General features: G+C 39.4%; 2 protein-coding genes across 3 annotated transcripts; one reads left to right on the forward strand and one right to left on the reverse strand.

The window, feature by feature from the left end:
- Positions 1 to 5,719: 5,719 nt before the first annotated feature.
- On the forward strand, positions 5,720 to 14,471 carry LOC104085738 (DEAD-box ATP-dependent RNA helicase 40). 2 transcript variants are annotated; one of them, XM_009589849.4, is made up of 8 exons: positions 5,720 to 5,875; positions 6,762 to 7,984; positions 8,329 to 8,559; positions 10,424 to 10,492; positions 11,030 to 11,299; positions 11,379 to 11,729; positions 12,451 to 12,728; positions 12,899 to 14,471. In XM_009589849.4, the coding sequence occupies exons 2-8, from the start codon at positions 6,773 to 6,775 to the stop codon at positions 13,971 to 13,973; spliced, it is 3,486 nt and encodes a 1,161-aa protein (XP_009588144.1). In that variant the 5' UTR covers positions 5,720 to 5,875; positions 6,762 to 6,772; the 3' UTR covers positions 13,974 to 14,471. The 2 variants fall into 2 exon arrangements, with proteins under 2 accessions (XP_009588144.1, XP_009588145.1); XM_009589850.4 differs by having other exon boundaries at positions 5,739 to 5,875; positions 6,766 to 7,984.
- A 3,666-nt stretch (positions 14,472 to 18,137) lies between these two features.
- Positions 18,138 to 26,174, reverse strand: LOC117274080 (uncharacterized). The gene is made up of 9 exons (XM_070185598.1): positions 25,657 to 26,174; positions 25,024 to 25,113; positions 21,055 to 21,789; positions 20,937 to 20,969; positions 20,758 to 20,859; positions 20,553 to 20,658; positions 20,335 to 20,445; positions 19,526 to 19,886; positions 18,138 to 19,427 (listed from the first exon to the last, which is right to left on the reverse strand). The coding sequence occupies exons 3-9, from the start codon at positions 21,247 to 21,249 to the stop codon at positions 19,343 to 19,345; spliced, it is 993 nt and encodes a 330-aa protein (XP_070041699.1). The 5' UTR covers positions 21,250 to 21,789; positions 25,024 to 25,113; positions 25,657 to 26,174; the 3' UTR covers positions 18,138 to 19,342.
- Positions 26,175 to 72,089: the final 45,915 nt, after the last annotated feature.

The following is a 72,089-nucleotide window of genomic DNA, read 5'->3' on the forward strand; positions in this document are numbered from 1 at the left end:
TCCCACCTCTGCTAATTGACTGGTGGAATGACCTTGCACCCTGATGTGAGGTTGTTGAACTATTTTGGGTAGTTCTTGTTGAAATTGGTTAAGGGAGGAGGAATTACCATTGTAGAACTTTGTAGTCTATTTTGCATACTAAGTGTTTGACAAAATTCCTACGAGAGTTACACCATAAGAATCCTTCTAATTATTATCCGACTTTCGCTATCTTCCTATAGATTGTTATTGCTAGAAGTGTTGGGACGTTGTAGTAACTTAAGAAAAGCTCGAACAAGGTATGTTGACTAAATTACTCTCTTAGAGTTGGATTCCATGATGTGCCTGTAAGTTTCAAGTATGGTTGGCTCAAGTTCCTTATTCCCGTGTTCCGAGTTGTTCCCAATAAATTCGATTGTCCCGAGTAAGCAAGTGTCGAGAATTATGTATTCAAAATGTGTTCCGAATATTCCTATCACATTATGTTATCCTTCGAGAATGTGTTCAAGAATGATATGTGTATTAAAATGTTATGGCTTGAGTCGTGTTTCAAATGAAAGTCCATTATGCTTAACTTGGAAAGAATACTCCATGCGTCTAAAACTCCAATTGCTTATATGTGTACCTAAAGTCTTGATTTGAAATGTCTTGTTTTTGATAATCTATAAGGATTCTTGAAAGTGAAAGAAGAGGGTTGGGGATATAAAGTGTGGCCAACGTGCCAAAAATAAAAATTATACTTGCCAATAGTGCCAAAGAAATGAAATGATGTGAGAAAGGTTATGAAATGAGCCTTGATTCAACTGTTCCAAATTGACTTCGAAAATAGATGTGCCTAAAAGCTTATGTACTCAGGTCATGCCCAAATATGACTGTTTTAACTAATGCTATGCTTTGTAAGTATTTCCAAAGTGTTTTGAGCTCTTATATATTCATGAAATGAAATTGTGTATTGCCCTTTTGGGAAAAAGTATTTCAAGAATGAATGATGTGTTAAAGATTTTCTATTGTGACTTAATTATGTTATACCCCTTTTTGGGAAGAAAATCTTGTATGAAATCAATGTAATCAAACACTTATTTCTCATATGATGAAACCTTATGAACCTACTCTTGCTCAGTCCAAACGTGCCAAGCGGTTGATTGGAATAGAACCCTTTGTACAAACTATTATCGTTTTGGGAATCTAGAGTTATGGTATTGTGATTACACCTCTATCCGCATACATCGAGGTGAGACGGCAAGATCGCTTTGTGTAGAGTTGTGGTATTGTGATTACACCTCCACCCGCATACATTGGGGTGAGGCGACATGGCCGCTTAGTATAGATTTTATGGTATTGTAATTACACCTCCACCCGCATACATTGGGGTGAGGTGGTAGGGCCGTTTTGTGTAGAGTGTGGTATTGTGATTACACCTCTACCCGCATATATTGGGGTGAGGCGGTAAGGCCGCTTTGTGTAGAGTTTATGGTATTGCGGTTGCACCTCCACCCGCATACATTGGGGTTGAGGCGGCATGGCCGCTTTGTGTAAAGGCGGTTACAGAGGATCCCCGACTTAAAATTTATAGATGTTGCTGGAAGCTTTTGATAAGTTTGTTTTGACTTTAACGACTATCTAAGCCCTTTATTTTTTACCATGAATCATCATATCCATGTTGTATTTTCAAGTCCTTGAATATGTATTTTAATTTTCATACTAGTACTATTCCACATGTACTAACGTCCCTTTTTTCGGGGGCGGTGCATCTTAAATGGATGCAGGTTCGTTCATTAGCGGGCAACTTTGGTCCTCGTTAGCAGTCACTCTCTATTCAGAAGGTTTTGGTGAGCCCTACTCTGTTCAGGGCCTTGTGTCATTTGACGTTGTATTTTGAGCTTTGAGGTATAGCCGGGGCCTTGTCGCCAACACTTCCATTCTTCTCTTTGTGGGTGGTATTTGATGTTGGGAATTAAACTAGTAAGTGTTGGTATTTGGGCAAACATATTTTTCATCATATCTATAAACTTGTAATATTTTGGAAATCATAAATGGATATCCTTTAATAATGAAAAAAGAACGTGGAACACCTGACTCTTCTCATGTCTATCACTTGTACTGATTCTTATGTTGTTAATGGGCAAGGTTGGGTAGAAGGCATCTAGCAGATTTGCTTAACCGGGGTATCTCGGTTGAGCGCCGGTCGCGCTCCCCGGGTCGGGGCGTGACATATTTATGCAGTTCATTTAATATTACTTTTTTTTGTATTGGACATTATGGAGTGGTAATGTATTGCCAATACGGAGGATTCTTATGAAATTAATTTTATCAAAACTTCCTACATATTTTTAATAAGAATTTAATAGACAAATTTTATTAATTTTAAAAACTTAAATATTAAAAATTCGCATATAAGGTATTGTAGTCCAAAAAATAGATTATTGCAGTTATGTCCTTTCCCTATGAGTTCTTCCGTTTAATATTTTAGGGCTATTTTGGTATATTAATATTGTATTTATGCTTTTATAATAATATAGGCTCTCCTTTTTCTAAATAAATTTGGACAATATAATACATTTTTAAATTAAATTAGTAATAGGACATTATAATACGTTTTCAAATTAAATTAGTAATATGAATTTTTAAGAAGTATATCCTAAAAGTAATAGGATTACATGATTAAAGATATTTAGTTGTTCAATTTTATACGAATTAGACAGCCCGAAAGTAATTGTACTAATAGGATTCCTAAAGGTAATCATGTAGGATTCCTAACGTGTAGTATTATGTCTAAAACTAATAGGATTATAAGGCTAATATCTAAAATTCCGGTTATGTCCTTTTATTATGAGTTATTATGGTTAATATTATAAGGTTATTTTTGTAAAGCGACATTATATTCATGCTTTTATAATAACTAGTTTCTATGAACGTGCGTTGCACGATAACAATTGCACGTTGATTTTTGAGCGCTAAAATTTTGACATTCATACTTTTTACGTAAATTTTCAATTAATTATTTATAGATATTAAGCAACCAAAAATTAAATTTACCTAAAATATTATATATATGAATGCAATAGTTGATGTGAAAGAAAATGTAACAATCTTCAAATGTTATTACACTTACATTATACTTGAATTTAAAATAATTCGACATCATGTCTGAACCTGCAAATGGTATATGTATTAATAGTATAGACATAAAAAATATAATCGTTTCTTACCTTATACTTCTTTATATACGATATTTTTGGGTTTGTTCCCTTATGATACTTTGGGTGCTTATTATGATTGGAACTCTTATTGTCGATATTGTTATTTCTTTTAAAAATGCGATATATAATAGTTAATGTAATAAAATATGTTGCATCAAAATATAGTCCAACACTTAAAAATATTTGACTATGTGTTATTTTCGGACAAATTTAAGAGGATATTATTCATTTTCTGTGGTAAAAGTTAAATTTTATATAAGATTTCCCATAAGTATTTCATCCCAAATAACTAATTATGCTTCCTAATATTTAGCACCACCACTCTATTATATTGTTGGCATCTTTTTTTGTCCTTTTGATATAAAAAAGAGTTGTTACAAATAGTATTATAGAAAGAATAAAATGAACATAACCTGCTCATAATAGTCTAGAAGTAATATTCCTACATAACATATAAAAAGATCAATTTCAGAACGTGTGCATGCGATATACATTGAAAGAAACCAACGAACCTTTGAACAAAAGAGCAGAAGCTGGATAGTATTGCCAGAGAAATTGCCTATATTTGTAATTTTAGAGCTCCACATGGAGTTAGGAACATAGTACAACAACTTATGTTTTAGCAATAGCTTTTCGTTAGGGATCCTATTTGAGTAGCTGAGATGTATTTGGATAAAAGTTGTGATCGCTTAGCTATGGTTATGTATTTCTTCATGGTGATTAATAAAATAAATTTAATTACCAAAAACAGATCAATTTCCCTTTTTAATGCAAAAAGACTATTATACGACAAAATTAGAGCAATATGAAAATAGACAATTGAATTTTTCTAAAATATTTATTTCATATTTTCTCAGAAATAGTTCACAAAGTTTTAAATGACGTGTACAATCAAAAATTTGATTTGTAAAATATATTTCTTACCTCAAAATTTAGTTTTGAATCATTTGCAATGTATTATAACTGTTTGATTCTTTTGACTTTCTTTCACACCAATATTAATTTTATATATTATCATTCATTTTTTCACAACACTAATCGCAATAAATAAACAATAATATCAAAAATTAAATTAAACGTAGTTATATTCCTCCGGTGTTTGATCTCAGTTTTCATAATTTAATTTTATTGAAGTAAAATATTATCATTTTAAATTTTAAAAATAAGTAAACAAATAACGATTAAGCCAAGCGTACTAGGTTTTGTGCTTACTATGGTTGGATTATAAATTGAGTAATAAATATAGCTTGGAGAAATTTTTTATCTTATTTTATTTTGGTTTGAACGGGTTGATTTTTTAGTGTTCAAAGGCAATTGGTATTTGGTAGTAGAAATCAAATTCTGATTAGGATGGGTATAAAAGAGTCTTTTATCCAATTGTGGAATTGTTTTTTTGAAGGAAAATTTTATATTTTTGAATAGATTGAGTCCCAACAGAAAAATATTACTTAGTCCTAACCCAAAATTATATTTATACCCATTATTAAATTGTTACAAAACGGAAATATTAACTTTAAAGGGCAAAAATGTCGATTAATTTGTCGAGGATATTTTTGTCTTTCAACATTTAACTTCCTAACATTGACGCTTTTATAATAATATAGATACATAGATAAAAATTAAACATGAACTTACTTCATATTTACAAGGAGATCATGAGAAATATCATAAAAGTAATATGCATGTCATTATGTTTCAGAATAAAGCAAGTTATATTCCAATTCACGAGTGCATCTTTTATCAGAAAAACTTAGCATAAATATAAAACAACAATTTTAAACAAATAAAAAACAAGATGCCAAAATCAAATGACGAAAATCTACTTTTTTTTTTCTCAACTTTCTCCTTATGGCTCGAGTAAATAATAATTTCAGTTTTTGTATTATTATTGTAAGTGTACACGTAAATTTTAGCTAAAATTTTGCTTTGGGTGAATGGAATTCCTAAACCTACCATCTAGCCGACCATATAAGTTTTTAGAGGGAATGCAACATCTAGCATGTAAAATGATGTAGTTAGTAATAAATTTAATTATTGTGTTAGAATAAAATCAACATTTATGTGCATAGAATATAATCAACATTTATTACTCGAACAAAAATTATCACTATCTAATTCTTTGCTTTTACAAGAGAGTGTAATAAAATCACATGAGTAATGAGTAATATACATGCCATTATATTTATTACAAAACAAATTATATTCTATGGCCATGTATGCATCTCTCTTTTCTTCGTTAATTTCTTCTTTCATCACGCAAAGAATTGAAAAACCAACTTCTAAACTAACTTGTTGGACACTCTTTTTCATTCATCTTTCATTTTATATGTATTAACTTTTTATAAAACCACATTTTTAGGTTTCCAAACCACTTTTCCCTCTTTTTTCTCCATTATCAAGGAGGAAAAATGATGAAAAAGGATATTTCATTTTTACCTAGGATATTTTTTATTATTCTACAGCGTAAGCTTCAGACCGTGAATGAGCAGCACCCATAAGGGGGTCCTACTCCTAGCCAACATGGAGGAAGGTCCATATTTAAACAATGGTCCAGCAAGCAGGCAATTCTTATTCTCTCCTTGAGAGACCTGAACCCTAAAACTTCAAATTCAGCGTCCATCCTCTCCTGTCCGCTCCATTTCACAGAAACCGGAGCTCGGCGCTGAACAAGTTTCGGTCAAGGTTTCTGATTTAAGGTTTGATTTCGGCAGATCAGTTTTATTGTCTTCTTCAACTAATGGTGTCTGTGTTTGCGTGTTTCTTTTTATTCTGTGAGAGTCCTATTACATGCATGAATTAGTTGGAATTTTCTAATTTTGGTGGTTTACTAAGGAAAAGTTCTCGTTTTTTTGTTTTGTTTTGCTTCAAGTGCTGTGTTTGGGATATGCTTTTAGGTTTTGAGTATCTGAATACAGCTAATTTAGTTTCTTTCATGTTGACCTTCCAATCAAGTTTATATGGTCTGCTTAGCTCCAACGGTTTATCATATCGGGAATTCATACAAAGCAGTTTTCTTTTTATATATTTATTTGTTTATCTACTTAATTATTTATTTATTTATTTATTTATTTATTTATTTATTTATTTTTGTGTCTGTCTGGTGATGAGTTTGCATCGTTTGCTATTGTTGTATTTGTTTTTGTTTCTGAGTTGCTGGAAAATAAAGGGGGGGGGGGCTTAAAGGTTGATTAATGACCAATCATTCCGTTTATTTACTCGTGGATGTTGACGCTAAAGAAATAGATTCATGGTTTAATATCTTGGTAGTCAAGGTGTTAATATTACAAGTTGACCATTCACAGCAGATATGGGGTTGAAAATGCTAGATAGATTGTACCACTGCTAAGTTTGTACTGTCAACTCGACAGACATAAAGCTATCGTTTGGGCTTTTTATGCTTGTGAAATACAAATCTGGCTTTTGGATTGTTTTCATTGGGAATATCTGTTTAATATTATCTGATTTACTTGATAGTAGTATTCTTGTTAGCGCATATTCACGCTTAGTCTGTACTACAGTACCTTTTGCTTGTTATTGTATCTGGTGAAGTCATATATGACGTTTTATCATGGATTGCCTTAGGTAGCTTAAGTATGCCAACTGCTGAGGCAGCTCCGGCTTCCTTAGGACCTCGTTATGCACCCGATGATCCAACTTTACCGCAACCTTGGAAGGGCTTAATTGACGGCAGTACTGGGTTATTGTACTACTGGAATCCAGAAACTAATGTTACTCAATATGAGAAGCCATCAGCTTTAGCCCCTCCACTGCCGCCTGGTCAACCACCTGAAGCTGCTACACCTAAGTTGGCTCCTATACCAGGAGCTAGTACAGTGCAACAAAATGATGCTCATGGCCAACAAAGCCAGCAGGCGTGTACTCAACAAGGCCAACAAATGACACAGATGTCCCAACATTCACAAGTAACACAACAGGTACCACATGGATCACAAGGTGTTTCAATAGGGCAGCAACAAGGATCAGCAGCGGGTCCTGCTATGCAACAGGTACCCTTTACGCTGCAGTTTCGACCCCAAATGATCCAGCAGCCTGGTCATCAGATGCCATCTCAAATGGGGCAAACTCCTAACCAGCCAGGCCCACATGTTTCTCAACCGGTGATGCAACAAATAATGCCACAACAACTTGGCCCCCAAACACAAGCATTTCCAGGTGTACAGATGGGACAGCCACATGGTTATCAATTTTCTCATCACCAGACACCACAGACACCACAGCATATTACGTATTCACAGAACTTGCCTCCACAAGGACAGCAAATTCCACAGCAGAATCAGCATGTTCCGCAGAATCAACAGTACTCCCATCAACAAGAGCATAAAATGGGATTTCAGCAAAGGGAAGATGTTGATTTCCCTCATGGGAGACAAGTTGGGTTTTCTCCACAACAAGTTCAGCAAACTGGTGCATCCTCTACTCAGAATCTGCCTATGGGGACTGGATCTGTTATCAGACCTCAGATGTCTGCTCAGCCTGCTCAAGCTTTGCCGTTTGGTGGGTCTTCTGTAAATATTCAACAACCATCATCTTTGGGGCAGTGGCAGCAAAATGCAAATGATTCAGGTCACAAGCCACCCGGTCCACGATTTCCCGGTGAAATGGGCTCAGGTATGGTACATGGCCAGGAGCTGGATACGCATCCAGTTGGATCAAAGGGTTATGAGGAAAACTCATTTGGAAGAGGAGGAAATGAGTATTATTACACCAGTAACATGGATGGTCGGATTAGGCCTCCGCCTCAGCAACCCAAGCTTGCAGCTATACCTATAGCAAGAAATCAGCATGTATGTTATTTCCATATCATCCGTTGCTTTTTTTATTTAGATGTGATTTTCCATGTCCACGCATATTGTGACTTTCTATGCCCGATTAATTTTGTCTTTTGTTAGTAACTTCATATGACCTGTTGCCAGAATCGCAGTTTTCATCATATAGTTATTTTATTTCATGCTTATTTTAAAAAGGAAAGTTTTGTGCTTCATATGTTATATTGCTTGGCAGTTTAATATATTGTACTGATAATATTTCCCCTTGTGCATGTTTTTGTATGACATTTGCATCGCTTGTAAAATTTTCCTAACCAATGAGACAATGAATGTAAACATTTGTTGCTGCAATTGTTCATTAGGAAACGAGAATGGGTGATCCTCCGCTTCAAAATCCAGCACCGGCTCTTCCTAGTGGGTTCAATAGTACAGGTGGTCCTCCAATGCAAAGTATCTATGGTCAAGCAGCTGGTGGCCCCCCATTTCCAAATCCTAACCTCATGAGGCCACTTGCAGCACTCACTGGACCTCCTGGAGCTATTCATCCATCGCCCGTTGAGGTTTACCTTCAGAAGCATGAAGTGACTGCGACAGTATGTATCCCATCATCTGTTGCTCTGATCCAATTTTTCCCTCAAGTAAAGGGATGGAACCATGCTCATGTTTATCAGTCAGTTTGGCTTCTTTTGGGCTCTTGAGAGTTGAGAGATTTTGTGTTCTTTCTGCGTTATTCTAAATTATCACCTTTGCACAATGTTATCATTTAAAATCCAAGTACTTGTCATATATTTGTGGAGAAAAACTAGCATTATATCAGGTAAGATGGTCAATAGAGGAATAAGTGAACACTGCTGTTTCTTACATATAGATTGAAATTTTAAAGTAAACAAATCAAAGAAGCATTATGTATAATCCCCAAATTGACAACCTCCCCCAAATAGGTCGGCCATGGGATTGAACTCAACTATCCGAGAGAAAAGGAGGGGGTGGGGGTGGTGTTCCATTATGCTTTATTTTTTGAGTACATGCTTTAATAGATAGCTCTGGGAAATTTCAAACAATTCATGTGCTGGTTGTGTTTTGGCGAAGCACAACCAAAATTTATGCTGAGGGCCATCTGACTAGTAGGGAAGTTGTTAGCTATCTGAGAGAAGGGGGTGGGGGTGGGGGGGGGTCCATTATGCTTTGTTTTTGGAGTACATGCTTTAGTAGATATCCCCGGGAAAATTTCTATTATGTGCTGGTTGTGTTTTGTCGAAGCACAACCAATATTTATGCTGAGGGCCATCTGACTAGTAGGGAAATTGTTTGCTGTGATGACATTTTTCCTGCCTTGGCTCATCTTATCTCCTACTTTCATGTTTTAGAAAAGCAGTTAGAGATGCTGTTAAGTTAACTGTTTCCTTCTTTTTGGCCTTGAGTGAGTGGATTTGTTTCACTAAAATCTTTTCCGCCGTCTTTCTAATTCTTCTGTTTATTGTTTGGTTATGACTTATGATCAATACTCTTTAAAGAAAATAAATAGATACTAGTGTAACATTTTATATTGTTCTCGCGTGGTATCTTCATATTCCATAATATGTAAAAGTATGTTAATCGATGAGCATGACTTACTGGATCTGTCTTGAACTTCTCAGTAGCAAGTTTGCAGTTAAGTACGCAAATACTAATAAAGAATATACAAGGTCTCATCCAAGTCCGATACTTATTTTTAGTTTACAACAGAAATGCAGAAGAAAGTTCAAAGAGGCTTGACTTTGTCAAGAGTCAAGACCTTTGTTTTGAAAGGGTAAATTATACTTAATTGTCAGTTCCGGAGCAACTTAAAACATCATAACAAAAAATGTGGTTGCCTCCCTGGCACAAGAAAAGCAAGAAGAGGCAGCAGCCTTGATAAACCATTCCGAGACTTTCTTAAAGTAACTGGAGAATGAGATATATGCCTGTTCTATTTTTACCTATTGCTTGGCTCCTTTAAATCATTGAATATGAGAAGTTATTTTGAATCTAGTCATGTCTTTTTCCCTTCCTGTCTTCAGCTGAAGCTTTTCCACTATCTTTTAACGAGTTGTTCTGAACAACTAGGCTATTGGTCTTTAGGGGTTCGAATTCCTCTCCATCTTTGTGGATATGTAAATTTTTTCATCTTTCTTTTTTGGGGTTGTATGTTAGCGGATGCCAGTGGTATATCTACAATTAAAGTTCTACAATGCCGTATTACAAGTTGTAGATTTTTGGGGGACTTATGTTGACTACCTTGCTTCTGGTATTCTGAGTTCTAGTTGAAGTTAATCATAGAATTGTTTGTATTTGATGTTATTTTCTTGCTGTCAATCATTGGTATAAGCTTTGTGGTTTAGATAATCTTGAGTACACTGTCTGTGTTTCATTTGCTATCCAGGGGTATCATTGGTTATTCTGAAAAAAGTTGGTCCTGATGTTTACTTAATTGCCTAGGGTGGTGATGTCCCCGCTCCATTCATGACATTTGAAGATACTGGCTTCCCTCCAGAAATACTCAGAGAGGTAAGTGTTCTTCTCAATCTTGATCAGTTGTTGGTTATTCGAAGGATTGTAGGATCTGCTTTGTCCCATTTTTATTTTTATTTTAAGAACATGCCACAAGCTTATCAATTGTTGCTTGTCGCAGGTGCGATATCTGCTCCACAGGAGGAGCACATGTCGTACGCTGTAGTGTTATCCTCATTATTTGGCAACATTCTGAGTTTTTGAGGCTGCAAAATGGAAATTGGAGCCTCTCTTGCGTAGCTCTTGAAGGGTAGTTGGCCCTTCAGACAAATTCCAATAGATGACTGGGTTTCTAGCTTATTGCTCCGGGTCTTCTGTTTTAGTTGCTCCCTTTTGTTGCCTCGAGTTGCTTCAGTAAGCAACTGCATCCCATGTGTTTCTTTAGGATTTTCCTTCATTTTTTTATCTTTGCCCTTTTCTTTTTTAATTAGTTTTCATGCTACTTGCTTCAGTATTCTGCTTGAAATTATTAACTGTGTGTTGATGTTTTTACCATTTGTTCTCTAGATATTCATTATGTGTCATCTTTTCCAGATTCATGTTGCGGGATTCACTTCGCCCACTCCCATTCAGGCACAAACATGGCCCATTGCGTTGCAAAATAGGGATATAGTAGCCATTGCCAAGACAGGTTCTGGCAAAACATTGGGCTATCTGATTCCTGCATTTGTCCACCTTAAGCGATGCCGCAATAATCCTCAAAATGGCCCAACAGTAGTGGTTTTAGCTCCAACACGAGAGCTTGCAACACAAATACAAGATGAAGCTCTTAAATTTGGCCGAGCTTCAAGGGTTTCTTGCACAGTGAGTTGATATATGATAAGTTTGTCATTTTAGCTCTGTTACTTTCTAGAGAAGATATCGATCAACTCTTTTATTTCAGTGCTTGTACGGAGGTGCACCGAAGGTTCACCAGTTAAAAGAACTAGAGCGCGGAGCAGACATTGTTGTTGCAACTCCTGGTCGGCTTAATGACATCCTTGAAATGAAAAGAATTGACTTTAGGCAGGTTTCTCTTCTCGTGCTAGATGAGGCTGATCGAATGCTTGACATGGGTTTTGAACCTCAGATTCGCAAGATTGTAAATGAAATACCCCCACAAAGACAAACACTTATGTACACAGCAACCTGGCCCAAAGAAGTGCGAAAAATAGCTGGCGATCTTCTTCGAAATCCTGTCCAGGTTAATATCGGGAATGTTGATCAGCTTGCAGCAAACAAGTCTATCACACAGGTAATTTGGAGCAGTTGTTTTCACTCTCATGTACACTGCCTGGAATATCCATGTGAAGCAACCAGCTACTGTAGTACCAACACTTAATTGCCCTTTATTTGTTTCCAGCAAACTTCTCCAACAATTAGTAACTGGCTTTGGGTTGCCGTGGTCTACTGAAAAATGATCGGCTTTGGGTTGCCGTGGTCTACTGAAAAATGATCTTTTTCTGGTTATAAATGTTGCTCCCTTGATCTTTGATCTTTCGATTTATAAATTGCAGATATGATAAACAGGTGGTGACACTGTATTTTCATTATTACCTAATATATTATTCTCTTTCTTATGCTGTTTAAGCGTCTGTGTCTGTTTCTTGGTTTCTGACAACATAATAACATGATTCCCTTCCAGATGGTTATGAAATTTGAAACATTGATAGAGGACTCTAGATGCAAACATCAATTTATCCATCTAATTTTGTTGCTTGCTTTATAGGGAGAAGTGAGAATGTTGACATGAGTAACGAAAAATTCTGTGTAAAGCTCGATTGCCTGCCAGTGGAAGGTTTTGGCATCTAATGTAGTGGGTGCTGTTATGTGTTGTCAAACAAGTGTTCCCCTTGTTTTAAATGCTGCAGTTTCATTATTTTTCCTTCTTTGTCTGGGGTATTTCATCAGCTACTTCTCTTTTTATCTTTCCCCACTTTTTACGTGATGATTGCAAATGCGAAATACTTGTGCAGTACGTTGAAGTAGTCCCGCAAATGGAGAAGCAGAGACGGTTGGAGCAGATTCTTAGATCCCAAGAAAGGGGTTCTAAAGCTATTATATTCTGTTCCACAAAAAAGTTGTGTGACCAACTTGCACGCAGCATTGGCCGAAGCTTTGGAGCCGCAGCTATTCATGGAGACAAGTCCCAGGGTGAGAGGGACTGGGTTCTCAATCAATTTCGCTCTGGTAAGACCCCAATTTTAGTAGCAACTGATGTTGCTGCTAGAGGACTGGACATACCCGATATTAGGTGAGAACCCCCTTTTTCATTTGATGTTCTTAGAGTTTGGATATGTTATCGGGATGTGGAAACCATTTTCTGTTAATGAGTGCTGCTAAATATTATGCTCCGTGTCTCCTTTTATTTGAAATTGTAGTATCGTAAACCATTTGTCATTTTAAGTTCTCACTATGGTGCAGAGTGGTGATCAACTATGATTTTCCGACTGGGATTGAGGATTATGTTCATCGAATTGGAAGAACTGGTAGGGCTGGTGCAACTGGTATTTCATACACCTTTTTATCTGATCAGGACTGGAAATATGCTCCAGATCTAGTTAAAGTTCTGGAAGGCGCAAACCAGCACGTGCCTCCGAATGTAAGAGAGATGGCTTTACGTGCTGGTGGCAGGGATAGAGGTGGAATGAACCGATTTGATCTTGTTGAGGGTGATGGTAGCCGCACACGCTGGGATTCTGGTGGCCGTGGTGGGATTAGGGATGGTGGGTTTGGTGGCCGTGGTGGGATGAGGGATGGTGGGTTTGGTGGCCGTGGTGGGATGAGGGATGGTGGGTTTGATAATCCTGGTGGGATGAGGGATGGTGGGTTTGGTGGCCGTGGTGGAAGGGAGAGCAACTTTGGTGGCCGTGGTGGGAGAGATGGTCACTTTGGTGGCCGTGGTGGGAGAGATGGTCACTTTGGTGGCCGTGGTGGGATGAGGGACAGCTATTTTAGTGGCCGTGGTGGCAGGGGTGGCGCAGTTGGTGGTTGGGACAGGAATGCTCGGTATGATAGCTCGGATGTGCGAGGACGTGATAGAGGCCGAGGGCGTGGGCATTTTGACAATAGAAGAGACATGCCGAGTCGGAGTCGAGGAAGAAGTTACAGCCCTAGTCCGGAGAGGGTGCGAACATGGGGTAGCCGAAGCAGGAGTCGCAGCAGAAGCAGGAGTCGCAGCAGAAGTCGCAGCAGAAGCAGGAGCTATAGCAGGAGTTACAGCCGGAGCCGCAGTTATAGCCCAAGGCATAGTCGCAGCTGTAGCCGCAGCCGCAGCCGTAGTCACGATAGATATCAAAGGAGGCCACGCCAATCTAAATTCGATCAGATGGAACCAGATCCAGGGATGTCAAATGTTCAGGTTGCTCCATCTGGGATGCCTCCATTGTCTATAGGTGCACCAATTGATGGATTTTCTGGAGCTGCACCAGTGGAATTTAAGCCGAATATGGAGGTAGCTCCAGAATCTGGTATGTCGCCCATGTCTCCAGGAACATGAGGAAATGGCTTTCCAGGAGTTGAGCCCATAGAGCAGAACCCTTGAATTGGAAGCTCCAGTTGGTTGGTATCAGTGCATTTCTACAACCTTTGGAGGTGGCTGCGGAGTAATCTGAATGATGGTTCTATGTATTTATTCTTGAGAGATGACGGTAGATACTATGTCGAGTTTGGGTGAAATGGATATTGTTGCTTCAGCCATTTGCAAGTGCGATGGACTTAACTGCGCCTTGTATGCCCAGTATTTTCTAGGCGGTTTCCCTGGAGGAACGTTGATTGTGGACACGGAGACGTCCATGCTTGTCTCTTTGGTCTGGTTTTTATATATTGCCCTCTTTCAAACTTTTACCTACTCTCTTCTCCAATCTTTTCGTTGAGGACCTTACCCCATCGTTATTTTTTTCTTTTGGAGGGGATGGGGGTGGAATTCGTGTATGGTTTTGGTTGATCATCTTTATTGTTACTTTATGATAGTCCATCGAATAGGTTTAAGACTTCATTGCTCTGACAATACGCAATCATCGCCCAATTTCTGCATAATCCTTCTCTAACGGAGATTTCCTCTGGTTTTCCATTAATAAGGCAACGAATTCAAAAAGAAAATTCCTTATGAAGAAAATAATTGCAGATTAATGTGAAGTATTGACAATCGACTCTGAACATATAGCTGATTTATAAAGTTTTTATATGATTGCGTAATTGTTTTCTCTACAATTGAATTGAATTTGGGGATATAATGTCAAAATTGACGATAATGCTTTAGCTCAATGGTCGGTGGGATAGCTTCCGGAGAGATAGATTTTGATGTTGACGGAATTGTAATTAATGAAGATTCAAATTATAGTTAATTGAATGCCGCAATTGTAGAGCACCTAATGATCGATACTTTTGTAAAAATCATCGAGATCAAATACACAGTGAACGATCGTTGTCCTCAAATGGAAATTCGGAATGATATGGGAGTTCGAGTGTATATGGAGATGAAAAAGGAAAACAAAAACCTAGGAATGTATTCGCTGTGTATAACAGTAAGGGATTTCGATTTGGAATGCTGTATGTCGAATGCGAGCACAATTGCAGGTTTGCTCTGTTTTTTTAGTCCTCATGTTTTACAATTTCAAGTGTTCTACAATTTTACTACAAATTATCTACAACTATACTACAAAATAATTGTAGTGCAATTGTTATGTGTCTAAAAATAATTATAGTGCAACTGTTACACAGTAATTAATGATGGAAAATTGCAAATTATGATCAGAGAACAAATTATCTACAAGTATACTGCAAATTCAAATTCTGTCAAATAGTAAACACCTGAATATACAGAGGTCTGAATTACTATACTTTTAAATGAGTGCATGTACTACTGATTATTGTAATACTAACGTGGTACAATTGTCAAACAATTGTAACACATTTGGAGAAGTATCAGGAACAATGAAGTTGATTGGTATGCCAACATCCCCGTCAATTGTGGAGTATGAAAGTATAATCATAACAAAACATATGCCAAAAGTAATTGAAGTAGGTCAAGTTTACCAAGATAAGCAAATAATTGTCAGTGCAATGAAGCACTATGCTGTCATGAATAAGTTCCAATTTAGGGTGAAAAGGTCTAGTGCAAGAAGGTAAGAATATTTTATTTGTCAATAGCATATTGTTTATAAATTGTAGGTTTTATGTATATAAATTGTATATAATTTGTTTAGAACAATTTGTTGTACATCAACAACATGATGTCTTGGTAACTAAAATTTGCATAACATTTTATCTTTGTTTTATTCTGTAGCTACTGCCTCATATGTGTTGGTGACAATTGTACGTGGCACTTTAAGTCTACAACATAAATGAATCAGCATTGTTCAAGGATAGAAAATTCAACAGCTTTACATGCTCGTTGATGGACAACACATATATACAACGTAAAGCTACCGCCATGGTAGTTGGCAGCATGATCATACCAAAATATGCTGATCCTAAGACAATATACACACCAAAAGACATATAAACTGACATGTTGTCAGAACATGGTGTGAACTTAACATACATGCAAGCTTGGAGAGCAAAGGAAAAGGCTTTGGAATTTTTGAGAGGTCATCTTGCTGAATCCTACAGTCGCCTGCCGAGTTATTTGTATATTTTGGAAAAGACTTATCCGGGGTCGGTAGTGAAATTGATGAAGACTGAAGATGACTATTTCTTGTATGCATTTGTTACTCTTAATACGCCCATCAAGGGTTGGGAGCATTGTAGGCTAGTCGTAGTAGTCGATGGCACATTCTTGAAGTCGACATATAGGGGCATCATGCTAACAACTAGCACAATGGATGCAGCAGGTAATGTAGATTAATTGTAAGAATATTATATTCAAGTTGTTTCTAAAAATGTATTTTTGATGTTTTTAGTTTAATGAAATCAATGATCTGATGTTATGGACCATAACTTACTCTCATTTTCCGCGATAAAGTCATGTTGTCATCCAACTCTTTGTTGTATTTTTTTTCCCAAGGCATGTGAACGTACCCTTTGCATTCAATAATTTTTCATTAGTCCAACGTTCAAGAAGTGTCCTCATGTACTCTAATAGTTGAACTACGGGCAGCTCTCTTGCATCTTTGGTTACCGCATTCAAGAACTCTGCAATAATGATGTCATCGTCCATGTTCTGTTCACCGTAGCATGTACCCGAAACCATTTGTGATAACAAATATCGTATAGGTATTCTTTAACATGTGTGTCGATCTCTTCAATATTTGACATTTTTTTCATCAAGAGTGTATGATCGTGTCGTGGCAAAGTACAATTAGCTTAACTTTAGAACTTTCTTGAACTTTGTCCTTACATTTGTCCAAATATGCCACATGCAACAATAATGTGGGATGCCAATACAAACCGTTGATTTTGCATTCAATATACTATCATTCCGGTCTGAAACAACACACATATTTGGTTTTTCATTATATGCATGTTTGATGCTCAAAAAAACACCTCCATGATGCATCAGTTTCTGAATCAGCAACGGCGTATGCTAGTGGTAATATGCTACTTATCACATAGATAGCAAAAAGAAATTCAATTGAGTAATAAAATACAATTGTAGTTATTTTATTTTTTATCAAGTGCTGGCAACTTGTTGTATGTTTGTAATAAAATTGTAGGTGAGGGCTTCAACATATTACACCCATACTGTGATAGATGGTGTCAAGCGCTTCATTGTTTGCCTTCAAAACAGGAGATGTAGTTGTGGACAATTCCAGCTTGATGAACTTCCCTATCCATATGCTTTGGCAGCTTTGAGGCACATAAACGAGTCTTATGAAAACTACTGCTCTCCTTATTACACGTGTGAGAGCCTTCTGCAGACTTATTAAATACCAGTGGACCCTCTATCTGATGAAAACAAATGGGATATGCCACAACATATAGCAGAAGAAGTTATCCTGCCACCTACTGGGAAAAGGCAGCCAAGGGGACCTCAAAAATAAAGATACAAACCATATGATGAAATAAAGGCAAAGAAGTACAAGGTTTCATATGGCAACTGTGGACAAGAAGGGCATAACAAAAGATCTTGTAGGAATGCTCTCAATAGAAAATAAGAATTGATGTAGTTTAAAGAATATTTTATTTTACTGAGTACTGGTGATGATAATCTGACCTTTAAGACATATTCAGTTGTATTGGTTCTCTTCTGGATAATTATAGTTGTGCTGTAATTTTGTTGCTAATTTGAATAAAGATTATCTCCTATAATGAATATTTGGTAAACAGATTTTTACTCTTAATGCCATTGGTTTGTAGTTATTTTTTCATTAATAACTATGTTTATTTATTAATTTTAAGCTTTTTTAACAATACTGCTAAATTTGAATAGATACTGTACTGTTGTATAATAGTTGTAGACATAATTATAGTTATTGTGTAAAGAAATTGTTAGCTGAGAGTAGCAGTGTATCGTTGCTTGAAATTTCATTTAATTGTAAAGCTAAACGTTTTGAGACCTTACATTTAGAGTAATATATATTCACATAATATGTTAAGTATGATCTAATATGCTAAAAGAAGACAACAAAAAACATATATTATATAGTAGCAATAAGGAGATCAAGTACTAACAACTTTTAACAAAAAACATATTCTACAAATGTTTTGATATGTAGGTAGGAGAATTCTGGACAAAATAACAAACACAAGCTAAAACAACTTTAGCACAATTCTGCTACAAATAAATTGTAGCTGAATTATTCTTAGTAAACACTTTCCCTACAACTTTAATACAATCCAGCTACAACTAAAGACTTTCACTACAATTTAGCTACTGAAAAATGTAACTAATTTTTTCTGTTTCGGACTCTTGTTCGGTTCCTCACAGCTGGTGCACCATTTCTTCTTGCTAATCTCCTAGTAACCTCACTTTCACTAATTGCACCAAGCTCTTGCTTTTTCTAGCATAATCCCAAAGGAGTGCTCCATAGCGTCTACGATGTTGATCAATATCAGAAAGGTCTTCCTTTGAAATCGAGAGCTGTCCAATGCTGACATATTCTGCAAAAGCCGCCACGTATACACCGCAATCACTGCAATAAATATTATGGGAAAAGCTTTAGCATTTAATGTAAAATTCAATTGGGTAAATTTAAGGAAAAGTAGCACATACAGTTTTTTCTCTTTTTGCTCGGATATCTCACCGACCAACCACTGAATGTCAAGAGGGTCAGTGACACCTTTTTCAATGTATGCCTTTGTATTCTTGTATTAGATGTCTAGACGCTTTCCATAGAAGGAGGTGCATGACAAGTAGAGGGGGATCATAACAACAAACTTGTCGACAACAGATTCAACAAGTTTGTGATTATGTGAAGAGATCATAAAATCATAAACATATAGAACCCTATCGGTAATGGCAAACACATCCAACAACCAGTGAAATTTCTCAACAATGTTGATGGGCATAATCACAAAATCAACTTTGTCCCATGCAACATTTGCAAGTAATCGGACCCCAATATGTATTCTGATACAACGTCTTGGGGTTTGACAACAACAAACTTCCTATCAGTAGGGGCATTCATGTACCTCTCATAAATTTGTTCTATTCTTGTCTTGAACATACAATCAGTGGTTGTAAATCGAGTTCTATTTTCAGGACCATACTTTCCTCTCTTCCTCAAATAGTATAAAATAATATCAATGTGCTGCAAAAAAGCACATTACATAATTTCTCACTATATCAGACAATTTAACTACAAATTTTAAACAAAATATCTACAGATATCTAAAAGAACATAAAACTTTAGCTTATAATTATATACGGGGGTATGAACGAACCGTGTTGTTCAGGATTTGTCCAGGATGTACCAAAGTATAAAATCAGTCCTTTTTATCAACTTTCTCCACTCCATGATCAAACCACGGATTGAGCATGTTATATTTTACAGTATAAGACGCCTTCTTCCTAGTTAAAGACATAGAAAATCCAATTAAAATGTAGTTGCAAATGGAAATCCATAAATTCTATGCTTTTAATAATATGAAAAAAGTGTAGAATCTAACCTCTTTAAAACTGTGTCGGTACCCAAATATAACCACTTATTGAATTCTTCCATCAAATCAGGATCAACATTGTCGACAATAACCCCAATAAATGGATGCTTGATGTTAAAAATTGGGGGAGGTCCAACAGAACTGCTTCCACCAGAACTGAAATAAGGGAGAAAGGGGGATCTGACATGCTTTCCAGGAACCCTTTTTCTTCCTTGTTGTACAAGGGTTGTTTCATCTTCATTAACCTCACCGAACTTAACTATATCTGAGAAGTTCTCAGGCAGCTCAAAATCATCAAGTGTTATTGCCCTTTTTTCAGACTTGGAATCATTATCCGAGTCAGCTACATTGATGAAGTCGACTGGTTCACCTACAAAGTTAAAAGCAAAAGAATAATATGGTATGTTGCTTGCATAAGATATGTTGGAAAATTGTAAATTATATAAAAGCTGTTATTTTTTCTACAATTATCTTGTAACAATTAATACCACTGAAATTTTTGTTGCAATCCTCTCCTAGATGGGAAACATTTGCTTCATGAATTGGAGAGTGCAAATGCATAGTCTCCTTCTCTTCATTGAAATGCTCTCCTTGTATGGCAATATTTGCATCCTGATTTAGAGAGTGCACATGCATAGTTTTCTTCTCTATGACAACAAATGTGTACAATGAAAGAGAATTGTAGGTAATGTGTTCTAACAGAAATAAAATGTTGATAAATTGTAATTAAGTTGTAGTTAATTGTTGAAATAAGTTTATGTAGCTGAAATGTAGTATGTATTGTGAAATATATAGAAAAAAAATATATTAAATCATACCTGCAGTTTCTTTCTTGAATGCCTCTTGAAATTGAGAAGATAAGTCAACACCTATCGGACATGATGTATGAGCACTCTCCTCTTTTTGAATGTCAGACATATGTCCCGTATCTACAAAAATAAGTGAAAATATAATGTAGATTATTTGTTGATAATTTAGTAATATGTTTAACCTATTTAAGTCATGTCATCAAATTGTGTTAAAATTATTCAAATACCTATTTTAGTGTTGCTTCCCAATACTTGTTTATCACTATTGCCATGATACTGTTGTGTGTTCTTTGCTTTGTAATGCTCATCATTTTTTTCAGAACTGTCACTAACCTGCAAGTAGGTCTTCTGAGGCTATATGCTTTGTGAATGCTAATATAAATATAAACAGGGTAATTTTTTTTTACAAAATGACTATATTTTAAATGACACCTTAGCATCGATGTTCGAATCCTGTTGACTATTAATTGCCTGTAACACAGTCTTGATGGAATCGGTGAATAGCTCTCGCATGCTACCTAATTCTTCATAAACCTAGAAAACCAAAAAAACTTAGAATGTATCTAACAATAAGAGACTTACAGATATATAAAGAAGCCTAAAAGGTATACCTCTTTCTTAAATAATCCAAGGTCTGAACCGACCTAAGGTGAAAAATAAAAAGAGTTAAAAGAAATATTTGTCATACCATAAATTACAGAAAAAATTAGGAATATCATAAGTTGTTACCTTATCAATATCTTTTCTTAATTTTTTTAGTTGTTGCAGAATTGCCGATTTGTCATCTATTCCCATTGAAATATTAGTGCCAGATGAAGATGGAGCATTTCTCGGATGCTCGGCCCGCGTTTCAGCTTCTTCAACCATAAAGTCAACTTTGTCTGGCAAAGTCATTCTAGATAGCTCTTCTGGGGCTTCAATCATGTTGGTGAACTGAGTGAAAGAACAATATAAGGGAGTTAATCAACATATGTATATAATTTGTAGTTATATTATCTGTAGCATAAACATGTGGAATTGTTGTGTTAAGTATGTTGATATTTTGTGTTACTATTAACATATGTGAAAATAATTACCTTGATTCATGATGGTTTGATGTCACGACCTCAATTTTCCTCCGTAAGATTCCGTGACGGCACCTAGTCTCTAAGACTAGGTAAGTCTAACAAGCATGCAGAATAATTGAAATAATAATCTAAAAGCTCAAAACGCCAGCAACTGTATAAAGTAAAAACTGCAACTCAAGGTATATACAACTCCCAAAACTCGGTAGATATAAGTCACAAGATCTAGATACCATGATGCAAGTATACTAAACATCACTCTCTATCAAAACATAAATAAACAAGGAAAAGACGGGATAGAAAGGGACTCCGAGGTCTGCGGATACGGGCAAGTGTACCTTGAAGTCTCCAAGCAGCACCACAACACTCTAATATCGAGGCTGATAGGATGTACCTAGATCTGCACAAAAACATGTACAGAAGTGTAGTATGAGTACACCACAACGGTACCTAGTAAGTGCCAAGCCTAACCTTGGTAAAGTAGTGACGAGGTCAGGTCAAGGCCCTACTGGGAATAATAATAAACAAGGCAGAAGATATAATAATATAATAAAGTGACAGGGAAGTGTAACAATAGAAATTTACGGAAGGTAACAACACGGAATCAAGAAGACAAATACAACATGTAGGGAAGCAAGAATCTTACAAGTTAAGGAACAACAACGACAACAAACAATACAGCAAGTAGAGGAAATAAACAGGGGCACTCCCGAGGTACCGCCTCGTAGTCCCAAAAGTAAATATCTCACAATCTTTCCTTAAAATAACAACCGCACGGCAGAAACCTCGTGCCACAATAACAATCCGCATGGCAGGAACCTCGTGCCACAATAACTATCCGTACGGCATAAACCTCGTGCCACAATAACAATTCGCATGGCAGAAACCTCGTGCCACAATAACAGTACGCACGACAAAAACCTCATGCCATAATAAATAATTCGCACGGCAGAAACCTCGTACCACAATAACAATCCGCACGGCAGAAACCTCGTGCCACAACCAAACAATCACCTCAACAATAATCACGAAAGCCAAAACATAACAAATGAAACAATGATATTTCAAGCAAAGAATCCCACAGTTAAATAATGAATACAAAATCAAGGAGGTAGGTAATTCAACTAAACATGTTGTACACATTGAAAATAAGAGATTAGACACGTAGACATATAAAATTAGGCTAAACATGATGACTACACATGCTAGAGTAACTCAATTAAGGAAATAAAAGGAAACTACTTAGCAAAAACTGGATTTTTAACATTTAGTCCCGAGTACGCACTCGTCACCTCGCGTACACGACCTTCACATACTGCAAATTACCATAACAATACCAAGTCCTAAGGGGAATTCCCCCCCACAAGGTTAGACAAGTCACTTACCTCAAACCACGTTCAATCAATCAATAAGAAGGCCTTTCCCTCGATTTTCTTACCCCGAACGACTCAAATCTAGCCAAAAACAATTACATACTATAAATATAACTATAGGAAACTAATCTAAATAATGAAATTATGATTTTAGCAAAGAATTGAAAAATCGCTCCAAAAGGTCAACCCCACGTCTCAGAACCTGACCAAAATTATAAAATTCGAATACCCATTCGATATCGAGTCCAACCATACAAGAATTTCTCAAATCCGACCTCAAATCGCCTTTCAATTCTTCAAATTTTAGCCTAAGAAGTTTCTACCATTCCCCCCCAATTTTCCAACTCAAACCACTAATTAAATGATGAAATTAACAATAGATTCATGTAAATTAACCAAAACCAAGTTAGGATTCCTTACTCCAATGATCTCTCTGTAAACCCCTCGAAAAATCACTTCCCACCGAGCTCTCTAAGTCCAAAAATGGATTATGAATCAAACTCTCGAAAATCCCTCTTTTCTGCCCAGTGAATCCGCTTCTACGATGCCGCACCTACGAAAAACCATCGCAGGTGCGGATTCGACTTAAGTCCTGAATTTCCGCTTCTGCGGCCATGGATCACGCCTGCGATTCCGCTTCTGCGCAGAACCTTCCTCTTCTGCGACCTTAGCCTATGCCAGCCTCGTTCGCATCTGCGATCACACCTCCACATCTGCGGACGCGCAGATGCGGTTATCACCTCGCACCTGCGATCCTAGCTGAGCCAAATCCAGCTTCGTTCCTGCGACCAATTTCTTGATTTCGCGAGTCCGCACCTGCGGCCAATCCCTACGCAGGTGCGATGACACCAAAAGGTTGGAACTTCAAAAATTTGCACAAGGCCAACAATTGATTCGATTACGGTCCGAATCAAGATCAGGGCCCCCGGGACCATTTATGAGTGTACTAACTAGTTCCAAACACATAACGGACCCACTCGAGGCCAAAAACCACTTCAAACAATGCTAAAAACATGGATTGAGCATCAATTCAAGCCTAATAAACTTTAGAACTTCTAACTTCTACATCTGATGCCGAAACCTATCAAATCACGTCTGATTGACCCTAAATTTTGCACACAAGTTGACATTAATGATATATTCCAACTTCCGGAATCGGAATCCGACCCTGATATCAAAAGCCCACTCCCGGTCAAACTTCCCAAAAATTCCACCAATTTCCAACTTTTGCCAATTCACGCTGAAACGACCTTCAGACCTCTAAATCAATGTCCAGACACTCTCCTAAGACCAAAATCATCATACGGAGGTACTGGAACCGTCAAAACCCCATTCTAGAGTCGTCTTAATGCAGGTTAACCTACAATCAACTCCTACAACTTAAACTTCCAATTTAGGGACTATGTATCCCATTCCACTCCGAAACTCTCCCGAGCCCGACACCAAGCACCCCGACAAGTCATGTAACCTCAAAATGAAATAGAGGGAGCGATAAATAGGGGATCGAGGCTAGTACTCTCAAGACGATCGGCCGGGTCGTTACATTTGATCATCCTCTCTTCCAATGCAGAAATCCGTATCTTGTCCTTTATTGCTGTCCAGTTAAGGATAGGGGGATCGAATTACCAACCATTGTAGCAATATCTGTGTTAAATGTGGAGTAACACTCATACAACCAGATTTGCATAGCGAGCGGAAAACCTCGAAGAGGATAAAAATGCACATATGGGTTCAACTTCTGCCAAACAGACTGAAGCAAATATGTATAAGCATCTATATCCCTTGCAAAATTTGCATACTGCCCTGAGTCGACCAAATAGAACCTAAAGTGGTCTATCAAACCATTCTCTTACTCCTAAGGACAGAGGAAGAACTCTATAAGATACAAAATACATAGCTTGACTACATCCTAGTCATTCACCCAACTACGGCTACATACAATTTGTTTCATGTGCGACTTCTCAACTTTTTCCTTGTTCAAAAAATAACTTCTCATTGTTTTACTATCATATTTAGGTGTGCAACCAAAGTCTGTTACTTCTGTAACACATTTGAGGCCTGTAATAAGAGCAAACTCCCTCAGCCCAAAGTTCAGCCTCTCACCCTTTATCTCTACTGAAAAAAATCAGACCCAGATGTGTTCAATTCATACTTCATCAGAAGGTGAATTTCCTGATTTTGGATACATAGTTTGGGCATGCCAAGAAAGTGCCCAAAACATGTCTTCTTAAATAATTTTTCCCTTTTTCAGACAATAATACCTTGATTTGGGCAGTAACAGCAGGGTCAGATAATGTTTGAAATCAAGTGATGCCATAATCAACATCATGTGGTGCAAACAATGTCCGATTCTGCATGAAAAGAAAAATAAATTAATAAAACATGTTTAGAGATAAAAAACAAAATAATAACAATACTGCTACAATGTATCTACAGATAAAGAGACAGTAATACTTTGCAGACAAATGAATTACAAATTAAAAAAACAAATACAACAATTAAATTACAATGAAGCTACAAAAAACTGACAATTTTATGTTTAGAGCAAGAAAACTAGAAAGTAACCTACATTTAAAACATTGGGGGAAAACATAACTACTAGACATAATAGATACAATTTGTTTACAGAAAATAAAATTAATATCTACAAAGAGAGAAAAATTAACCAATAAAATAAATGTAATACATACCCTAACAAAATTATTTCAAATAATATACAACAAACATACAATTCTAGAAATATGTAGAAAAATTGATAAACAACAAGATATATACACAATGTAGACAAAATTTCTACAATAAAGGAATAACAAAAAATTAGGTATTAGGATAAGCATGAAAATAGCTTTTTAACTAAAAATAAAAAACAAAAATTGTAATTACTACAATTTTACCTTGTCTAAAGACTATTGGGGTATGTTTTTAGGAGATTTTTGAACCTTCTTCCTTTTTGAAGGTTTGCCAGCAAGAGAAACTCTTATTTTTGTTTTGCAGATTTGGGAATCACTTCTTCTTCCACGAAATGGTCATCACCATCAATTTATTTGCCCTTCCATTTTATTGATTTAGCAGATGACGAAGCTTCAGTAGCATCCCTGTCATGCTTGAGTTTTATTCGCGCCTCTGCCCTAGCTTCACGAGGAGAAAGCGTGGACTTTCTCTCTGGTGTTGCATGTCGGGATTTCACATTTTTATTTTTGGGTGAATCTTGTGAGAAAACACCCAAATCAAATGTAGGAATTTCACCATCAGTAGGTTTTTTACGGCTCTTCCTCGGAGTTCCTTTCTTCTTCATCATAAGGGAGGGTAAATTTGATGAACTAAGGATTTCGTAGGGATTTTGAGAGAGAATTCAGGAAATTTGAGAGAGAAAATGAAAAAGCTTTTTGAACAAATATGGAAGAAAGCGTTAATGGAGGGAGAGAGGTTTAGAAGCGTGGGGTGTGTGGGCAGAGAAACATGGGGGGAGTGGGATATGTACGTTAGATATTGTATAGCGTGAATAAAGGACTTAATTGCTATCTAATTTAATTCCTAATATATATATATATATATATATATATATATATATATATATATATATAATTGGTAAATCGTATATACCCATGTAATTAAGTTGAAAATTGAATAGGGAGGGTAATAAGGTTTTATATAGTGTATAGGAACGTAAAAATTCCTTAAATAAATATCATCCAAATTCTTAGAAAATGGATTGAATCTTCAAGAATACCAAAAAGAGAAAAAGTAAGATTCTTCCACCAAGAGGTAATTCCGTTACTTGATCTTCATATATATAACATATTAAAGTGTGGGAAGCATATTTATGAAGCTTATTTGAAGTTTTAATGGGATATTGTATGAACCCTAAAAGTAGGTTTTGAAAATTCCATTTGGAATGAAGAAGAAGATGAATAGTGGCTGGTTTATAAAAATAGAATCATTTTGAATATCTAATGATTCCAATAGACTTGATAACCTACTTGATGAACAAATTAAAGCGGGAATCACCACGTGGTTAAGAAATAATACTAGTTCTTGTATTTGATGTTCTTAAACATAGGGTTTTATTGGAGAAAATAATGAATAGTGACTTGATGATGTTAGGTAATTAATATAGTATTATTAATGACTCCACAGGATATTAAGTGATAAGAATGAAATTGAATAGGCTAATGGGTGAACCTACTCAATAATTGGGGTGGTTGAAGGCTTGTTACCGACTTGTGAAGCCTAAATAGATATTTATGAATCTTTTCGTATTTGTTTTGATGTAGTTGGGATGTCCAATTGTCACGATTCAAAACTCAACATGTCGTGATGACGCCTATCACAGTACTAGGCAAGCCGACAACCACAAATAACTACGCATTTTTAAATTGAAAACAAGATGAAACATGTTTAACAGTAATAACTCTCATAAATAGTTGATAAGAAATACTGTGACTCAAATACAACATTCCAAAAATTCGGGTGTCACTTAGTACATGAGCATCTACATGACAATACAGTCTAACAACTAAAACAACTGTCTAGAAAGATAGAACAATGCTAATAAACTGCAAAGAAGGAGAGTTTAGGTTTACGGACGCCAAGGCAGCTATCTCAATATTCTCCAAACAGATGAAGCTCCAAATCTAGCAACCACTGTGCCCAAAAGTAACTGGATCTGCACACGAAGTGCAGAGTGTAGTATGAGTACAACCGACCCAATGTACTCAATAAGTAACAGGACTAACCTTGGGATGCAAGCAGTGACTAGCTCAGAAAGGTACAATCTAAATCCGGATAATAACAACACAGATATGACAGGAAAATAACAATAATAACTGAGAAACATCTCATGATCAGTTTGTAGACAGTTCAGAAATGCAGACATGCTTTCAAGTATTTAACAGTTTGAGCTCAACACGGATAAAATATGCCAAGTATGACTAATATGAGGTATGTTACATCTCGATATCTACATGTCAAATATGCATGTAAACTGAAATACAACACAATGATAAAGCCATATTCTCATACTATCGGAGTATTCAACCTTACAACACGCTCAATCACTCAGTACTCCCAATCACTCAGCACTCTCAATCACTCAGCACTCTCAATCACTCGGCACTCACACTCAGTAGGTACCTGCGCTTACTGCTGGTATGTTAGACTCCGGAGGGGAGGATCCTGCCCAAGCGCTAGTATAAGCCAATCATGGCATGAATCAATAAAGCCTACTGCGATGTGCAATCCGATCCCATAAATATCACTCACAATCAGGACCTCGACCTCATTTAGTCATCAATCTCTCCAGTCTCTCGGGCTCACAAATCTCATGACAATCAGCCCAAATAATGATAATATGATGTTAGAATAAATAACAATGAAGACTGAGATATGATGTGTAATGATAGCGGTGACTGAGTACATAATTGCAAATTAAGCTAATAATTCAACAACAAAACGACCTCTGTGGGTCCCAACAGTACCAACATATAGCCTAAACATGATTTCTAACATGAATCATATCTCAATTTTTCTATACATGGAGAATACATGAATAATAACAAGATTAGATAACTACGTAGTTTCACGGAACCAACCGAGTCACAATTACTATGGTGGACGCCCACACGCTCATCACCTAGCATGTGCGTTACCTCAACACCAACCACATAACACATAGTTCGGGGATTCATACCCTCAGAACCAAGTTTAGAAGTATTAACCGCGTAAATATCTACTTCAACAAGCCCTTGCCTCATGAATCGGCCCCCGAACGATTCGAATCTAGACACAAAAAACTTAATACAATCAACACAACCTATATGGCTCAATTCCATATGATAAAGCCAGGTTCTTTAACAAAAGTCAAAACGTCAACCCAAAAGGTCAATCCCGGGACCACGTCTCGGAATCAGACAAAATTAACAAAGTCCAAACACCCATTCAACGACGAGTCCAACCATACTAAAATTACTCAATTCCGATCTTAACTCGACCTTCAAATCCTCAAATTAAAGTCTATGAAGTTTCTACAATTTTCCCAAACTCTAATTAAATGGTAGAAACAATGATAGATTCATGTATAACAACCAAATCCGAGTTAGAATCACTTACCCCAATCAACTCCTTGAAAATCCCTTCAAGAATCGCCCAAATCCGAGGTCTCTAGCTCAAAATATGAAAAATAGGTTCAAACCCTCGATTTTGATATTTTAACACTGCTGCCTAGTGATTACACATCGCGATCGCGGATAAATCCACGTGATCACGAAGAACAAAATCCTCAGTGGCCAAAAATCCTTCTACGCAAACTCAGCTTCAGGCTCACGAATGCGCTGAACCAACTCTCAGACCTACGCGATCACGGACCAACTCACACGACTGCGAAGAATCAGCGCGTCTGAATCCCAGATCTCCCCTTCCTTATTCGCGAACACGTTCATGCACCTACGTTCGCGTAACACAAAATCTCAAAATTCCGCGATCACATACCATTTCTCACGATCACATAGATCAAATTCCCACCTGCCAGACCTTACCCTCTGCGATCGTGTCCCTCTCCTCACGATCGCGAAAGAGGAAACTAGAAGCACAAGCATCAGCAACTTCAGGAAATCTTTTAAGTCTAAAATCAATCCGTTAACCATCCGAAATCCACCCGAGGCCCCCGGGACCTCAACCAAATATACCAACAAGTCCTAAAACATCATAAATACTCGCTCGAAGCCTCAAATCACATCTAACAACACTAAAACAATGAATCACACATCGATTCTAGCCTAATGAACTTATGAACTTCTAACTTCCAAAACAAATGCCGAAACATACCAAACCAACTATGATTAACCTCAAATTTTGCACACAAGTCATAAATGACACAACGAACCTATTTCAACTTCCGCAACCAAAATTTGAGCCCGGTAACCACTGAGTCAACTCTCGGTCAAACTTCTCAACTCTCCAAACTTCAACCTTTTCAACTTTCGTCAATTCAAGCCAAAATCATCTACAGACCTCCAAATCAATATCCGGACACACTCCTAAGTCCAAAATCACCTACGGAGTTATCAGAACTATCAAAACTCCATTCCATAGTCATTTATACATAAGTCCACATCCGGTCAACTCTTTCAACTTAGGCTTCCAACCTTGGGACTAAGTGTCCCAACTGATTCTGAAACATCCGCGGAACCAAACCAACCACCTCGGCAAGTCACATAACAACAATTGAGCATATAATAAGAAATAAATGGGGGAACGTGGCTATAATACTCAAAATGACTGGCCGGGTCGTTACATTCTCCCCCTCTTAAAGAAACGTTCGTCCTCGAATGGGTCTAGAATCATACCTGGAGTCTCAAATAGGCGTGGATATCTGCTCCGCGTCTCTTGCTTGGTCTCCCAAGTAGCCTCTTCGACTGGCTGACCCCTCCACTGCACCTTCATTGAAGCTATATTCTTTGACCTCAACCTTCGAACCTCCCGATCCAAAATGGCCACCGGCTCCACATCATAAGTCAAATCACCATCTAACTGAACCGTGCTGAAGTCTAAAACATGAGACGGATCGCCGAAATACTTTCAGAGCATTGAAACATGAAACACTAGAAGATAGACTAGGCGTCAATGCAAGCTTGTAATCCACCTCCCCAATCCTCTCAAGCACCTCAAAAGGAGCAATATACCGAGGGCTCAACTTGCCCTTCTTTCTGAACCTCATAACACCCTTCATGGGTGAAACTCTGAAAAATACATTCTCTCCCACCATGTAAGCAACATCACGAACCTTACGAGTATCGTAACTCTTCTGTCTAGACTGTGCTGTGCGAAGCCAATCTTGAAATAACTTAACCTTGTCCAAAGCATCCTGAACCAAGTAATTACCCAATAGCCTAGCCTCACCCGACTCAAACCAACCAACTGGAGACCGACACAACCTCCCATACAAGGCCTTATACGGAGCCATCTGAATACTCGATTGATAGCTGTTGTTGTAGGTAAACTCTGCAAGCGACAAAAACTGATCCCAAGAATCCCCAAAATCAATGACGCAAGTGCGTAGCATATCCTTCAATATCTGAATAGTGCGCTCGGACTGTCTGTTCGTTTGAGAGTGGAATACTGTACTCAACCCGTGTTCCTAACTCTCGCTGCACTGCTCTCCAAAATTGAGATGTGAACTGCGTGCCCCGATCTAAAATAATAGACACCGGCACACCGTGAAGGCGAACAATCTCGTAGATATAGATCTTAGCCAACCGCTCCGAAGAATAGGTAGTCCCAACTAGAATGAATGCGCAGACTTGGTCAACCAATCCATAATCACCAAAATAGCATCAAACTTCCTAAAACATCGTGAGAGCCCAACTACGAAGTCCATGGTGATACACTTCCATTTCCACTCCGGAATCTCAAGCCTCTGAAGTAACCCGCTCGGCCTCTAATGCTCGTACTTCACATGCTGATAATTTAAGCACCAAGCTACAAACCCCACTATATCTTTCTTCATACTCCTCCACCAATAGTGCTGCCTCTAGTCCTGATACATCTTTGCGGCACCAGGATGAATGGTAAACCACGAACTGTAGGCCTCCTCAAGAATCAACTCATGTAACCCATCTACATTGGGCACACAAATCCGATCCTAAATCCGCAACACCCCATCATCCCCAATAGAAACCTCTTTGGCATCACCATGCTGAACCGTGTCCTTAAGGATAAGCAAATGGGGGTATTGGCGCTCTCTGATGCGATCATATAAGGAAGACCGAGAAACCACACAAGCTAGAACCCGACTAGGCTCCGAAACATCTAACCTCACAAACTGATTGGCGAAGGCATGAACATCTGATGCAAACAGTCTCTCACCAACAAGAATAAATGCAAGTCTACCCATACTCACCGCCTTTTTACTCAAGGCATCGGCCACCATATTGGCCTTCCCGGGATAATATAAAATGGTAATATCATAGTCCTTTAGCAGCTCCAACCATCGCCGCTGCATCAAATTTAGATCTTTTTTTTTGAAAAAGTGCTGAAGACACCAATGATTTGTAAATACCTCACATGACACACCGTAGAGATAATGCCTCCAAATCTTCAATGCATGGACGATGGCTGCCAACTCCAAATCATGAATGAGGTAGTTCTTCTCATGAGGCTTCAACTAGCGTGAAGCATAGGCAATCAGTCTACCCTCATGAATTAAGGCACACCCAATACTAATCCGAGAAGCATCACAATACACTGTATAAGAACCCGATGCTAAAGGCAACACTAGAATTGAAGTTGTGGTCAAGATAGTCTTGAGCTTATGAAATCTCTCCTCACACTCATCCGACCACCTGAATGGAGCACCCTTCTGGGTCAAACTGGTCAAAGGTGCTGGAATGGACAAGAAACCCTCCATGAAGCGATGATAATATCCGTCCAAGCCGAGAAAACTCTGAATCGCTGTAGCTGAAAATGGTTTGGGCCAACTCTGAACCGCCTCAATTTTCTTTGGATCCACCTTGATCCCCTCACTGGATACCACGTACCCCAAGAACGCCACCGAACTAAGACAAAACTCACACTTGAAGAACTTGGCATAAAGTTTCTCCTCCCTCAACCTCTATAGTACAATCCTCAGATGCTGTGCTTGCTCCTCCTTGCTACGTGAGTATACCAGGATATCATCAATAAAGACTATGACAAATGAATCAAGATATGGCAGGAACACAATGTTCATCAGATGCATGAATGCTGTTGGGGCATTGGTCAGCCCAAAAGATATCACAAGGAACTCATAATGACCATAGCGGGTCCTGAATGCTGTCTTCAGAATATCCAAGTTTCGAATCTTCAACTAGTGATACCAGACATCATGTCAATCTTAGAGAACACTCTAGCTCCCTGAAGCTGGTCAGATAAGTCATCAATGCACGGAAAAGGATACTAGTTTTTAATTGTAACTTTGTTCAACTGCCTATAGTCAATGAACATCCGCATAGTACCATCTTTCTTCTTCACAAACAGAACCGGTGCACCCCAAGGCGACACGCTAGGACTAATGAACCCCTTATAAAGAAGCTCCTGAAGCTACTCTTTCAATTCCTTTAAGTCTGCTAGTGCCATACGGTATGGAGGAATAGAAATGGGCTGAGTGCCCAACACCAAGTCAATACCAAAATCAATATCCCTATCGGGTGGCATGCCCAGTAGGTCTGCAGGAAACACATCCGAAAAGTCTCTCACTACCAGAACAGAATCAATAGTAGGAGTATTAGCACCAACATCCCTTACAAAAGTCAAATATAACAAATACCCCTTCCCAACCATCCGTTGGGCCTTCAAATATGAAATCACCCTGCTGGAAACATAGTCTAGAAAACATCTCCACTTGATCCTAGGTAACCCCGGCATTGCCAATGTCACAATCTTAGTGTGACATTCCAAAATAGCATGACATGGGGACAACCAATCCATGCCCAAAATCATGTCAAAATCGACCATGCTAAGAAATAAGAGATCAACTCTAGTCTCCAATCCCCCAATTGTCACCACCCTCGACCGATACACACGGTCTACAATAATAGAATTGCCCATCGACGTAGATACATAAACAAGTGAAACAAAGGACTCACAAGGCATATCCAGCTAACGAGCAAAATATGATGATACATACGAATAAGTGGAACCAGGGTCAAATAATATAGAAGCATCCATGTGGCATAATGAGACAATACCTGTGATCACTGCGTCTGAAGCAACGACCTCTGGCCTGGCATGGAAAGCATAACATCGAGCTTGACCGCCACCTAATCGGCCTCCTCCTCTAGGGTGACCTCTATCTGCCTGGGCCCACACCGAGCTGGCTGTGCGGGTGGTGAAGTAACTGGTGTGGAAGTCATAACCTGACCCCTCTGTTGAACTGGGAGGGCACTGAGAGATGATTGACCCGTGCGAGTATTGCATGAACCGTAGCTAGCAAATACACCATGATGAACCGAACGAGTCATCTGAGCGGGCCTATAAGGACGACCCCTACTGTGGTGGAACTGCCCTCCAGAAGAAACACCGCTAAAATAACCCAAACCATGAGGCCTCTTGGCCTCCCTCTCCTCAAGCTCCTAACTACGGACCTGCTCTAGCCGCCTAGCAATATCAACCACCTCATTGAACCTAGAACCTAATGTAATCTCCCAAGTCATGACGAAGCGTAGTCTATAGTTGAGGACATCAATGAACCTCCTAATCCTCTCCCTCTCTGTGGGAACCAACCAGATCGCGTGACAAGCCAACTCTGAAAATCTCATCTCATACTGGGTCACGAACATACCCTCCTAGCGTAGCTGCTAAAACTACCTACTCAACTCCTCCCTGCGGGTCTGGGGAACAAACTTCTCCAAGAAGAGAACAGAGAACTCGTGCCACGTAAGTGGTGCAACACCGGCTAGCCTGCTCAACTCATAGGCCTCCCACCATCTGAAAGCGGCCTTCGACAGCTAAAAAGTAGTAAATGAGACTCCACTAGTCTCCAAAATACCCACTGTGCGAAGAATCCGTTGGCACCTGTCCAAGAAGTCCTGAGCATCCTCTAACTCATCCCCATTGAATGATAGAGACATATGCCTTCCAAATCTCTCTAGCCTCTTCTGCTCCTCGTCACTTATAGGGGGATCCATCTGGGCCTAAGAAACTGCAACCGGTTGGGCTGGTAGTACCCCCGGTGTCTAAAGTCCCTAAACCACCTGCTTTGGAGTACAGGCGGCGGGAGTCTGAGAACCTCCCCCAGCTTGAGAAGTTGCTGGCACGACCGAAACTAAAACTGCCTGAGCAAGGCTAGTGCATATAATAAATATTTAGGCCAGAGCCTCGTGAAGGCCTGTAATCACAATGGGCACAGCTGGTGCCTGAGCTGGTCTCATCGGCTCAACAACATCTGGGATCTGCTCCTGAGCTGGAGCAATTGGTGGGTCTACAGGTGCTGCTCTAGTTGCTGTACGAGTTGTACCTCGGCCTCTACCATAGCCCCGGCCTCTCGTGGACCTAAATGGTGGTACTGGTGGCCGTCTGCCCGATCCGGTAGCACGTGTCATCACCATTTATGAGAGAATAGAATAGCAAAAATTTATTTTTCGGAATCAACAAATCTGCACGACAAGAGTTAAAGAAAGTGAAGTTTTCCTAAGGGTTTGGTAGCCTCTTGAATATAATTACAGACGTCTCCGTACCGATCCGCAAGACTCTACTAAACCTGCTCATGACTCGTGAGATCTATGTAATCTAGGCACTGATACCAACTTGTCACGATCCAAAAGTCAACATGTCGTGATGGTGCCTATCACAGTACTAGGAAAGCCGAGAACCACAAATAACTACGCATTTTTAAATTGAAAACAAGATGAAATAGGTTTAACATTAATAACTCTCATAAATAGTCGATAAGAAATACTGCAACTCAAATACAACATTCCCAAAATCCGGGTGTCACTGAGTACATGAGCATCTAAATGACAATATAGTCTAACTACTAAAACAACTGTCTAGAAAGATAGAACAGTGCTAATAAACTACAAAGAAGAAGAGTTGAGGTATGCGGATGCCAAGGTAGCTACCTCAATAGTCTCCAAATAGATGAATCTCCAAATCTAGCAACCGACGGGCCCAAAAGTACCTGGATCTGCACACGAAGTGCAGAGTGTAGTATGAGTACAACCGACCCAATGTACTCAATAAGTAATAGGACTAACCTTGGGCTAAAAGCAGTGACGACCTCAGAAAGGTACAATCCAAATTCGGATAATAACAACGCAGATATGACAGGAAAATAACAATAATAACTGAGAAACATCTCATGATCAGTTTGTAGACTGTTCAGATATGCAGACATTCTTTCAAGTATTGAACAGTTTGAGCTCAACACGGATAAAATTGCCAAGTATGACGAATATGAGGTATGTTACATCAGGATATATACATGTCAACGGTAATGCAACACAATGATAAAGCCATATTCTCATACTCTCGGAGTATTCAACCTCACAACACACTTAATCACTCAGTACTCCCAATCGCTCAACACTCTCAATCACTCGACACTCGCACTTGGCACTCGTACTCAGAAGGTACCTGCTCTTACTGATGGTATGTCAGACTACGGAGGGGAGGATCATGCCCAAGCGCTAATATAAGCCAATCATGGCATTAATCAATAAAGCCAGCTACGTCGTGCAACCTGATCCCATAAATATCACTCTTAAACAGGCCCTCGGCTTCATTCAGTCATCAATCTCTCTAGTTTCTCAGGCTCACAAATCTCATGACAATCAACCCAAACAATGATAATATGATGTAATAATAAATGATAACGGAGACTGAGATATGATGTGCAATTATAGAGGTGACTGAGTACATAATTTCAAATTAAGCAAATAATTCAACAACAAAACGACCTCTGTGGGTCCTAATAGTACCAGTATATAGCCTAAACAGGATTTTGTAACATGAATCACAGCTCAATTTCTCTAACACATGGAGAATACATGAATAATAATTTCAATGATAGAGGTGACTGAGTACATAATTTCAAATTAAGCAAAAAATTCAACAATAAAATGACCTCTGTGGGTCCCAACAGTACCGGCATATAGCCTAAACATAATTTCTAACATGAATCACAACTCAATTTCTCTAACACATGGAGAATACATGAATAATAAAAAGATTAGATGACTACACAGTTTCACGGAATCAACCGAGTCACAATTACTATGGTGAACGTCCACACGCCCGTCACCTAGCATGTGCGTCACCTCAACACCAACCACATAACACGTAGTTCGGGGATTCGTACCCTCAGAACCAGGTTTAAAAGTGTTACTTACTTCAAACCGCACAAATCTCTACTCCAAGAATCCCTTGCCTTGCAAATCGGCCTCCGAACGACTAGAATCTAGTCACCAATAACTTAATACAATCAACACAACCTACAAGGATCAATTCCATTTGATAAAGCTAGGTTCTTTAACAAAAGTCAAAAAGTTAACCCAAAAGGTCAATCCCCGGCCCATATCTTGGAATCCGACAAAATTAATAAAATTCAAACATCCATTCAACAACGAGTCCAACCATACCAAAATTACTCAATTCCGATCTCAATTCGACCTTCAAATCCTCAAATTAAAGTCTATGAAGTTTCTACAATTTTCCCCAATTTTTCCAACCCAAAACACTAATTAAATGGTAAAAATAATGATAGATTCATGTATAACAACCAAATCCGAGTTAGGATCACTTACCCCAATCAACTCCTTAAAAATCTCTTCAAGAATCGCCCAAATCTGAGGTCTATAGCTTAAAATATAAAAAATAGGTTCAAATCCTCGATTTTGATATTTTAACACTACTGCCCAGTGATTACACATCGCGATTGTGGATAAATCCACGTGATCGCGAAGAACAAAATCGTCAGTGGCCAAAAATTCTTCTACGCGAACGCACCTTCATGCTCGCGAACACGCTGACTCAACTCTCATATCTACGTGATCGGGGACCAACTCCCGCGACCGCGAAGAATCAGCGCGTTTGAATCCCCGACCTCCCCTTCCTTCTTCGTGAACATGTTCATGCACCAGCGTTTGCGTAGCACAAAATCTCAAAACTCCGCGATCGCAGACCATTTCTCGCGATCGCATAGACCAAATTCCCACCTGCCAGACCTTACCCTCCGCGATCGCGTCCCTCTCTTCGCGATCGCTAAAGAGGAAACTAGTCCGTTAACCATCCAAAATCTACCCGAGGCCCCCGGGACCTCAACCAAACATACCAACAAGTCCTAAATCATCATACAAACTTGCTCGCAGCCTCAAATCACATCCAACAATACTAAAACCATGAATCGCACATCGATTTAAGCCTAATGAACTTATGAACTTCTAACTTCTAAAATAAATGCCGAAACATACCAAACCAACTCCGATTAACCTCAAATTTTGCACACAAGTCATAAATGACACAACGGATCTATTCCAACTTCTGGAACCAAAATCCGAGCCCGGTAACCACAAAGTCAACTCTCGGTTAAACTTCTCAACTCTCCAAACTTCAACTTTTCCAACTTTGGCCAATGCAAGCCAAAATCATCTACGGACCTTCAAATCAATATCCGAAGACACTCCTATGTCTAAAATTATCATACGGAGCTATTAGAGCCATCAAAACTCCATTCCGGAGATATTTATACATAAGTCAATATCTGTTTAACTCTATCAACTTAGGCTTCCAACCTTGGGACTAAGTGTCCCAATTCATTCCGAAATATCCTTGGAACCAAAACAACCACCCTGGCAAGTCACATAACAAGAATTGAGCACATAATAAGCAATAAATGGGAAAATGAGGTTATAATACTCAAAACGACCGGTCAGGTCGTTACACCAATGGTAGATATTGAATTGTTGGTGATATTTGAGCATTATCATCAATTGGAGCATTGTAGTATTGTTGTAGCTTGAAGTTTGAGGTAGATTGATTAAGACTTACTCTTCTTGAGGAATTTTCTCTAAAAGCATGTTTTGTGTTAATACCTGAGTTTATTTATAAATTTGCATCCATACTTGTGGGGACAAGGAGGAAGGATGTCACCATGTGTTTTTAAGTTGTGTTGATTATGAAGTGTCATGTGATTTTATAAAATTCTTATTTCCAAAACTTGTTGGAAAAATGACACTTATGAAAAATGTTATAAGTTTTATTAAAACTTATGTATTGATAAGAGTATAAAATGCTTGAGTGCTAAATATATATTTTCATGAAAAAGTATGTCTTTTGCAATTTAAACAATGGAGTAGCACTTGTAGTATCTTTAAAAGATTGATGTTAAATTGCTAAATGCTTTAATATGAAAAAGGTTATTCATTTTATTTTGTTCAAATGGTTTAGTTTGGATATGAAAGTCATGATTTGATAAAAATAAATCTTTTGAGGCTATTAAGATCTGAATCTATTTTTGATATGTTAAATATTTTAGGAGTTACTTATAGAGACCACCGAGATTGGTTTGAATATGATGTCACGACCCCAAAATCTCACCGGAGCCGTGATGGCGCCTAACACTGCTTGCTAGGTAATCCAAAAACAAATATGCGGAAATGAACTTTAACAAATATAAGAAATAGTCTCAAAAGCAGAATAGCATAAATCACTGAAGTTATAATGTCAATACAAATAAATCCACCCCAAAATCTGGTGTCACCGAGTACATGAGCTCTATAGATTACTAACTACAAAGTCTGAACAAAATACAATATTGTCTGGAAGACTGAACAGTAATAAAAATAGACAAGGGAGGGGACTTCAAGGCTTGTGAATGGAACTATCATGCTACCTTGAAACCACCAAGCAAATCCGGATGCACAACTCTTTAGCAACCACTTCTCTCATCAACACCTAAATCTGCACACGAAGTGTAGAGTGCAGTATGAGTACAACCGACCCCATGCACTCAATAAGTAGCAAGCCTACCTTGAAAAAAGCAGTGACGAGATTGACAAAGTCCGATGCTCATTTTCTACAATCAACAACAACAGTAACAACATAATAATAGCATACAGGGGAAAAACAACTCAAATAATAACAAGATCAACTCTAACACAATAAGAGGAGATATAGGCATGCTTTTCAGGAATATCAGTCAATGCATCAGTTTTTTCTCAGAAATCACTTAGATAGAAATTTATTAATGTAAACTGTGATTTGAAGCCCTAAACATTAAGTAGGGACATCAAATAACATGAGGGATATACAATTCTATGCCTGGATGTCAGATATACATGATAAATCAACTATTTCACAGTTAACTCATCAAGTAATAACAAATCTTAGCACCTTCATAGTGCTTGGCACAAGTACCCTTTAGTCATGCTCTCAACACTCTTACGGTGCCTGGCACAATGCCCTTGAATCACACAAACAGACACACACACACACACACAAAACACTGCATGGGTGCCTGACATAAGTCCCTCACCACACACATATCAAGTGCCCTCACTCACATGGCCCAAAGTAGCATGGCTTATCACATGACTCTGAAGGGGCGGATTCTAGCCCAAGCGTTGATCATATCTAAGTCAATATGGGGCCCAAAGTAACATGGGACCTGGCGCACACATCACCTCACTATCAATACCACTTAGCCCAATATGGGGCATGACGCACGCGTCACCTCACTAGCAATACCAATACGGCTATATGTCCCAAGATCATTCATCAATCCCCTCAAGTCTCCATATGCCAACATCTCACAGAAACATAATTCAATATATTACACGAAATATAACAAAGTGCAACAATTCAGCTCAAACTCATGTCACACACAAGGACACCAACAACATGTGAGATAACATATAAAAAGTGTACAGAGACAGAGATATAACACGTGAATATAATTCATGACTGAAAAGTATGATTAGGGCTAAGGCAAATGACTCAACATAGCAAAAATAACCCCATCATGCCTCAACAAATAAGCAAATAGCCTAGACATGATTTTTAGCATGAATAATAGCTCACATAGTCATACAAATGGAGAAAAATATAATATCAAAGAAGTATAATAGCAAAACTACGCATATAATAGTCTAAGATCTACCCGGATCATGAATAACTACGATGCACGCATATATGCTCGCCACCTCGCATATACGTTACCCCCAACATATAACAAATATCATAGCCAACGGGGAAATGCCCTCAATCCAAGCCTAGGCAAGATACTTACCTCATCTAAGCTAGTCTTCAACCTCAAATTGCGTCAATTCCTTGATCTAGTCCTCCAATCTCAAAAATCCATGCCAACCATCATCCAAGGAAGTCCATATTTTCATAGGGAATGATCCCAATCCATAAAGCTTCGATCTTTGAAGAAATTCTCAAAAGTCAACAAAAGTCAACCCAGGTTCGTATGCCCGAAATCCGAACCAATGACAAAATCCGATAGTCCATAACCTACCAAGTTCAAATATATGACTAGTTTCCAAAACCGAGTCTAAATCGGTACTCAAATATCCAAAATACATTCTCTTAAAGTATGACAAAAACCCAAATTTTCTTCCTTAGATTTATCAATCAAATTCCAAAATTGAAGATAGAATCATGAATAATAATGAAATTCGAGTGAAGAACACTTACCCGATCTACGTGGGTGAAAATCGACTAAAATATAGCTCCAATACGAGCTCCTAATATCAAAATATGATAAATAAAGCTACCCTCGAATATAACATTCTGCCAGGCATCCTCGTTCCTATGATCACCAGTTCGTATCTGCGAGCTCGATTTTGTGAGTCCTTTGCTCGCATCTATGAATTCCAATAGCACAGGCCCTCATCGCATCTGCATCCATATAGCCACATCTACTTGTGACTCCACAAGCGTAGAAGTGATACTACACAGTCCAGCTCAACTCCGCAGGTGCGCACATACATTCGAAAGTGTGACTCTGCACCTGCCACCAACTTCAGTAGAAATAACCAACGCCATACCTCCCCAGCCTCGCATCTGTGAACACTTCACGCACATGTGCACCTTTGCATCAGCGATGAATCCTCCGCAGGTGCTGTGCACTAGAACCAGCAAACCAGTAATCCATGCAACTCCAAAATGGTCCAAAACCGACTCGAAATACACTAGAATCCCTCAGACCTCATATATTCTCATCTACAAGTCCAAATACAATATTTCAACTTATCCGAAAGCCCGAAACACCACATTTAGCATCAAATCCAAATATCGGAGAGAAAATTATTTTCTTAACTTTCAAACATTCAAACTTCGCCAAACTTATCCGAATCATACTTAGACATACTGGATCACAACCAAACTTTTCACACAAGATCCAATCAGCTAAATGAACCCATTCAAAGTCCCAGAACACCAATCAAACACCGATAACACTAAAGTCAACTTTCAGTTAAATCTATAAACTCTCCAATTCTTCAAATTGCCAAATTTCGAAAATAGGGCCAAAACCTTCTAGGAACGTCCAAATTCAAATATGAACATACACCCAAGTTCAAAATCACCATACGAATATATTGAAACCATCAAATCCCTATTCCAAGGCAAATTACTCAAAAGTCAAACCCTGGTCAACTCTTCCAACTTAAATCTTCCAAATTGAGAATTATTCTTCCAAATCAACTTCGAAACTCGTAAAAATAAAAACCAACCGTACACACAAGTCGTAATGCATCATATGAAGCTACTCAAAGTTTCAAATCCCCGAACAAAGTGTTAACGCTCAAAATTACTGGTCGGGTCATTACATATGAGTTCGTTGCCACGAAACTACACATGCCAGTTTAGGGACACATTCCAAGTTTAAGCCAGGGTTTGTGGGATAAAGTCCCCTATTGTGAGGAAAAATAATTATTACTTAAGGTAATGAGGTTAGGTCAACTCGTACATCATTATGGGAAGTTGCCCAAACAAGTAGGATCAAATAATTATTGCTAGGTTGATCACCTAGTGGTTATTTATTATGCCGGTGCCGATATAGTACACCTGGTGAAAGTTAAATAGGACTTCTTTTATGTTTAGGGGAACCGAAAGTGATTTCAACGACCTAATGAAATTAAAATAGTTTTTTATGATTTATTAAAATATTGGATTGATATAAATGTTCTAAAAAATTATATCATAATTTACATTTCACTTGTCTTTTTATTTAAAAATAATAAAGATCATAATTGATATAACTACTTGTAACTTTATATCTATATCAGTTGCTTAATTTTTCTTAAAGTCTTGTCCCGGGAGATTGAGATAGAGAGAATCTTTGACACTTATTGAGTATGTGACGGTTTACTCAGTCCTCTTAGCGCCCGCTTCAAGGCTATGCCTACTTACATATTTCAGGATAAGGTATGATACATGACATGCAGACAAGGCTAGGATGACTCTTTTCCCAAGATAGATGGTGAGACATCACTCCTATAACGTGATAGCTATCCTGTTATTTTTTTATTTTCTTTTAGTGGGAAGTTGTCCCAAGTGTTTAATTCTATTTATTGTTTGAGGCTCAAAAGATAGTTGTGATGAGTTGCAGTACTTAAATTGTACACAACATATATGATTTTTTTTAAATTTTACTTGATCTCATTATTATTATGAAAGCCTTAATATATGGTTTTGAATTGAAAAAATGTTTCATGATTTAACTTAAAAATATATATGATCTTCAAAGAGCTTTCGCAGTTAAATTGATTTTCATGCATATGGTTTGTGTGCATAATATGATTTGGTTCGCTCGGATCGGGTAGTGTGTCGGGTGCCGATCACGTGGATTTGGATTGTGACATTTATATTTCCCAAATTATGCCTCATTAATTTATTTATTTTATTTCTACCATCTCTTTTTTGCAGTATTTTAATTTTCCTTCTTCTATTTCGCTTTGGAATAGTCTCTCTCCTAGCTATGTTCTTATTCTTTTGTCATTTCTTCTTTTATTCGTCTCCTATTACTCTTTGAATAGAATTAGGGATGAATATATTGAAAAATATTACTATGTATGAGAGAATTTTCTTATTACTTGGTGAACTTTTAATATAATAGTGATTGTTATTGAGTAAATTTTTAATTTATAGTGAGTAATTATCATGACCCAAAATTTTACAACGTCGTGATAGTACCTAACCCAACCGCTTAGGTAAACCAACCAAGATATAACACAATTTGAACTGAATACCATCAAGTAAACAATATAATAAGAATGCAAAAACCAATACATCCCCAACAACTGGTAGTACAAGTCATGAGCCACTTTGATTTAGATTTACAACGCTGGTATGAAGAAAATATAATATCTGTTTGAATAAACATAAACAGAAGCACAAATCCTAACCTACCATGAACAAATGGTGGCCTTAAACAGGAACGCTAATACATATTCAATGCTAGCCTTCGTCATCCACAACAGCTCAGCTCCACGATTTGCACGCAAGGTGCAAAAGTATAGTATAAATACAACAAACCCCATGTGCTCAGTAAGTACCAATACTAACTTCAATGAAGTTGTGAAGAGGTTTAGTCAAACGAAACCACTTATATGCAACCTGTACAACTCAATAACATGTATAAAAACAAAGAAATATCCGAGGAATGGTCCTAGAATAGCAGATATCAATAATAAAGTACACAAATTAAGAAGAAGGCAGTAAATATGCTTTTTTAAATAACCACATTAAGCATGTACAATTGCACCAAAAATCATATATCAATACAATTTTCACCATTAATCCCAAACTCAAATACTTTTACATGATCACAAGGGGCTATGCATAATAAAGATCATATTTTCAACAATTCCCAAATAGCATTTGTATGAATGCTTCTACATGAGTTCAACATAACATTGTATGAAAACTCACCATTTTTATCAATTTGACACTCTCCAGGTATCCAACAACTCACTAACAAGTCCCATAAGTAAGTATAATTCATCAACTAGCATATGTAGAATATATGCATGAATAAATCATGTAAAATGCATGAATATGCATAAAGGATTCACTTGAATGATCAAATCCTACATCTTTATGCTCAAACTTATCATATAGGATCCCGCATCATTATCAAACATGAAACCCGTCGGTATATCTCAACCTGCGTGTACGCTATCAAGAGAGAAACATAAGAGGGCGATCCTACAAAGATGAATCCATATCCACACTCTTCACGGCAAAAACCTTGTGCACTACACGGCAAAAACCTCTTGCACTGCACAACGAAAACCTCGTGCTATAATAATCTCAATATCACAATAACCACACGACAGACAATCACATGCCATAATAATAACAATATCATAATAATCGCACGATAAAAATCTCGTCCCACAAAAATAACAATATCACAATACTGCACAACAAATACTTCATGTCATAATCATCTTAACAGCACAAACAACTCACGTGCCAAAATCTTAGTCATATTAGGGAACCTTATGCAAGGATGTATGCATATGAATAAAATATGAATTTTATGCATGATGTATGCATGTATACAAGGTATGGCTATAACTCCAACATGTAATACATCCTCCAAATAATTATCACGTCCAATTTAGCATCAAAAGCTTAAACATGAACTCTAACTTGAAATAAGGAAACACAAGCAACCATACAATGGTTAAGGCATATCACAAGAATATAAAGTATGGATGTTTGTTCATAATATAATGTGTACTACGACCAAGTCAAGTATATTAAAAAATCTCAAGAATAATCCATCGGGCCCAAATAAGATGTTATAAGTTAAAACATGATCTCTAGCATGAATAATGGTGCCACATAGTCATAAAAATTAAATAAAGCATAAGTCAAGAAGAAATCGACTTGAACTTTGTCCATGTAAGAGGAGGTGATCCTGCTAGTCTGCCCAACTCATAAACATGATACCACCTCTTGGCTGGACCCTGCATCTGGAAGGCGGTGAGTCAACTCCATCAGATTCAACAAGTACCTAATTGGGTAGAATCTCATGACAACGATCCAAGAATCCTTGAGCATCCTCTGAAGGTGTACCACTGAAGTGAGGAGTACACAACTTTGTGAACTTATAACGTCTTTTTAGCTCATTAATTGACATCGCAGGACTATCCTCAGGCTGCGCGGCAATAGTAGGCTGGGCTTCCCCAGCTGGAAACAGTGCGGCAGTATGATAACCATTGGCAACCCACTCTGAGGTATGAGTAGTTGGAGTCTTCGCTCTGCCCCCTTCCTAGGACGTAGCTAGTAAAGTAGAAAATGCCCCGGCCTGAGCCAAACTCTCGAACAAACCAATCATACAGATTAAGGCATCTAGTACAACTGGCTAAACAAATAAGCCTTGGGAACCTGAGCTGGTATCTTTAGCTCTATATAATCATGAACCTGCTCCTCAACAGGAGCTACTAGTGGCTCCACAGTAGCTGCACAAGCAGGGGCTCTAGCTGCGGCGCGTGCTCCACCTCTATCTCGGCCTCAACCCGGCCTCTCACGGCGCTGGCCTAGGGTACCGGTGCGTGCTTAGCTGCACCAGACGATCACGTCCTCACCATCTATGAGAGAATAGAAAAGTAAATATTCAAACTTTGGGGTAAACAAATTCTGCACGACAGAGAATGAAAGAATGTGAAGTTTCCTAAAAGCTCTGTTGCCTCTCAAAGATAAGTACAGACATCTCTGTACCAATCCGCAAGACTCTACTAGACTTAGTCATGACTCGTGAGACCTAAGAAACCTAGTGCTTTGATACTAACTTGTCACAACCCAAAAATTTCATCGGAGTTGTGATGATGCCTAATACCGCTTGCTAGTCAAGCCATCGATCAATAAGCAGAAACAAATTTAAATAACATTATAAGATAGTCTCAATAGCAGAATAATCATAAATTACTGAAGTCAATAGTAATAATACATGTGAAAGCCATCCCACGAACTGGTTTCATCGAGTACATGAGCGCTATAAAATTTAATTACATAGTCTGATCTAAAAAAAATACCACACTGTCGGAAAGATAGAATAGTAATTACATGAACTAAGAAGAAAGGGATTTCAAGGCATGAGAACAGAAACAACAGCTACCTCGAAATCTCCAAGACTAGTACTGGTGACACTCTCTCGCAATCACCTCTCTCAATAGCAGTTGGATCTGCACATAAAGTGCAGGGTGTAGCATGAGTACAACCGACCCCATGTACTCAATAAGTAACCAGTCTAACCTCAGACTGAAAGCAGTGACTATCTAGGCAAGGTCCAATACTCATTTTCAATAGCCAATAACAACAATAATGGTATATAAATGGAAAAAGAAAAATAGCTCAAGTAATATCAAATTTAATCTTTTCACAATAAGAGGAAAAATAAGCATGCTTTTCAACAATAACAGTTAAGACATAAATTCTCACAGAAATCATCTAAACATGGTTTTATCAATTTAACTACAATTCCAAGTTCTACACATCAAATAGAGACATATAGTTCCAATTAGTATGAGGAAAGAGAACACAACCCTACACCTGCATGACAAGTATACATGCTAGAATCAACAATATCGCAATTAAATCATTAAATATACCAAATCTCAGCACGTGTATAGTGCCTGACACTATTGCCTTTCAATCCTTACACAAAACTATACTCAAAACTGTACGGGTACCTGACACAAGTCCCTCACCAAGAACTTATATGACCCATATGCCTGCACCCACAGGTTATTACCCGACTTAAGAGGGACGGGTCATAGCCCAAGTGCTGATCGGATCTAAGTCAACAATCAATATATGGGACATGGCTCACACGTCACCTCATAATCAATACCACTCAACCCAATGCGGGGCCTGACATTTGTGTCACCTCATTATCAGTATCAAATTAGCTCTATGGCCCATGATCAGTCATCAACCGCTCAAGTTTCAATGTTCAAGTCTCACAATACTCAGCTCAAACCGTGTCACACATATAAGGACATCAACAACATGTGAGATAACATATAAAGAATGCACAGAGACAAAGATATAATGCACAAATGTAACATCCTGACTGAGAATATGACTGCAATTAAGGCAGAAAGCTCAATATAGCAAGAATCTCCCTATTATGTCTCAAACATATAAGCACATAGCCTAGACATGATTTCTAGCATGAATAATAGCTCAAGTAGTCATACAAGTAGAGAAAAATATAGAAATAATGGGACATGATAGTAAAATAAGGCACATAATAGCTTAAGGTCTACTCAAATCATGAATAACCCTAGTGTACGCATATACGCCCGTCACCCCAACATATATCTAATACCATAGCCAATGGGAAATTACCCTCAAACCAAGTTGGACAAGTTATTTATCTCAAAGCGCATGACTCAATATTCAAAAATCCCTTCCAACATGAATCTACCTCCAAACGATCGAATCTAATAAAAAATAACTCAATAACATCAAACACGACTATATAAATGATTTCAAACAATAAAGATCCAATCATTATCAAATTGCACAAAGTCAACCAAAAATTCAATCGAGATCAACTTCCCAAAACCTGACCAAAGTTACAAATCCTGACTAGCCATTCAAACACGTATCCAAATATACAAGTTACATCCAAATTTGACTCCGAATCGGGGTTCAAATCTCAATTATTCATTCTCTAAAATTTCTCACGAAAACCCCAATTTCTCTCTTAGATTGCATCAACCAAAAGCCAAAATCAAGGGTAGAATCACGAATAATAATCAAATTTTCATCCAAATTTGACTCCGAATCGGGATTCAAATCTCAATTATTCATTCTCTAAAATTTCCCTCAAAAATCCCAATTTTCTCTCTTAGTTTTCATCAACCAAAAGCCAAAATCAAGGGTAGAATCACGAATAATAATCAAATTTGAGTTAAGAGCACTTAGTCAATCCAAGTGGGTGAAAATCGACTCAAAAATCACCCTAATCTGAGCTCCTAATCTCAAAATATGATAAATGAAGCCATACCCTCGAATAAAAGTGTTCTGCCTAGCGTTTCTCACTTCTGCACTTCTGCGGCACCGCATCTGCAAAACATCCTCGCAGATGCGCACCTGACTAAAGTACCCGACCAGTGCACCTACGGCTAAGAGTTCACTTTTGCGGAACCGCATATGCAGCCTTCCTACGCACCTGCGCCCAAAGCTCCGCATCTGCGGACACTGCTGTCCTCCGCTATCATTTGCATCTGCAATCCTCTGTCTGCTTCTGCGGACTCACACCTGTGGACCAAACCTCGCAGGTGCAAAAACACCAAATCATAACTGCCATCTTACTACAAAATATTCCGAAACTCATCCGAAACACACCCGAGGCCCCTAGGATCTCGTCCAATCACATCAATAGTCCTAATACTTTCCTCAAACCTATCCAAAGGATCAAAATACTGAAATTAACATCAAAGCCACTAATCATCGATCAAGATCAATCTCTTAATTTCATGAATTTCCAACTTCAAACCAAGTGTCCGATTTAAGCCTAAATTATCCAGAATAAACCCAAACTTTGCACACAAGTTCCAAATGACATAACGAATCTATACCAATTCCTGGAAACATAGTCAGAACCCGATAGCCTCAAAGTCAACTTCTGGTCAAATTTATGAACTTTCCAAACCTTCTATTTTAAACTTTCGCCAAATAGAGCCAAATCAACCTAAGAACCTCCAAATCAAAATTCGGACATATGCCTAAGTCCAAATCCGAGGTCGTTTATAAGAAAGTCAAACCTTGGTGAACTCTTATAACTTTAGCTTCCAACCATGGAATTAAATATTCCAATTCACTCTAAAACCTTTCCGAGACCAAACCAACCATCTCTGCAAGTTACAAAACAACAATCAAGCATACGGGAAGCATCAAGTAGGGGAACGAGGCTCAAACACATAAAATGACCTGCCGGGTTATTACAACCAGAGTGATGTGGAATCTCTTGAACCAAGATTAATATTTATCTGATCTCTCAGCTTTTTGCCATTTTTTGCTATATTACCCTCTCTTCTCTACCCGTAAGTCACATTTTTCAATTTCAGTTATACTCCTCACGTTCAATTCCCTTTTCCTAAACTATCACTTTAACAATTTTTTGATACGTCATGTATTCTGAATTCCTTTAAATATGGATTCTTGCTCTCTTCTTTTTCATTCCCAAGTAAAACTCCTCTTTATGTAGTTTATACCGCCTTCATCTCCTCTTCTCTTCCCACTCGCCACCTATAATTCTTCTTCCTCTTCGGTGCCTTTTTCTCAATTCTAGGTTACCACATAAAGAAATCAAACAATTCATGCCATATACAAAAATCAAATAATTTAGTTTTTCCTTATGCGGGTCTTAGTATGATAGGCCGAATCATTGGCAGGATAATGGAAGAATTAGTTATCTAAGTATTTATCCTTAAAATCGGATAACAATTAAATTTGTAAGTGGTTTTAAGGATACGTGATTTTACTTGGCACAAATTGTGAAATATGAGAATTGAAGTTAGAAATTAACTGTAAAATGAAGCAAACCAATGTGACGCGCAACTTTGTCCCTCGAGCTGGGTCGCCCTCGAACCAACTGAGTATATTATTGAAAAGCAAGAACTGAACAACTGAATAAGAGAGCATAAGAGAGAAAACGTAATATATTGCTTTGTTATGCGTGAATGTCCCTTTGAAAAATGATTGGAACCCTCTTTATATAGTAGAAGAGTTCTACATATGGTACAACTCTAAATGAATAAGGAAATCTCCTGATTGGCTAATCAACCGGTCTTGACTTGATACATGCCTATTTCTCTGCCACAATCCTTGTCCGGTCACGGATTCCTCGGCTTTCTGTTATTCGACTTAGCTGGCTTCTTTCGATCTCGCTATATCTCTATCATTCTCGGTCTCGACCTTAGGTGGTCTCAATCTTGATCGATCCCTGAATCACGAGCTAGGCAATATTTATTCTTGTAAGGATCCAATATAACTTGGGATTGAACCTCGGTCTGCTACCCCGATCTCGATTAACCATACAAAATCGGGCAAGCCCGATTTTGATCATATACATATAGTCCCCTCATTGTTTGGAGAGTAATGAAAAGAAACTATTTGAGCCTTCGATCATGATGTAATCGTCATGACATATGCAGCAGAAGTGATCGAAATGTCTTATCAGTACAGTTTCCCAGGTATTTAATGCACGTCAGTCGATGGTCGACCACTACCAATTTTGAACCGTCGTTGTGAAACCGATAAATAACCCCCTTCTTCATTATTTCAAACTTTACTTTCAAATCTTTTTCATTCCAATCTCCATAGCTCTTTGCCTTCTTCAAAGCTTCCTATCTTCAAATCTTTGAGTTTCTTTACTTGTTCTTCCTAAAACACCAACTACTTCAGTCTCCATTTTTCTTTGCCCACAAAAACTAAATGGTCAAAACAACTAAAACTATTCCGCAAAAAAAGGCTGCTTCCTCATCTCGGCCGGCCGACGAGAAACCAGTGGTAGAGCCATGCCCTGAAGAACTTATTCCCGGGGTGTGTGTCATAGATTCTGACTTTAAGGTCGAGAAACCCTCATCGGTTCCTGATCGATGCGAGCCGATACCAAGATATATATGCTCGATACCCAAAAGCCTCCTCAACCAGGTGAAGAAAGGTTGCAACTAGGGAAATAAAAAGGTTATGATACTGGCACCAGAAGAAGCGATCACCACCCACGTGGAAGGGTTCCTGAGTGTTTACACTTATCCTTTCACGCAGGATCCCCTCGATCCGATCATCGTAGTCTTTTGCAAGAAATACCAGGTGACCCTCGGCCAAATTCACCCCTCTTTCTGGAGGATCGTGATACTGCTCCGTTTCTTCGTGAGAAAAATAGACGGGCTTCCCTTCACCCTTGACCACCTCATAAGATTATATAGACCTCGACTCTATCTAGATTGGCTGATAAAGTTTCAACGCCGGGCCATCAAGGCTCTTATCTCGAGTATAGATGAAGACAAAGATCGGGGCTGGATGGGCTGGTTCGTTTGGGTGAAGACCACAGACCTAATCCCGGCTGAGAGCATGTCATTTCCTGAGAAATGGAATATGAAATGTAAGTATGACCGTCTTTAATTTTTGTTCGTTGTTTTTACTTCTTCATCCTTTATTATTAGTGTTTTTCTCGATGCAGCCGTTGCTTGGATGCCGGGTGCGGTTCCCCACCTCGCGAACTGGGTTAGCAACCTTGTTTCGACGTCAACATACGCCGAGCGTGCATGGTGCGATTTGTCAAAGGGCTGGTGGTAGGCTCATACTCAAGGTAAGCCTTCTTCCTGACTTACCAATTTTCCTATCGTTCAAGCATCTTTTCAAACATGAGTTTACTTACTTTCTCCTTTTGTAGGTCTCAGAAAGGATGCGACTATGAGACCCCCATCCGGTGATGAATAAGTTTCACCACCTATCTCGAAACTGGCAAAGGAGAATAAGAGGAAAAGGGCCTCGAACTCTAAGGGTCAAAAACCCAAGAAGAGAACAACCCGTAAACCCAAGGAGAACATAATCCCGCTGACTATGGAGTCAGTCCAAAGACTAAGGGAAGAATAAGAAGAAGAAGAAGAGAAAGAAGATGATTACGGGCTGCTGGCCCGTGGCGAGCTATCACCAAGATTCAGAGAACTTTGAAGCCGGTGGGAGTTGATACTGCTCCGTCTAGGCTTGATGAGGTCGAGGAGGAGACTTCAGCCCAAGTCCTTGAGCCGAGAGGAACCGAAGATGCTTTATCTCGGGGCGAAGAGACCGTTTAAGAGGCGGTGGATGCCGGTGTATAAACTGGGCTTGAGGCGCCCCAAGACGGAGGCGGCGCCCCAAAAGACCCACTTGGGGCAATAGATATTGGGGATCCCCCCTTGTTTTCTTCATTTTTCGAGTCAATGATACGCGATGCTCAGGCCGTGGAGACTTGTCACGGAGAGGGAGCTCACGAAAAGGAAGATCCTTCCCGTGGTTATTTTGTTGGGGTAGAAGATGTCACCGGTCTGAGTGATTTGAAGGCTACGAAGAAGAGCTCGGGCGAGGCTACCTCGAGTTTTAAACTGACCAATCGGTTTTTGGCCCCTAGTGTAGATCCCCGGCGTAAGCGAACAATCGTTATCACGGTCCCGGAGGATGCTCGAGTTCTTGCTGCCCCGTAAGGGTGGCTAGCTATCTCCGACATTTGGTCACGGAAGAAGACCAAGCCTAGATGGGCGAGGTGGGAGCGCCTTGTCTTTTCAACGAAGCCCAACATGCCCTGAACCGGGTAAGTTCATATTTTCTTTGTCAAGTTTCATACTTGTACTTTTCTCCCCTTGTATGATTCCTTATTTCTATTTTTGTAGGCTTCTGTGCTTCATCACAAGGCTTTCTTCTGATCTCGAGGGAAGCTGAGCCGGTACGAAGCCAAAAACCGAGGGCTTACTGAGGAGAGAGATGAGTTTAAGCTTCTTAGTGAGCAGAGAGAAGGGGAAGCAAAAAGACTTTGGGCTGAGCTAGAAGAAGCTCAGAAAGAACAAGCCGATCTGGCCGAGCAGGTAAAAAGAATCTTTGAAGTTAATGACACTGACTCGAGCGTGGTGGCTAACAGTTCGGTCCCACAGGTCCAGCGAAAGCTCGATGTGATAGGACATCTTCGTGAGGAAGTGGACGCAGTGAAAGCGGAGGCCGAGGCATGAAAGAAGAACATGGACCGCCTTGCCTCAGAAAAGGAAGTTGTCCGAGTTCAACTAGCCTCGGCTGAGACCCAACTCCGAAGCTTGAAAGATAAGGCCTTGGTGAAAGCCAAGAAAATTGAGGAGTTCTAGTCTCGATTGGGTTCAGGAATTTCTGATCGATAGAGGCTGGCCACAGAACTTGCAGCAGCCAAATCGGAGGTCGAAATGATGAAGGCTAATGCTGATGCAATGGTGGCCGTCTACCAGTCCGACACTGAAGCTGCTCAGGTTAGAGCAAAGAAGGTTGCCAAAGCAGCTCAAGCTCGAGTAAACTGGGTTGTCGAGCATGCTAAATTCCAGTCTCGAAGAGAGACTCTCGAGGAGATCCATGCTCGTGGCTTCGATCTTACAACCGAGATTGAGAAATCTAAAGAGCTTGAAGCTGAAGCCAGAGTGTTGGACTTTCCTGATGATGATGATGATTTTGGGAGTATGAGCGGATCTGAAAGTGGAGAAGGCCTCGAGAGCGAAGATGCTGCTCCCAGAGAAGACTAAGTCCTTTAGGATTAGTATTTTTTTTGTTTTTTTTTAAGACCGTTTCGGTCTTTTGTAGAGAAATTTGATCGGGCAATGTTGCCCTTGTAAATGATTTTTGACACACACACACACACACACATACACACACACACATATATATATAAACTTTCTTCCTTTCTGCCTTATAAAATTATGAAGTAGTATTCTAAGGTCTGAGGTTTAGACAATTTGATTGAAACCGAACTATTATAGCCCTTAGCCTTTACGATCGAGTGAGTGCTTGCTCGAACTCTAAGTAAGGTAACCCTTAGTTTTTTTATTTGAGCGAGGATGGTCTATCGAACTCAAAGCAAAAACAACACTTAGGCTTTTGTATAAGGCCGATATAGGCTTTGTAAAAAGATTGTTTATGTCTTTCTCCCCTTTTCGGCTTGAAAAAGTTTTTTATCATTTGTATTTGCAAAACTTGTAGTGCCTTAGCATGCAATAAGGAACTGTTCGAGAGTTTGAACAATTTTGTACTCATTAGAGTTTTCGAGGCTTGATATTATCGAAGCCTTTTATGATTTTGCCGGGGGTAGCTCTTTTAACCAGTTTATGAGGGAATTTGAAGGACCATTTTGTTACGGAATTTGGACGTCTCCGAACCGTGTTAATTTGGCCGTAGCCTTTTTATTTCGGGATTTTCCCTTGGGCTTATTTTCCCATTTTACTTCGAGCTTTCTCGAAGTGTCAGTCCCCAAGTGGGATGGCTGTGGCCTATAAAAATCGAGGGTTGCCTAAAAGGTCTTATGATCTCGGATTTTTAATAATTCAATCTTGTTTTATTTTCGGATGGCAGTCCCCGACCGTGGAGGTAATTATCTGAACTCTGGTTATGGTTGGCCCTTAATCATGTTTACATAATAGATCGAGAGTCTGAAATTATAAAGTAGAAATTTTTTTCTAAGTCATGAGATATCAGTAAATAAAAATACTTCTCTTTATAAATGATTATACATACGTACATGTTCTGTGCCAGGGCTCGAACAAACTATGCGGGCACGGTTTGTTTGACCGTCTGGCCCTTACAAATGTTTCCTATCTAGACCCCACTGCCATGAAGTAATTTCTTCGCATCAAAGTTGACATTCGAGGGCAATGCCCCCCAGTATTCGAGGTTGATTGTAAAGAAAATTCGGATACTGTTGAATTGTTCTAAGTTAGCACGATCAATGGTTGCCTCATTAAAAACCTCATCGGAAAACCCATTTGGGACAAAACTGATATAAGGGAAAAATAGTGCAACGCGTGCTTTTAGACCTAAAGGCTTCATGTCGAAGAATCCATCACTGTTTCTGGTCGAACACCTGCAAGGGTTAGTTTAAAATATAAATGAAAATGGAAGGGGCCGTACCTTAGCAGTAGTATCGCTTTAGGTGCGATACGTTCCAATTGCTCGGCAGTTGTTCGCCATTCATCCTATCGAGCTTGTAGGATCCTTTTCCGATGATTTTGAGAACCTGGTACGGTCCTTCCCAGTTCGGACCTAGTTTCCCTTCATTCGGATTTCAGGTGTTGAGGATGACTTTTCTTAGCACCAAGTCCCAGATGTTAAAATGTCAAAGATTGGCTCTTCGATTGTAGTACCTTTCGATCCGCTGTTTTTGGGCGACCAATCGGACGAGAGCGACTTCACGTCTTTAGTCCAAAAATTCTAGGCTCGTATTCATGGTCTCATTATTAGACTCCTCTGTTGCATATCGAAACCTGATGCTAGTTTCTCCGACCTCGACCGGGATCAGAGCTTCGGCGCCATAAACCAACGAGAATGGTGTTGCTCCGGTACTGGATTTCGATGTTGTGCGGTATGCCCATAGAAACTCGGGTAGTATTTCTCTCCATTTTCCTTTGGCGTCAGTCAATCTCTTCTTAAGATTTTGGATGATGGTTTTGTTGGTCGATTCGGCTTGTTCGTTCTCGCTGTGATGATAAAGTGTTGATAGGATCCTTTTGATCTTGTGATCCTCGAGAAATTTAATTACTTTGCTGCCGATGAATTATTTTACATTATCACATACAATCTCAGAGGGCATCCCGAATCGACATATGATGTGGTCCCAAATCAAGTCTATGACTTCATTTTCTCTGACTTTCTCGAAAGCTTGTGCTTCAACCCATTTAGAGAAATAATCAGTCATAAACAAAATAAATTGAACTTTACCTGGGGCCGACGGGAGAGGGACAACGATGTCCATTCCCTATTTCATGAAGGGCCATGGGGACAGGACCGAGTGGAGTAGTTCCTCGGGTTGATGAATCATGGGCGCATGCCTTTGGAATTTGTTGCATTTTCGAACGAAGTCCCTTGCATCTTTTCCCATATCGGTCCAATAGTACCCTGCTCTGATTACTTTGTGGACCAGCGATTCGGCACCAGAATGATTTCCACAAGTGCCCTTGTGAACTTCCCATAGGATGTAGTCGGTATCTCTAGGTCCCACTTCTCATCATCTGATCAAGAATCAAGCATGTTAGAATATTTCATAGTTTGTTACATCGGAGTATCAAGTTTCAGTATAAAGTCAATGGTGGAAGCAAGTCAAGAGTCAAGACAAGACTCCAGATGGTATTTAGATAGAAATTTTATAACTCTTAGATTTCAAGAGTATGTAATTTTCTTTTCATTTTGATGTAATAGTAGGAACCGCGGATCAGAAACTCGACGGAACTTTGCTCGACTCTCCATCTAAGCATACTCTATAAGTTATTTTCCACTTAAACTACACTTGACATGATTTCCTTATAATTCGGGATATGTAGGCTGCCCAAAACCAAGGCTCGGTCGCATCTTTTTCTTTTATCTTTCATTCCTTGTGAAAAAGTAGTGAGGTCAAAAATCAGTCACCTTATTCATTTTCTTGGCCTGAAAACTCTTCATGTTTCCAAGCAAAAGAGGGGCATGATGTGAACAACTAATTTTTGACCTCACCCAAATTCTATTCTATTTTAGTGTAAATATTTCTTTTAGGTCTAATCTTGATAATTTAAACTTTTATCTTACTCTTAATAGGTTGTATTTGATAAAAAATTAATTAAAAAAAATTATTACTACAAAAATCTGATTTTTAATTAGCTAACAATCCCAATCCCCTAACGTCCCCATTTTTCCCCAACTCCCTCACGTCCCCAACTCCCTCGCAACTAACCCACGATTTCCTCCTCCCAGCCCCATTTTACCACCCCCTCACATCACGTCCCAACCCCCATATCCCTTTTGAACTCATTTGCACGGGATATAAGAAAGGATTAATATTCTCCTATTAAAGAAAGAGATCGCAATGAGAGATGCAGGAGGCAATCTGAAGGAGAATGATCAGAACTAAGAAAAATAACATTGTTCATTTGGAGACAAACTGTTTGTGGTTTTAGAGTCGAAAATCAAAGTATCCTTTGTGGTTTTAAGTTCACGGGGTCCAAATTAGTATATTGTAAATATTCTCTGTATACAGTTAAAATCGAGCTCGCCTGCGACATGGTAGATCAGGCTCGAAATGTAGAAAAAAAGGACTGAAGATCGACCCCAAGTACCACCAGGTTAGAACTCGGGGGGTAGAATGCCTACCTTCGAATAATATCGAGACCGTGATCCCGGAATCGGTCCTAGCCTCGAACGAGTCCGAAAAAACATTGCTAGCGTAGCCAACAGAAGGCCAAAATATCCGTGATCGGTCAGATATTACGGCGGGAATCATGGCACGTATCGATAAGGGATCGTCACTCAATAAATTAAAAGATTTATTTACCATTTCTAAACTTATACCTAAAGTAGGACTCCACTACTATATAAAGGGGGTTTGATAATTCATAAGACACATGGTAACATGCACTTAAAAGAAATACATTATTATTTTTCTCTTTAAGCTCTTATTCATCTGCATCTTAAGACCGATCGAAGTATATCTTCCAAGACTGAAATTGTCCAATTCGCATGGTTTGAATTAATTTGTCGTTATTTATTTCAATTGCAACTTAATTTATCACTTTGTATCAAGTTAATCCGCATATGCTTAAAATCACTTACAAATTCAATTGTTATCCGATTTTGAGGGTAAACAGTTTGGCGCCCACCGTGGGGCTAAGGATAATAGTGATTATTTGACACAAAATTCCATAACACATCCTACTTTACATTTGTTCTTTGAAATGTCTCTAATTTCATGTTAAAGCTGAAAATGTCAAACTCTCAGTCAACACCCTTACATGTTGATAATGAGTCCGGCCATCATGGTGAAAATAACAACATAGTGCCCAGTGGCAAGATATCACCCGTTGATCCAATAGGAATTCCGGTCACTGACCCGATTGACGCCAGCTCGCACGTGGCCATCAACACAAATTTGCCTACCGACCTCGAGAATAGCGTCTGTGGTGAAGCCAGATCAGCAGCCCGAAATACACAAGACGTTGGATGGGATAGAATCAATTTACGGGTGATTTTTGAGATATTGCAGGCTCAGCAAGTGGCGATAGCCCAGTTACAGAACCAAAGCTGCACGCCGAGCAGAATTGAACCCAATCCATCTCGGGAAGCCACCCGCAGAAACGAACCGGTTGCAGAGAGGCCGAATGAAAGTGAATTGGGGACTAACCCTGAGATCATAAAGATGCTCTAGGAACTGACAAAACGGGTAGAATCAGGGGAGAAGAAAATCGAAGTTAATGACAAAAAGGTGGAAACCTACAATTCCAGGGTCGACCAAATCCCAAGAGCACCACCGATATTGAAAGGCCTGGATTCCAAGAAGTTTGTTCAAAAACCTTTCCCTTCGAGCGCGGCTCCAAAACAGATCCCTAGGTAGTTCCTCATGCCTGAGATTCCTAAGTATAATGGAACGACCGACCCAAATGAGCATGTGACCTCCTACACAAATGCCATCAAAGGGAACGACTTGGAGGATGATGAGATTGAGTATGTCTTGTTGAAAAAGTTTGGGGAGACCCTGTCAAAGGGATCTATGATATGGTATCACAACTTACCTCCTAATTCTATTGACTCATTTGCTATGCTTGTAGATTCCTTCGTAAAAGCACACGTCGGGGCTATTAAAGTCTAGACGAGGAAGTCAAACATTTTCAAAGTAAAACATAAGGATAATGAGATGCTCAGAGAATTTGTGTCCCGGTTTCAAATGGAACGGATGGACCTATCACCGGTCACTGATGATTTGGTCGTTCAGGCTTTCACCTAAGGACTCAACATTCGGAGCTCGTTGGCTTGATAGTAGTTGAAACAAAAGTTGGTAGAATATTCGGCTGTCACTTGGGCCGATGTCCATAACCGATATCAATAGAAAATCAGGGTCGAAGATGACCAGCTTGGGGCCCCTTCCGGGTCTGTGTATCCCGTCAGAACCATCGACAAAGTCAAGAGAGATATCGATCGTGAACCGAGATCAAATAGGGATCGGTATCAGCTGTACAATGGAGACCGAAGACGCAGTGGATCCGGGCGGAACCTTATGAGAAATGAAAGGAGAAATGACCAAGGTCAGAGCAACCAGGGAATCATGAGCAAAAACATCTTCGACAGGCCAGTCGGACCTAAAGAAGAGCCAAGATTATCAGAGTACAACTTCAACTTCGATGCTGCCGCTATCGTATCTGCCATCGGACGCATCAAAGATACCAAATGGCCTAGACCTTTATAGTCCAATCCAGCTCAAATGGATCCCAACCTAATGTGAAAATATCACAAAACTCATGGCCAGGGAACAGAAGATTGCCGACAATTAAGAGAAGAGGTGGCCTGGCTATTCAACGATGGACATCTCCGAGAGTTCCTGAGTGATCGGGCTAAAAACCACTTTAGGAACAAGGATTCTAATAAGCAGGTCGAGCAGGAGGAACCTCATCACATCATTAACATGATCATCGGTGGGGTCGACATTCCTCAGGGGCCGATGATAAAGCACACCAAAGTATCCATCACAAGGGAAAAATGGACTCGGGATTACGTGCCGGAAGGAACCTTGTCTTTCAATGACGAAGATGCTAAGGGGATCGTGTAGCCCCACAATGATGTAGTGGTAATATTAGTACTCGTAAATAAATCTCGAATTAAGCGTGTGTTAATTGATCCAGGTAGCTCAGCCAACATCATTAGATCGAGGGTCGTGGAACAACTCGGCCTACAAGATCAGATCATACCTGCGGTCTGAGTCCTGAGCGGGTTCAACATGGCATGCAAGACCACTAAAGGGGAGATAACATTACTGGTGAACATCACTGGAATTGTACAGAAAGCCAAGTTCTATGTAATCGAAGGGGATATGAGATACAACGCCTTGTTTGGGTGTCACGACCCAAACCACAGGGCCGCGACGGGCACCCGGTGCCTTACACAACCAAGTACCAACGTAACATATCTTTCTTATCATACCGTCATGGGTAAGTGGTCCAGAAGGGCCGTCATGAGATAACGGGAATAAAACATAAGGGAATACTAGACATAGGCCGACCCAACATGATATAGAAACTTATATATGTGACACGTTCTATAAGGCCGACATGATCATTTGTATACTAAAAACGTAGACCGATAAGGCCATACAAGTATCCATATACATGACATTTATCTACAAGCCTCTAAGAATACATAAATGTCATAAAGGTCGGGACAGGGCTCCACCATACCAATCAATACATATTCAAATAATACTGACCAAATAGGCAACTCCGGAGCAAGTGGAGTACACAAATACCTTGCGCTGAGTTGATAGCCTACTAGGAGAACTCTCAACCTGTCTATCGGGACCTGCAGGCATGAAACGCAGTGTCCTCTAGCAAAAGGGATATCAGTACAAATAAAGTACCGAGTATGTAAGGAATGAAAATAGTATATAAAAGACATGAAAGAAACATGGAGTAAAGAACTTAACCTGTAATTCTGAATAGCTCTGTGAATCATGAAAAATTTATAATGTCATGCATGTGCGTATAAATATCATACCATGCATAGGTATATGCGTACATAACATCATCAAGCCTATGAGGGAATCCCATCATATCATCTTAGCCAATTTGGGCGAAATCATCAATGTATACCAGTTGATCAGGTGGTGGTGCGTATATAATGCCATAACGTTTCCCCATATCCCATATACATATAATATATGCGTATATAACGCCATCTGGTCATGGGCCAATGTACATGTATAAATGAATGCAATGCATAATGAAGTAAGTCAGTAAGATTTCTCGGAATGCCATAAGATCAATATGCCTTCGGATAAACTTTAGCAACTTACGTATTTTTCTGATACCCATGAATAGAAGATATAATAATAGGACACATGGGGAATCAAGAACATAGGCACCCCTAGTACTTCTATGAATAGAGTCATTTATGAAAGTTCCATGTTTGCTCGTTTTATTTATATCATATGGATCATGCCAAAAGGAAAGAATGGATAGCCTTAACATACCTCAAGTTGTCAATGCAACTCAACAACAAGCTTATGACAACTAGTGCGCCAACCCTATAACAAAAAAATACGTGTACAACTTAGATGGTGGTGGTATATCACGTATCGCAAATGATAACTCAATTCTAAAACAAAACATGCAGCATTTCCCCTGATTGCACTGCTCCCTCAAGCCTACTATAGGAGAGATACAAACACAATACAATCAGAAACTCAAAACCAACCTAATTACAATTCGGAACCTTCAATACAACAAAAACCCCAAATATACCATAACACACCCAATCAACAAGTTATCAATTAGCCTGAAACTGCAACGATGAGTGACCAACCTACTACCCTACCACATGTGGAATTTATCCACGCCATTTTATCCTTCAAAACTCCATAAATTAGCATCACAATAGGCCAACATGAGTGGACTATAAAACAGTCCACTAAAAGTGGAAAACAATTGAACTCACGACTTCTGATCACCGTCCCGTGAGTTCTAACTATTAGGAAACCAATTTATCAACCTTCCTTGATATTTAAACACTTCAATACAGAAATTAGACGTTTCTTAACTATGAAGTACATAAAAACTCGAGCTACAAAGAAAAAAGAGAGGCGGTATAATGATACTTACGTCGTAGTGATCGTTCTGATGTTATCGCTTCTCGATTTCGTACCCGGGATGTTAGTATTCTTTGAAACCCTATTAGAGAGCTCAAGGATATGTTTTATGGTGTTATCTGGTCGGGTTATATGTAAAAATGAAGAGAGAGATGAGTTAAGACCTATATATCAACTTTTGAAAAGTCAAAGAGGTGCTAGCTTGGCACCCTCGCATTAGTCCATCTTCCGATGCTTATATCTTTTTATCCGGATGTCATATAAATGAACGGTTAAGTGAGTTGGAAACTAAATTACAAGATCTTCAATTTTGTATATAATATGTCCCAAAAGGACATCATATAGTACACAAAATGTAATTCTCAAAAAACTCTGTTATAAGGCAAATCCTTAGTCGGTTTTTCCGCAACTTAAATCCGATTTTTTCCAAACTTTATATTTTTTATCCAAACATCATATATAGTCATATTATGAATTTAAACTCATTTAAATCATTATTAATAAGTCTCATATTTATTATACGTCACCTTGGGACGCATAGGGTGTAACATAGGGATGCCATGGATTCACAACATGAGAGAAATACCCTCGACACTACACCAGGTGCTGAAATTCCCAACACCCGAAGGGATCAAAATAGTTTATATGGAACAACCTGCTGCCAAGCAGATGTTCTCAATCGATGAGGTGATCCCAGCATCCACATTCTCGACATCGGAGAATCCGAATTGGATGGTCAAAGGCGGGGCCAAATAGAAATCACCGATACCAGTCTCGACATAATCAGAAGAACGAGGGGTAGACGAGGACGATGACTACGGAGTCCCCAGATCTTTCATAGCCCCCGACGATTCCGATGCTACAATATCAACAGTCGAGGAACTGGAGCAAGATGTAAAAATTCAATACTTGCCCGATCGAAAGGTATACCTGGGCACGAGGTTAAACCCCGAGCTTAGGAAAAAACTCATTCAACTTTTTATAGCTAACGAAGATTGTTTCTCTTGGTCCCACCTTGATATGACAGGGATCCTGCCGTAAATAACCACTCACAAGCTTAGCCTGGACTCAAAGTTCCACCCGGTCAAGCAGAAGAGGAGACCCCAGTCCGAGGTCAAACATGCTTTCATAAAGGACGAGGTATCTAAAGTCCTTAAAATAGGGTTCATTCGTGAGGTTAAATACCCAGATTAGTTAGCGAACATAGTGGTAGTCCCTAAAAAAGGGAATAAATTAAGAATGTGCATAGACTATAAGGATTTGAATAAGGCATGTCCCAAGGACTCCTTCTTTTTGCCCAACATCGATCGCATGATCGATGCCATGACCGACCACAAGATTCTCAGTTTTTTCGACGCCTACTCTAGGTACAACCAAATACAGATGAACCCGGGCGATCTGGAAAAAACCTCCTTCATCACTAAGTACGACATTTACTGCTATAACATGATGCTGTTTGGACTAAAAAATGGCGGTGCCACTTACCAAAGCCTAGTAAATCGGATGTTCGAAGAACAAATAGGAAAATAAATGGAGGTTTACATTGACAATATGTTCGCTAAGTCCCTAAGGGCAGAGGACCATTTGAAACATTTGTAGGAAACCTTCAGCATATTAAAGAAGTACAATATGAAGCTGAACTCGGAGAAATATGCATTTGGAGTTAGATCTAGTAAATTCCTCGAATTCATGGTATCCAACCGGGGAATCGAGATCAATCCTGACAAGATCAAAGCCATCGAAGATATCATGGTTGTGGACAATGTGAAGGCCGTGCAAAGATTAATCAGATGCATAGCCGCCCTGGGGCGATTCATCACGAGGTCCTATAACAAGAGCCACTGATTCTTCTCACTATTAAATAAGAAGAATAACTTCTCATGGATACCGAAGTGCCAATGGGACTTGGAGGAACTCAAGTGGTATCTATCGAGCCCACCTCTGCTTCATACTCTGAAGATGGACGAGCAGCTATACCTATACTCAGAGGTATCGGAAGTGAAGGTAAGTGGAGTCCTAGTCCGGGAAGGTAAAGGTACGCAATTTCCAATTTACTATGTTAGTAGGACCCTTGGCGAGGCCGAAACTAGGTACCCTCACCTAGAAAAGCTGGCGCTCGCTTTGCTAAGTGCCTCTAGGAAGCTGAAACCATATTTTCAATGTCATCCTATATGTGTTGTGACTACTTACCCATTGTGAAATATAATGCATAAACTCGAGCTCTCGGGGCGATTGACCAAATGGGCCGTGGAGATCAGCGGGTAGGATATTGAATATTGACCCTGGACCGATATTAAATCTCAAATTTTAGCAGATTTTGTGGCCGACTTTACGCCGTCCCTAATACCCGAGGTTGAAAGAGAGTTGTTGGTGAACTCGGGGACGTCTTTGGGGATCTGGACCCTCTTTACGGAAGGCGCCTCAAACGCAAAAGGGTCCGAATTTGGCATCGTGTTGAAGCCACCAACAGACAATGGAGTTAGAAAATCTATTAGGACTGTAAAATTGACTAACAACGAGGCCGAATATGAGGCCATGATTGCAGGTCTCAAATTAGCCAAAATCTTGGGGTGGAGGTGATCGAAGCTAAGTGCGACTCCCTCCTTGTGGTGAACCAAGTTAATGGGACATTCGAGGTCAGAGAAGAACAAATGCAAAGGTACCTGGATAAATTGCATATAACATTACATAGATTCAAGGATTGGACTCTACAACACGTACCTCGGGATAAAAAAGTGAGGCCCACGCCCTTGCTAACCTGGGATCGTCGGTCGAGGATGATAAGTTTAACTCGGGGGCGGTCGTATAACTCATGAGATCGATAGTAGAGGAAGGCCACCCCCAGATAAACTCAACGAGCCTTACTTGGGACTAGAAACATAAATATATAAAATATCTGAAGACCGAAAAACTACCCTCGAATCCAAAAGAATCGAGGGCCCTGCGTACGAAGGTAGCCAGGTTTAGCTTGTCTGAAGACGGAACCCTATTTAGAAGAACATCCGATGACCCACTCACGATATATCTAGGACCAGGAGATACCGAGTACGTTCTGAGGGAAATTCACGAAGGCACCTACGGATATCATTCAAGCACCAAATCATTGGTTCGAAAGATAATTAGAGCCGGCTACTACTAGATCAACATGGAAAAGGACGCGAAGGAGTTCGTACAAAAATGTGATGAATGTCAAAGACATGCTCCGATGATTCATCAACCCGGGGAGTTGCTGCATTAGGTTTTGTCACCATGGTCATTCATGAAATGAGGGATGGACATCGTTGGCCCCCTTCCTTGGGCACCCGGTAAGGCTCAATTTATATTGTTTATGACTGACTATTTTTCTAAGTGGGTGGAAGTCCAGGAATACGAGAAGTTCAGAGAGAAGGAAGTCATTAACTTCATTTGGGACCACATCATATGCCGGTTCAGAATTCTGGCCGAGATCGTATGCGACAATGGGAAGCAGTTCATCGGCAGCAAAATAAGCAAGTTTCTCGTAGACCGTAAGATCGAAAGCATCCTATAAACGCCCTACCACCTTAGTGGGAATGGACAAGCAGAATTGACCAACAAAACTATACTCCAAAAAATCAAAAAGAGGTTAACCGACACCAAAGAAAATGGAAGGAAATCTTGCCCGAAGTCCTATGGGCATACCGTATGACCTCAAAGTCCAGTACCGGGGCCACCCCGTTCTCTCTAGTTTACGGCTCCGAAGCTCTAATACCGGTCGAAGTTGGAGAACTAAGTCTCACGGTCCAATATAAAACCAAGGAATCAAATGACGAGGCCATGAATACGATCCTGGAGCTATTAGATGAAAGGCGCGAAGCCGCCTTTGTCCGATTGGCCGCCCAAAAACAGCGGATCGAGAGGTATTACAATCGAAGGGCCAACCTTCAAAACTTTAATGTCGGGGACTTAGTGTTAAGGAAGGTCACCCTAAGCACCCGGAACCCGAACGAAGGGAAGATGGGGCCGAACTGGGAAGGTCCTTATCAAATTATCGAGATCAACGGAAAGGGATCGTACAAACTCGGAACAATGAATGATGAACAACTACCCGAACAACTGGAACATAACTCACTTGAAGCGATATTACTGCTAAGGTACGACCCCATTCATTCCTTTTAATTATTTTCATTTTGGACTAACACTTGCAGGCGACCGTTGAAGAACAACACAATTTCTAGACCCGAAAGCATGCGTTGCACTATTTTTCCCTTGAATCGGTTTTGTCCCAAATGGATTTTCAGGCAAGGTTTTTAACAAGGCAACAGTAAATCGTGCTAACTTAGAATTAAAGGCCGATTACAAACCGGTGTTGAAGAACACAACAGCAGTATTCGAGGCTTCTCTATGATCGTTCTTGAACACTGGGGGGAATCACCCTTGGACAATGACTTTAGCAAGGAAAGATACTTTGTGACCGAATAGTCTCGGCTCGATCGATATGATTTACTGTAAGGGCCAAACGGTTGAATGAACCGTGCCCGCATAGACTACTCGAGCCCTAACATAAAGATTGTACACATGTGTAACCATATATATTACACACAGAAATAAAAAGAAGTCTCTACCTTGCGGGTAAATATCTTGTCCCTTAGAGACTTTCTTTTCTTTCTTAAAGAATCTCCTACATTCGATCCCCCAAAGGTATCGAATCTAAGGGTTACCTTTATTTGGGTTCAAAGGATCTCTCTCGTTCGGGGACTTCCATCCAAAGACAAACTCAGACGGCCCTGGCTATCAGAGTCCGGGGGCACAAGACGTATTAGGCAGCGCCTGAACTTTAAAGGCAACGACCATCCCCACTCGGGGACTGTTATCTTAGGCAAGCCCGGATAACTCGGGGTAACAATCCCACTAGGAAACACCTGAACTAAAAAGCCTACGGCCATATTAAAATGGCTTGGAGATATCCGAGACCCGTAGCAAAAAACAAGGCCTTCAAAATTTCTAAACCGGTTCTAAAGGCTACCCTCGACAAACTATAATCTAAAAACATTTTATAAGTACTCTGGGGAACATTTTCCGGTTATACCGAACCCCCACGATGCCTTAAATAAAATAATGTCAAAGGCAAGGCCTGTTCGAACCTCCGAACATGACCTAACTATTTCGTGCTAAGGCATTTCGATCTTTGCAAACATAAAGAATAAAGCAATGGAAAACAAACTCAGAAATTGTCGAAGGGAAAAAAGAAACCTTGTATTATATATACATATAGTCTTTACAAAGTCCAAACGACCTTGACAAAAAGTACAAAAGTACAAAAACACAAAAAACAAAGGATAATGTACACGACACTTAAACGACCCGGTCTTCACCGGAGTCCGCCTCGTCGCCAGGGTCTTTGGAGTCTCCTCCACCCTCGGATCCACTCGAACCCTCAGAGTCTTCTTCATCCTCGGGATACGCTAACTTCTTGGCCTCTGCTTCGAGCCCCTTAGCACTCTAAATTTCTTCCGATAAGTCAAAACCTCGAGCATGCATTTCCTCAAGGTCCTCCCTTCGGGATTGCCGCTTCGCGTGCTCGGCTATATCCTTCATTCGATCTTGGGCTGCCTTGGCGTCGACATTATATTGGGCCACCAATTTGTCAGCATCGGCTTTGACCACCACAACCACCGACTTGGCAATTTCGAGCTCCTTGGCGAGAATTTCTCGATTAAAGACGACCGAGCTTAGCTGAGACTGGAGCTCCTCAATATTTTGGGCCCTCTCCTTGGCTTTGTCCTTTGCCACCCTAAGCTGGACCTCAACCGAAGTCAGCTGCACCCGAGCAGCCTCCTTTTTCGAGGCCAGGCGGTCCATCCTGCCTCTCCATTCTTCGGCCTCGTCCTTGACTATATCCAGCTCAGATCGGAGTTGGTCGATCAAATCGATCTTCTGTTGGACCTACGGATTTCGACCATTAGACACCAAGTCTAGCTCATTGTCACTAACGTAAAATATTTTTACCTATTCGACCAGGTGGGCATGCTACTTCCGGGCCACCTCCAGCTCAGCTCAAAGGCTCTTAGCCTTCCATTCATGCTGCTCGGTGAGAAGTTTGTAATTATCTCTCTTCTCAATGAGCCCTCGAACCTCGGCCTTAAGCTGGTTCAGCTCGTCCCGATATCGAAAACAAATTTCATGATGAAGCACCGAGGCCTACAGACACAAAGAAAAATGTTAGGGTTATCTATGAATTAGTCTAAGTACAAGTTAAAGTCGTCAAGGAATATCTGAAATTACCCGGTTTAGCGCCTGTTGTGCTTCGTTGAACGGGTAGGGTGCATCTAACTCGTTCACCTTGGCTTGGTCTCCCTTGGTCACCAGACACCGAAGTTAACTGGCCACCTCTACGGGGGCGGAGAGGACCTGGGCATCCTCCGGAATGGAGATGACGATGGATCATTCCGGTCAGGATCCACGCTCGGAGCCGGGAACTGGTTGATCAATTTTGGGCTTGAGGAAGGCCTGCATGTTCCCGAAGATGGACTCTTCTTTGGCACCTCTAAGTCACCCAATCCGATGACTTCCTCCGTGGCGGTAGAATCCACGCCATCAAAAGAGCCGCGGAAGGGGTCGTCCGCCACATTGGCCCCCTCATTGGGACGTTCTTTCACCGTCTGAGCCTCGTTATACATGGACTCAGTGAACGAAGGCGACTCAGTGATGTCTATCACACAGTGTACTTCCTTCGAGGTATTACCTGCGTCTCGGGAAGCCTCGGCCTCCTTGTCGGCCTCCCTAACCTGAGGCAAATCGGCCTTGCCTCTCTCCGGTTCGGAGGCCCCTTGCCTTTCGAATTGCGATGGCACGCGGGCCATCAGATCGAAGGTTTCACAATATTCTTCGGATTCGTCCCTCAACCGATAGAGTGAGTCCGAAGATGGTGCTCGAGCGTTGGTGCTTTCTTTAGACTAGCGCACCAGCCTTTTTCTTGTTTTCTTCTTCTCCGAGAAGGGGTCATCCGCTCCGTGGGCCCCCTCGTTGGGACGTTCTTTCACCGTATGAGCCTCATTATATATGGACTTAGTGAACGAAGGAAGCTCAATTATGTCTATCACACCATGTACTTCCTTCGGGGCATTACCTGCATCCCGGGAAGCCGCGGCCCCGGCCTCCTCGCCGGCCTCCCTAACATGAGATAGATCAGCCTCGCCATTCTCCTATTCGGAGGCCCCTTTCCCTTTGAGTTATGATGGCACGTGGGACATCAGATCGAAGACTTCACCTTCTTCTTCGAATTCGTCCCTCAACCGATAGAGTGAATCCGAAGATGGTGCTCGAGCGCTGTTGCTTTCTTTAGACTTGCGCACTAGCCTTCTTTTTATTTTCTTCTTCTCCGAACTCAGAACACATGATGCCCTCTTTATTTTCTTCTCTTTGGCCTGTCACGGAGTAGAGGACTCGATAGGTAAGTCCTCGCTACCGGCTGGAGGCCTCAATTTGACATCCTTGGGTAAACCTATGAAAAGAAATAAAACAAGTGAGAACGTAATGACACAAGAGGAATCCAAAAATTACTTACTCAGGAAAGGAATCTAGCCATTAGAACGGTCATCATAATGGCCCTTCGAAAGCTCGCTCCATGAGTGTTCGGAATAGGGCATTTGTGATACGATGCCCTAGACCCACTCCTTAAGTCTGGGGACTGCGTTCGAGACCCGAGCAACAGCTGCACCACCACAAAGCACCGATAAGAAGGAAGAAAAAAAAAAGCGTAAAATCAAATTTTGAAAGCAAAATTATACTTACGTGATGTATTCCACTTCTCGGGAAACAGCATACGCTCAGCTGGGATCAAATCCGAAGTCCTCACTAGGACGAAACATCCTTGCCATCCTTGATCCCAGTCTTCATCAATACTCGAGAACGAGGATTTGTTGGCCCGGCGCACGAACTTTATCAGTCCCCCCTGAAAGATTCAGGGACTGTATAAGGACATAAGGTGGTCGACGGTGAACAAGCATCCATCAATCTTGCTCACGAAGAACCGGAGAAGGATCACGATCCTCCAGAATGAAGGTGAATTTGACCGAGGCATACCTCATATCTTTTGTAGAAGTCGATGATGACTGAATCCAATGGGCCCAATGTAAAGGTATAAGTATAAACACTTAAGTATCATTCGACATGGGTGGTGATGGCTTCATCGTGGTCGGGCACCACTACGTGCTTGTCAATCCAATTGCAATCCCTTTTTATCGTGGGAGAAAATCCTCAGTGATCGAACAGATGTACCTCGAGACTCCTCCCATCGGCCTTGTACAGAGGAAGGCTTTTCAACCTTAAAGTCAACATTGACCGGACACCCCCCGGGGATGAACATTTTCAGAGGAGGTTCTGGTACTGGTTCCTCGACGGCAGTGCACGAAGCGGTTTCCTTGGCCTCGGTAGCCGGCCGTGAGGAGGAAGGAGTTTCTTTTTAGAAAACGGTTTTTGAAGTCTTCGCCATTTCTTTGAAAAATGGAGTAAAAATGAGGAAAAAGAGGAAGTTTAAGGAATGAACTTGATGGCTTGAGATGAAGACGAACACGATTTCTTACAAAAGATCTCAAATAACTGGGATATAAGTGCCAGAAAGTATTGAAATTTCTAAGGTACGAGGGTAGAAGGCTTGGATGTAAAGTTTAAATGAACAAAGGAAGAGGTATTTATAGTTTTTCAGCGGCGGTTCGCACCAGGAATGACCGACCGGTGGCTGACAAGCATTTAATGCCATTAAGACTTGACTAACGATATGTTTCGTTTGTTTTGTCGTTTCTATCACGGGGTATCGAAGTAAGAATCGAAAGCTCATATCATTTCTCGTCGTCTACTCTCCAAAAAACGAGGGGACTATCTGTATACGGTCAAAATTGAGCTCGCTTGTAACATGGTAGATCAGGCTCAAAACGTGGCAGTAAAGGACTGAAGATCAACCCAAAATCCCACCAGGTTAGAACCCGGGGGAAGAACGCCTGCATTCAAAGAATATCGAGACCGTGATTTGAAAATCGGTCCTAGCCTCGAACGAGTCCGAAGAAACATTGCTAGCATAGCCAATAGAAAGCCAAAGTATCAGTGACCGGTCAGATATTACGGCGGGAATCACGGCACGTATCGATATGGGATTATCAATCAGTAAATTAAAAGATTTATTTACCGTTTATAGACTTGTACCTAAAGTAGGACTCCTCTACTACATAAAAGGGGTATGATAATTCATAAGACACATGGTAACACGCACTCAAAAGCAATACATTATTATTTTTCTCTTTAAGCTCTTATTCATCTGTATCTTAAGACCGATTGAAGTACATCCGGTTCGAGGGTGATTGGTCTTCCAAGACTGAAATTGTCCAATTCGCGTGGTTTGAATTTACTTTGTAGTTATTTATTTCAATTGCAACTTAATTTATCACTTTGAATCAAGTTAATCCGCATATCCTTAAAACCACTTACAAATTCAATTGTTATCCGATTTTGAGGGTAAACATTCTCTTTATTGTGAAATCTTACAAAAGGTAACACTCAATCTCCTCGGTCTAGTTTAAGAATTCCGTTGGTAAATCTATTAAGTTTGGTCATGTTATTCAATAAATTTATTTTATACATCTTCTGGATTTGAAATTCAACTCTTGGTGTCTGTTAAGGCATTGATTTTTGGAATTAGTTTGTATTGGTAATATACTTATTGTCAAATAGATTTAATAAATTAAAATATTGAGTCAAAGGATTTTATATTTAATTTTGACGAACTGATTGTATTCTTTAGTGCAAGTTTTATTTGTTTTAGTGACATATTGTATTTAGGCTTTTTTTAGATAAATAATAATTTTTTATTAGAAGAATGTAAGTTTTAAGTTCTATATTTTCCATAATGACGATATGTAAATTTGATAGTTACTTATATCGACGTGTGCCTTTGTAAAAGAATGAGTTCATGTCGTGTTTAATTGCTTCATATTGGTTATCCATTGTTTTTCTTTATAGCAGATTAATGGTTTAGGATATTTATTTGTTCAAATATTATAACTTGTTTGGTAAGCCCGTTGCAAGAAGTAAAATAATTAGAGCGGTAAGAACAAAACAATTATAAAGATCGAGATGAGCCATGAACTAATTTAAGACTCATTCCAATAAGTAAAAATAAAATAAAAAATATACAAATATATGTCTTGGATTAGAAAGAGATAAATAAATAAAATATTCTAAATACGCTATTAGCCCATATGTTCATACCCGAACCTTGGATTAATATTTTTAAATAATAAAAGGATCATGTGCGCATCCCCATGTCTCGATACCTTTAAATTTAAAATATTTATGTTTTAACCTTGTGTATATCCCGTACTTTGGTTTAACATCTAATTTCAAAGAAGTACCTTGTGTGCGTACTGCATCTAGGTCAAAACAATTAATAAAATACAATAATTAATTAAGTGGTAATATGCAAACCATAACCAATACAATACAAGAATAGCCAAGAATTGATTTAAGCCTTATATTAGTCAATAAAAATGCCTGTGCTAGAACCACGAGACT

This window comes from Nicotiana tomentosiformis, chromosome 9 (genome assembly GCF_000390325.3).
Source record: "Nicotiana tomentosiformis chromosome 9, ASM39032v3, whole genome shotgun sequence".
NCBI classification, from domain to species: Eukaryota; Viridiplantae; Streptophyta; class Magnoliopsida; order Solanales; family Solanaceae; genus Nicotiana; species Nicotiana tomentosiformis.

Excerpts from the sequence above, each read along its gene's own strand:
- LOC117274080 (XM_070185598.1), bottom strand. The coding sequence starts at position 21,249 with ATGATTGAAGCCCCAGAAGAGCTATCTAGAATGACTTTGCCAGACAAA. Across the intron at positions 20,970-21,054 it reads TAAGAAAAGATATTGATAAG|GTCGGTTCAGACCTTGGATT; the intron begins GTAACAACTTAT and ends TTTTCACCTTAG. Across the intron at positions 20,659-20,757 it reads ATTCGAACATCGATGCTAAG|GTTAGTGACAGTTCTGAAAA; the intron begins GTGTCATTTAAA and ends ACCTACTTGCAG.
- LOC104085738 (XM_009589849.4), top strand. The coding sequence starts at position 6,773 with ATGCCAACTGCTGAGGCAGCTCCGGCTTCCTTAGGACCTCGTTATGCA. Across the intron at positions 7,985-8,328 it reads CTATAGCAAGAAATCAGCAT|GAAACGAGAATGGGTGATCC; the intron begins GTATGTTATTTC and ends ATTGTTCATTAG. Across the intron at positions 11,730-12,450 it reads CAAACAAGTCTATCACACAG|TACGTTGAAGTAGTCCCGCA; the intron begins GTAATTTGGAGC and ends ATACTTGTGCAG.